General features: G+C 36.4%; 1 long non-coding RNA gene across 2 annotated transcripts; it reads right to left on the reverse strand.

Moving 5' to 3' along the window:
• Window positions 1-17,304: 17,304 nt before the first annotated feature.
• Window positions 17,305-52,248, reverse strand: LOC125752339 (uncharacterized). Of its 2 annotated transcripts, XR_007401603.1 has the most exons (4): window positions 52,021-52,248; window positions 50,385-50,431; window positions 49,822-49,896; window positions 49,394-49,477 (listed from the first exon to the last, which is right to left on the reverse strand). It is a non-coding gene; the product is annotated as an uncharacterized LOC125752339 (long non-coding RNA). The 2 variants fall into 2 exon arrangements; XR_007401604.1 differs by lacking the exons at window positions 49,394-49,477; window positions 49,822-49,896 and adding an exon at window positions 17,305-17,390.
• Between the last annotated feature and the right edge of the window lie 19,841 nt (window positions 52,249-72,089).

Below are 72,089 nucleotides of genomic sequence, written 5' to 3' on the forward strand. Positions count from 1 at the left end.
GTTTGCATATCAAATCTACTATTTATTAGCATTATGAATTTAGATAAATTATTTAACTTTTCACTATCAGTTTCCTTGGGTGTCAAATTGCCTAAAACAATATTAAGCACTCACATGGTTTTCGTGAAGATTAAATGAGATAATACATATGAATTGCCTGACATCCACCTAACACATAGACTCTCTGAAGCCACTGTTAGCATTTATTAGTGATGGAAGTATTTGTGGTATTGTGTGTACTAATGATTAAAACAGTGCCTTTTGTGTTCAAGGAAATCTCAGACTAGGAGATGCTATGGAGGGAAGACAGATCATCAAATGTATCACAAGGTGTGGTACCATGGAGGGTGAGGGAAATGATGAATCTGGGTGGAGGATCAGGGGAGCCTCTTAGTGATGGTAGCATTTGCAGATGGGATTTAAAGAAAGAGAAAGACTTCAGGCAGTGCCTCTGTGTGAATTCGCCTTGTTTCCCATGTGGTCTTTTTTAAAGAACATGGAATGTGGATTCAGACAAACCTGAGTGACCCTGAGAAGTATATTTTTACTTATTCCACAGATGCTTATTGAGTCAAACACTATGGTAGCCATAGGGGATATAACAATGAAGAGGATGTGATTCATGACTGACCACATGCTCACAATTTAGGGAAAGAAATAGGTCAATAGCTATGGCAGGATAAGAGTAGGGGATCATATAATTTATTCTCCAAACCAGCTGCTTTTAAGTATGTTAGTCGATCATTATCAATAATTCTACCCGAACAGCAAACTTATACCAGGTTTGAGAATCAGAGAGAATTTGGGCTGACCATATACCCAAACCTTGGAGAAATCCTTGACTTCTCTCTCTGTCATTTACCCCATTTTCCATCCAAAGAGACACTACCATATATAGATAGGCAGACAGACAAATAGGTAGGTAGGTGATAGATACATATACATAGAATAAAATGTATGCATATTTATGTTTCAAATATTATAAAATTTTATAAATGAGTGAATATTACATGTGATCACATCTTTGCATTAAAAATAATATATTCTTGTATTTGATGAATTTTTTTCTTGAAATCGTGAAACACAAATTCTAATTATATGGTGTATGTAAAGCATAGGATGCTTTATTTTTCTAGTAAACTGAGTTCCTAATAGAAATAAGGGAACGTTAATCTGTTAAAGAGGAGGACTATTTTAATTAAGGACAAAGAAAAAGAAGAAGGAAAAGGAGGCAGAGTGGAAAAGGAGAATAGTATTTTATATATGTAACAGTTCAATGCATAAAATAGGCATATTTTTAATGTATTACTCAAAATAAACTTCTAGGCAATGATAAAGTTATAAGCAAACTCAGACTCCTATAGTTGGTTATTATCTTACAATTCTTTTGATATTCTTGAGCTCAATTTATTTATCATACTTTCTTTTTCTTTTTTTCCATTTTTTAGAGAGAGAGAGAGAGCATATGTGCGTGCATGCACATGAGCAGGTATGAAGGGGCAGAGGAAGAATGAGAGAGAGAATCTTAAGCAGGCTCCACACCCAACATGGACCCTGACACAAGACTCAATCTCACAACCCTGAGATCATGACCTCAGCCAAAATCAAGAGTCAGATGTTTAAAGACTGAACCACCCAGGGACCCCTATCATATTTTATTTTTCAACTGAGGGTCCTGGTTGTTAATATCCTTGTATCTGCATCCTTCTGCATATACATTTGTACTGAAAAAATATAGAGCTTTGATTTAGATTGAACAGAATATAATAGTTCCCTTTGACTGACTGACTTATAGGTAGGTAGTAGCTTCATGCAAATACTGTTGGAGCTGTCATCAATGAAGATATCAATGAAGACATCTCTTTGGAAATACCCTTGGCATTGTTTTATGAGCCATAGAGAAAATCAGTCTGTTTATTTTATTCATATTTTATTTTGACTCTTACCGATAGACTTCTCCTAAATCAGCTGATTGGTATCTAAATGATTTTCAAAGAATTTGAGAATCTAAGATTGTCAAGGCAGAGGGAAACATCTATTGGGTGGGAAGCTATATACTACAGCATGAACTGTGCCTCTTGTGGGTCATTTTCTGTTAGGGATCCTCTCTCTTTTGATATAGATCTCTCTATGCTGGCCTCCATGGGAGTATTACGTGGTGTGCAGTACACTAACAATTTTGACTTATATGGGCTTACCATTACTTTTAGTTGTTTGAAAATATATAAACTTTTGAAGCAACAAAGTGTTAATGGAGAGAAGTAGGTTTTTAAGTATTAAAGAGTAGGATCCATAGAAGTTGGTGAAGATTGTAGTATGTATGATTTCAGCTGTCCATAAAAAGACGCTAGATAGTGGTAAGGCAAATGATGTTTGAGGAGGAAAAAATGTTGAGTTCAATTTTGGGTTGCCCTACTCAATTTTTATAAATCTCATGTGGGAATGTTTAGGACCCAGATAGCCCCATCGAAATAAATCTCAGCAGATATGATATGAAGATCACTTGTCATGCCTTCTTTCTATAAACAAGCACTTTACAGCTGAGGTCTCTTTCACAGAGGATCTCACACTGATAACTAATTCCAACATATTTGGTATTGACCTGTTTCTAGGAAATTGCCCATGACAGAGCCAAATCCTTTCTCCTCATTTCTTAGGTTATGCTTTATCTTTAGTCCCTAAAATTTAGAGTATTTTGGACGTCTTGATTTTGTGATGGGGAAAGAGAAATGGAAACCTAAAGACTGCTATAAATTTGAGACAGAGTCCAAGGAGTGGAAGTAATTGTAAAATCACATGCATGTACTGAAAGTTTTCTACTGATATATTGATGATGGGACTGACCAACAGATGCCAGAGGAAGAGTGGGCTATACATCAAAGGCAGCAAATGCCTGTATGGTGTATCATAGATTTAGTGATCCCATGCCCCATGGGATTAGACTCCCATGCATTAGACTCTCCTGGTTCAAGTTAAGCAAGAGATATTGTCAAAGTCTTTTCAAATGAGAGCCTCCAGATAATAACAGTATACAGCTAAAGTTTGATTTCATACATACTGATCTCCATGGCATGATAATGCCAGAGTTAAATAAGTTCCCCATCTACCCCCTGCCATTAGCATGGTGGGAGAGACCTCTAAAAAGGAAAGTATCTTTGTGTAAGTATTTAATACATGAGTGCCCTAGTGATTTTCTCTGATGTGTCTAAGGAGCTGTCTGATTTCATTATCACACCCTCACTTAGATGTTAAGCTGGAATCAGATGATGAGCTTCTCTTATTGTCCTCTAGTTTTACAGTCTGGCACTTCATTCACAGGGCAAAGAGAGGGGAAGGAGACAAAAATATATTCAGGGTCTATAGTGAACAAGGCACTACTTTAATCTTTTTAGTATATGCCTTCTCATTTAAAGTCTAGTAATTAAATTGCAAGAAAAGTTAGCTAAGTTGGTAGAATAGAAAAGTTTTAATCAAAAGTTCAAGAATTCATGTCTCTGTTGAGTCGATGCTTCATTTCATAGATGATATACCACAATGACCAAGACACAGACATCAGAGCCAAACAGCCTAGATTTGAATGCTTTCATTCCTTTTACTAGCTGTGTAGTCTTACACAATTTACTAATTGTCTCTGTATTTCAGTTTCCTCATCTGCAAAATGGGTGATGGTGGTGGTGGTGGTCGTGATATTAACTTATCTAATAGGATTATTATATAATTTAAATGAGTAAATGTGTATGAAGTGCTTAGGACGTGCCTAGCAAGTAGATAGCATACAACAAAATAAAGATTTATGGGCAACCCCGGTGGCGCCGTGGTTTAGCACCGCCTGCAGCCCAGGGCGTGATCCTGGAGACCTGGGATGGAGTCCCACGTCGGGCTCTCTGCATGGAGCCTGCTTCTCCCTCTGCCTGTGTCTCTGCCTCTCTCTCTGTCTCTGCATCTCTATGAATAAATAAATAAAATATTTAAAAAAATAAAAAAAAATATTTGCTATTACTAATACTTAGTTCTATTGGGAATAGAGAAACTGAGTTTCAAAGAGAAGTTGTATGTAGGATGAGGTCATAGTATTAGTAGTAAAGTGGTTCAGAGCTGAATCTAACAGGCTCCTGGCCACTACCAAATCAAAAAGATGGAAAATATACAAACAAACAAAAACAAAACCAGCTGCTTTTCTCCTCCCCAGTTGCTGAATTGGAGCTTGAAACCATGCCAACAGTAAAATACTGAAGTTAATAGGCACACATCCAATTTAAACTTATTAGTACAATTAGTCATCTATTACCTCAATAGGGAGTGATTATTAAACCTATAGTTAATGAAACAAAGCCTTTATTTATAGTCTAGAGATATCTATGGTATCCAAAGTTAAAGGAGCACCTGGCTGCTTTCTGGGGATGAATGCATCCCCGTGTTAAAAATGCAGTGTTTTCATGGACACTCCCTGACCAGCAATAGAAAAGACTGAAAGATACTGAGTTCCTGATATATCAATGTCTGACCCCTGCTTTGATTAGCTGCTCTGTTGTTTTCAGATTCAATCAACTATGTTTTCAGTAAAAAAAGGCTCTGGGGATCACAATATATGGAGTTTAGAAGTATAAATAGTGTCATGGCTAACCTTGGCAGAATAATATTTTGTGTGTGCTATAATATTTATCCCATGTAACAAGCCACTGTGGGTAATATTTGTTTTAATTACTCCAGTCTTACAAATAAGAAAAATGAAAATTAAAATAATGGGATAATTATCCTTTGGTCATTCGAGGTAAGTGACAGCTGGCAATAGGACTTGTGAATGACTGACATTAAAATGCATCCTTTAACCAATCCTCTGCACTGCTTCTGGGGACTAACCTTTTAGACTTTACAGTATGTTGACAGCTACTTTGAATACACATGTGAACAAAGCCACAGTGAAGCTATTAAGGCTCAAATGGAGGATTAATTACTTAATTGATTTATTTAAAAATATTTATGAAATGACAAATATGTACCAGATAGTATTCAGCAAGATAGATATAAAAGCAATGAATATAGCTGTATCCTACTCGTCATGGAGTTGGCTTCACCTGGAGGGATATGGGTAACAAAGAAATATGTAAAAAAGATTACTTTATGTGCTGATACATGCTTTGAAAGTAAATTTGGTGTTGTGTTACATGGTTAATGTCAAGTGACCTTGGATTGGGTGCCCAGACAAGGTGACATTTAAGTTTAGAGAACTGAACGGCAAGCAGGAGCCTCTAGCAGAGATGGGGGAAGATAATTACAGGGACAGGAAAGAGCTTGTATGCAGTGATCAGCCAAGAGCCCTTATTTTGTGCCTAAGAAAGTAGAAATAAAAACTAAACAAACAAATCCAAAAGCAACCCTGTGCATGGGCTATAGGAAGATAATTACTGTATGGGAAGGGAAAGACAGCTATACATTATCTTTTTGGACTTTACAGATTTAATTCATCTTTATGAAAATTGAGAAACCTTATACCAAATAGAAGTTACTTTTGTCTATTATATATAGATTTTCTTAATAGGTATTTTAAAGAAATGGGCTTATCCTGTTTCTATTCTAATAATTATGTATGTGTATGTATGTGTGTGTGCATGTGTGTGCACCTAGGGTGAAGATTGCTTACTTTTGTAGTTCATGGTTTCCTAGAGCATAGTAAACCACATCTAGACCTAACACAAGGCATCTTCACACAGAAACCCTAAACACTGAGTTGGATTTGGTAACTGGGATGAATGTTGGGTCACTTTCTTTATGGAAAGATGATGCAGTGTTCTTTGTTTTGGGAGAAAGATGCAAGTGCATGTTTGGTCAACAGAAGCCTGTACTGAAACAGTAACTGACAGCTTTTGACAGACATTTCTTCTTCTGGACACAAAGCTAGCTACATAGTCCAGCCTCCCCTGCATTCAGAGGTGGCTTCAGGACCAATTCTAAGCCATCAAAGTTGAACAGTAATGATGGGGTCTGTTTCTGAAATCTTCATACATGCTCCTCTGTGCGCTTAACTGTAGTAGCTGACTTTAATGGATACAAACCTAAAGATGACCTCAAAGTCATGTGATGAAGAGGGCAGGGCTCCATCAGCCTACAATCAGGAGTATCCCTTTCCTGTTAACCTGTTGTTCATCCATATGATGTTTTTGATGTTGCTGTTGTTGTGGTTGTTGTTTTTTATTGGAGTTTGCCAACATATAGTATAACACCCAGTGCTCATCCCGTCAAGTGCCCCCCTCAGTGCCCATCACCCAGTCATCCCATTCCCCCACCCACCCACCTCCCTTTCCACTACCCCTTGTTCATTTCCTAGAGTTAGGAGTCTCTCACGTATATGATGTTTTTATATGAGCTAAAAAGAACTGCTACTGTTTTTGCAAAAAAAGCTTATGGGGGCTTTATTTATGATATGTTAGCTTACTAAGTAAGCAAAGTGGAGGAAACTGAGGACTTCTATTCTTTGGCTAGCCTCAGAAAAAAATAGAAATAATAATGGAAAGCTGAAATATTGGGGGGGGGGGGCAGAAGAATGTTGCCCAATATTGCAAGGGTATACATTCCACAAAAGTGGAGTCTGACCCTCTCAGAGGTTACTCAGAGAAGCTTCAGGGAAGCTCGTTGGAGAAAGTGTGTGGGAATACTGACTTCCTCACATGGTAATGAAGCAAGTATGGGATTCTAGGTAAGTGGAACTAATGTATACAAAAGCATGTGACAGCAGCACATGGTTCATCAGGTAAATATGAAATTTCTAATTTCAGAAATACAAGTGGAGGTAATATTTAATGGGAGAGAAGCCTCTGGATAAGGGTAGGGTGTGACTATCATGGGATTTTTCATACGAAGCAAGTAATCAAAAACGTCTGCACATTTCAAAAGCTCTGCATGTGTTCCAAGCCATAGGAAGGTCTGATCATTTTTGAGGCATAAATCTGGCCACCTCTAGTTCCTGTAGATATGGGCTAATTTATGGAGCTCTGTCATCAGGTGACTTCTTCTTCAATAACAGGCATGGATACCCCCTAACAAATATGTGAAGAGTCAAAACACAAAGAGATATGTGGGATGCTTTTACCATTATTTCCCCATTGATGAGCTATGTGACTTTTGTAAAGTCACCCCACCTTTTAAACCTCAGATTTCTTGGAACTGGAGGGGTTAGACTGTAAGTTCTATAGGGCATTCCATCTACTGGGGGGCATGGGCCAGCATTCTCTTTAGTCAAGTCCTAGCTCAGTGTGTCATCCAGCTCAGGGTCACAAAGGGAGTATATTGAATGAGAGTCTGATGAAAAAGAAAATGAATCAATGCATCTCCTGAAGATCAGACCCTAAGAGAATCTCAATTTTATACCCACACACAAAATGGAAAATCTTCCTTGAAATTGCCGCTGACTGGGTTGAGGCGCCTGATGATTCAGGACAAAAGAAGATAAAATAGGAAAAGTAATTTAGAATATGATAATATACAATAAATATAACCATATCTAAAGCAATTTGGGGCAGGAGTAATCTTGCTGAGATTCAATTGAATTGTACAGAGATGCCCTCCGCATTATGAAAGCGCATATTTACATCTTTTCATTAAATAAGCCCTGTCTGTGCCGACCCTGCCACTCCCGTGTCATATGCGAGGCCCTGAAGAGGCTGGAAGAAAAACAGAATGAGGCAGAAAATGTCAGTCTTGAAGTGGCTTGCAAGTGGGTGGCTTGCTGGCATTTGAGTGACACCCCACAGTACCTGCTGCATGTCTTGCTCATGGGATGTCCCTCTTGCTCCTAGCTTGCTGATGCCTCCCTGCCTTGGGTTGTCTCTTTCCTTTTTCTTTAAATATGTATTTATTTTAGAGAGAGCACAAGCAGGAGGGACAGAGGGAGAGAGAGAGAATTTCAGACAGACTCCAAGCTAGGCATGGAGCCTGACTCGGGGCTTGATCCCAGTACCCTGAGATCATGACCTGAGCCAAAACCAAGAGTTGGACACTCAACTAACTGTGCCACCCAAGTGCCCTGTGGGGATGGCTCTTATTTATCTTCCTTTTACATTTCTTTACAGAGTGCTACTCTTCCTGTCTTCATGTTAAAATGTTCTTTATAAATTTAAAATATGTAAATGAAAACCTAGGAGAGCCTGATTTGATCATCTGGTTTTGCAAATCACCATTTGTGACTTTGATTCACCTTCAAGATTAAGGAGTACTGGCTTAGCTGGATGCCTGGCTCACATTTGAACTCAAAACCTGCTGAATGCATACGTGCATACATATATGAATGAATCTGTCAAAAGAATGAATGAATTTGTCAGTAAATTTGACTTAGGCCACATGATTTTAATATTATCATATGTATAATACTGTCATCATCTGGCTTCAAGTTATCTCTCTTCTCTGTATTATGCTCCAGCCACACCAGACAGCCAGTTCTGGAAACCACGGGCATCTAGACAAAAGCTCCCAACTGGAGAAAATATATCTGTAGGATGGCAAGGGATAGCGTGGGTAGCTGATTACAAGAGCTCCCAAATTTTCTCTTTCTTCATACTGACCTACCTAATAAATGGCTTTTGATGGAGTCTTTCCTTCCCCACTGCTCCTTTCACAATTGTCCTTCTTCCATTTCACCTAAGAACTTGTCTCTCACCTACCCAGGCCCTTACTCTCTGGTACATTGCCCTGGGGTGTAGAACCTTCAACAGCATATTGGATTAGTTGAGATAATGAACTTGAACACATACTTTCTCTTTCTCGTCAACTTGATCCTGTAGCCTACCGGTCAGAAGATTTTTTTAAAGTTGTCATTGACATATAACATATTTGTTTCATGCAACACAACATCATGATTCATTTGTATATATTGTAAAATAATCACCATTATAACTCTAGTTAACATCCCCCATCATACAAAATTACAAATTTTTTTCTTGTGATGAGAATTTTTAAGATCTACTCCCATTGCAAATTTCAAATATGCAATATAGTATCATTAACTATATAGTCACCTGCAGTACATTATACTAGGACTTATTTATTTTATACCCACACACAATTTGGAAATCATCAGGCGCCTTATTTATTTTGTATCTGGTAGCTTGTACATTTTGACCACCTTCACCTATTTGGCCTACTTCTCACCCTCCACTTCTGGCAATCACCAATGTATTTTCTGTATCTATGAGTTTGGTTTTTGTTTTTTTTTGGTTATTTGGTTTTTGGTTTTGTTGCTGTTTTTAGGTTCCACATATGAGTGAGATCATACAGTATTTGTCTTTCTCTGGCATTATGCCTTTTATGTCCATCCATGTTGCAAATGGCAGGAATTTTTTTTTCTTTTTATGGCAAAATAATATTCTGTTTTAACGATTTTATTTATTTATTCATGAGAACAGAGAGAGAGAGAGGCAAAGACACAGGCAGAGGGAGAAGCAAGCTCCATGCAGGGAGACCGATGTGGGACTCGATCCCGGTACTCCAGGATCAAGCCCTGGGCTGAAGGCAGGAGCTAAACCACTGAGCCACCCAGGGCTCCCCCTATTCTGTGATGTTTATGAAGATACGTATATGCATATATATGTGTGTATACGCACACACACACACATTCATTTCTTGATGAACACTTACGTCGTTTCCATATCTTGACTATTGTAAATAATGCTGTAATGGACACAGAAGTGCAGATACTTTTTCAAGACTCTTATTTAATTTCCTTTGGATATATGCCCAGAAGTGGGATTACTGGATCAAATAGTAGCTCTATTTTTAATTTCTTCAGGGGCCTCCATATTGTTTCCCATAGTGGCTGCACCAATTTACATCTCTAACAGTGTATAAGGATTCCTTTATCTCCACATTCTTGCCAAAATTTGCTATTTGTCTTTTTGATGATAGTCATTCTAACAGGCGTGAGCTGCTATTTCATTGTTTGTTTTTTACTTGAAAATCCCTGATGATTAATGCTGTTGAGCATCTTTGCATGTACCTGTTGGCCATTTGCATGTTTTCAAGAAGAAGTATTGATTTGGCTCCTTTGCCCATTCTTTAATTAGGTAGTTTGGGTTTTGCTGTTGAATTTATGAATTATTTATATTTTTTGGATATTCACTCCCCCCCCCCCCAGTTAGATATATGATTTGCAAATATTTTCCCTCATTGGATAGGTTACTTTTCACTTTGTTGATTGTTTCTTTTACTGTGAAGACACTTTCTACTTTGGCCCATTATTTGTTATGTCTGCATTTTCCTAATTTGAATATAAATGGAAAATCTGAAATTCATTAAAGGGACATTAATTAGTAATGTTAGTGTTAATGCAGGCAAGGTTATGACTTTATTAGAAACTAATCATTTAGCAGAACAGGAAGATTGCCATTCTTCCCTTTGAACAAAATAAGGATGGGTTTGACTTGCGTCATCAGCTAAGGGATTTAAAATATGATGAGAGAGCACTTTGTGATTTGTGACATATAACTTGGTAGAAGTTTAAACAATTAGATGTTGATAGAACAAAACCTCTTCCATTTCCATATACTTATTCTTGTGTACAAAATCTCAGTACTTTGAAGCATAAAAATGAAAAATAGAAAAAGAACTGAAACTGGCACCAGTCTTACTCTGAGAATAAGATATTTTAATTTGTTAATAATATAATTATATTTCATAATTATTTCTTCTCAAATTTTAAAAATATATTATGGTTGTGCAAAACATTGCTGTGCTGAAAGTAATTCTAATCATGATAATGAAAAAATCTGTTAAATGTTCTTTTAATTTATTTTATATTATTAGAAACGTGACCAACAAAAATAAAATCATTTTGTTGCAGAGAACTGTATTGATTGATGAAATACTTAAAACATAAAATATTCATTATAAAGAAATTCTGAGAGGGAATTTCAATAGAAACATTTTAGGGGAAAGATGAATATTGCAATATTCTAGACTGTTAAAAGGAGCTTATTTATTGATTGCTATAAATGGATGTTGATGGGTATCAAGTTATTTTAATGTTTAACTTTCATTTGACTCATTATATACTTAAAGTATCCTTTGCAAGTATTTTAACCCAAGATAAAAGATTTTTTTAAAGATAATATAACCTAAACTATGATAGGGTATACATATTTTTTCAGAATTTTTTTTAGCATGTATGCAAAGAGAAAAAAAATTTCCAAAGAAAAGAAAGACTCCACCATTCTGCTTTTGCACCTTGTTCCTGCTTTGTCTTCTCAAGCCTAGGGTTACTTACTTAGTATACAATCCCCTCCACCCTGAGCTGTTCATTAGATACTAGCCACATGTGGCTGCTTAATATAAATTAATTAAATAAAATTAAAAATCAGTTGTCCCATTTCCTCAGCCACATTTCAAGTGTTCAATAACTGCCTGTGGTTAGGGACTATGGTATTGGCAGCACAGCAGATGTAAACATTTCCACCAACACAGAAAGTTTTACTGGGCGCACTTCTCTGGACAGAATTTATATTGCAGACTTTGCTTTTACTAGAATAGAGCTTTCTCTAGGATTGATAGGTTCATTTACTTTGTTTTCAAATGTCATATTAGACCCTTACTGATTTTTTAAATTAAATAATAATTTAAATATTAAAATAAATTTGGAGTGCTTGTGTAGTTTGGTCAGTTGAGCATCTGACTCTTGATTTCAGGTTGGGTTGTGATCTCAGGATGGTAAGATCCAGCCCCGTGCTGAGCTTTGCACTTGTCAGAGAGTCTGGGACTCTCTCTGTCCCTCTGCCTCTCTCTCCTCCATGCTTGCTCACTCGCTCTCTTTCTTTCTCTCTCAAATAAATAAATAAATCTTGAAAAAATAAATTTACTATAATTAGTGACTCCCACTGACATATGTACTAACAAATCACACTCATACAAACTCCATAAAATCTTCTCTATGATAAAGACCTTGGAAATTATTTAAATATATGACTTTTAAAATATATATATATATATATATATATATATATATATATATGTATGTATCATAAACTGCCAAAAATAATTTTTTGTTTGTAATTCCTTTATTGTACTTGTGGTTAATGAAGAACAGACTACATCACTTGTTTTCTCTTTTCCAAGTGATGAACAAGTGTGATCTCACCTAATATCTATAACATTTCTTAAGGAGGATAAACTGGACAGATAAAGACTCTCAGGAAAGTGAAGCAATTTGCCTAGAGTTTCAGAAAGAGAATTTAAACTCAGATCTATGTAATAGCAGAAACTGTACTCCTAACTTCATGTGAAAAATGCCACATAAGGAAGAAATAACAGTTCGCACAAGTTATTCAGATAATTTGGTGACCAGAATAGAAATCCAAGCTGTGTTTTGATTTTCAGATGGGGAACCCACATACCCCCATTCAGTAAGGTGTAGTATGTGTGCTAAGTTAAGAGGATGATTTGAGAGCTAGGACGCCTGGGTTCATATCTGGACTCTGCCACTTACCAATCATTGCCACCTTATGCCTTTTTATTGATCAGGACTGGGATATTGATACTAATACAATATTGTGTCAATTAATATGCTTAATACAGTATAACAATATTATTCATATTTTCTCTAGTATTACTTATTCTCATATGCATATGTATGCATATTCCTACTATACGAGTATGTGTTTATACTATACAATTTTATCACATATGTAGGCTTGTGTATCCATCACCAGAATTAAGATATTGAACAGTTTCGTCACCATAGGATCTCACACTTTGCCTATTCATAACTATTCAGTGGCTTTTCTTTTAATCCTCTTCACATGGACATTCACAGAGAAAATAAAAAAATTATGAAGTCCAGTCTTTCCATTTTTTTCCTTTTATAGATTATACTCTTGATATAAAGGATAAAAATCTATTACCTAAGCACATTCCTCAGATTTCTCCTATTTTTCCTAAAATGTTTAATTTTAATTTTTGCATTTAAATCTGTAATCCATTTTGTGGTTATTTTATATAAAACATGGGGTTTACTGTAAGGTTCATTTTTATGTCCAGTTGCTCCAGTATCATTTGTTGCAAATACTGTCCTTCTTTCATCAAATTGATTTTGCTTCTCTGTCAAGGATCAGTTCAGTAGATTTATATGGTTCTATTTCTGTGTCTTCTGTTCCATTTATCTATATGTTTATGTCCCCACAAATACCACATTATCTTGATTATGGTAACTATAATGTAAGCTCTTATATTGGAGAGAATTGTACCTTCTACTTTATTCTTCTTTGTCTAGGCGGTTTTGGAGTTTCCTGGGCCTGTATCTTTACATATAAATTTTATAATAATATTGTCTGTTTCTACAAAAATCCTTAATGGGATATCGTTAGGAATCACATTTAACCTGAAGATGGATTTGGGTAGAATAACTATCTCTATTATGTTGAGTATTCCATTCTAGGAATGCGGCATTTCTCTCTATTTGGGCCTTCATTGAATTCTTTCATTATTGTATTTGATAATGTTAAACATATGGATCCTATGTATATCTTTTTAAACATACATCTATATATTCTTTTTTTCTCTTCTGGATCAATAGTAAATCATACTTGTGTGTCGAATTTCAGTTTCTTGTGCTTATCAGCATATAGAATTGTGATCGGTTTTTGTGATCTTGTATTCTGCGGTTTACTGAATGTGTTTATTGTAGAACTTTTCTGTAGATTCCTCAAGATTATCTATCTAAACAACATGTTATCTGAGAATAGGACCATTTTGTTCCTTCCTCTCTCATCTTTGTCTTTTATTTCTATTTTCTTCCCTTATTGAAGTGGCTAGAGCTTCAGTGCTATACAGACTAAGACTGGTGAGAGTGGACATCCTTGTTTGGTTCTTGATCTTAGGGGGAAAGCATCATTCAATCTTCATCATTAAATATGATGTTAATTGTAGAGGGTTTTTTTTTGTTTTTGTTTGTTTGTTTGTTTGTTTTTTTAGATGCTATTTTATCAAGTTGAGATAATTCTCTGCTATTCCTGACTGGTTGAGAGTTTATACCATGAATAACTTTGGATTTTGTTGAACCTTTGAACCTTGATTTTGTCAAAGGCTTTCTTAATGTCAATTGATACGATCATATACCACACAGGGCTGGTCTACTCGTGTGAGTTGGGGTTTCAATGATTTTGAGACCCTTTGAAACATTATTTTCACTTTTTGTTTTAAATCTTCTGGTACCTCTGAGAATCCCATTAGTCCCTGCTGGTTCTGCCTGTAAGGGAAGAAAGGCTTTTCTCAACCTTGAGAAAAGCCTCAACCTGTGCTGCCAGTTGTCTATAGATGAGAGAGGGGATTCTCAGGCTCACAATGACAAAGAAATTTTCTGAACAGGATTCATTGTTGCTGCCATTTCTTGTTGGAGAAGGGGAGTCATTTTTGCAGATTTTCTGTGGACACTATTTCATATATTAAGTTCAATTCTTCCACAAGGTGATCAGAAGGTAGATGATACTCTGCTCTTCAAAACCAAGTAAAAAAAAAAAAAAAAAAACAAGTAATTTAACCATATCCATACAGCAATGCAGTGGGTGAAACCAAGGTGGGCATTATCTAGACTATTTAGTAAAGTTACAATTGCATAGTCCATTTTCTATCTCTTTAGTTAATGTTCTTTTGAAATAGAAGTTGATTTTGACTCAATTGATCTATTTGAAATCTACATCTGAAGAATCATAGGATAAATTATAAATCTCTTTTTTGTCTTGTAAATGTACATAGGGTAAAATTGTTGATTGATGCCTTTTTAAAAAGATTTTATCTATTTATTATCTATTTATTCATAGAGACATAGGTAGAAGCTGGCTCCCTTTGGGGAGCCTGATGCAGAACTTGATCCCAGGAACCCAGGATCACGCCCTGAGCTGAAGGCAGACACTCAACCACTGAGCCACCCTGATTAATGCCTTTTTAAAAGCAAAAATATATTAGGGCCACCTGGATGGGTCAGTCAGTTAAACATCCAACTCTACATTTTGGCTCAGGTTATGACCTCAGGGTCATGGGTTTAAGCCCTACAGCCAGGTCCATCCTCAGTGGGTAGTCTGCTTGAAATTCTCTCCCTCTCCCCCTTTCTCTGCCCCTCCCTCCACTCTCTCTCTCAAATAAATAATTGTTTAAAAAAATAAAAGCATAAAAATTTGAAAAAAATATTTATTTATGCAATTTCAATTTTAGCATTTTGTATCTTATGTAGAATAATTAGTACAGGCATGAAAAATTAGGTAGACATAACTTAATCAAATAATTATTTAGCACATAAAAATTTTAGAAAAACAAATTTAAGAATTTGGCTTAATTTCTTTATCATTTCTTAATTCTTATCCTGACAGAAATGATGAAACTTACCAAAACTTTTTTAAAATTTTTTTTCTTTTTTGGCTTCAGATTTTGCTTCAAAGATAAGGTGTTACAGATAACAATGGAAGTCTCTACAATTTTATTCCCCTTCTTTCCACTAACAACCACCATTATGTATGTCTTTCTTTTTTCTGTTTTTGTACATTTCACATGTAGATTTCTACTCACATGCACATGCACATACATAGAGCACACAGTGTGGCTTTATGCGTTTTTGAGCTATTCATAAGATATAGTAAAGTTCTAGATTCTGACCCTTTGCCAGTGTGTGGCTTGTCTTTTGATTTTATGCATGGGGTCTTTTGTAGTAAAGTTGATTCTTTGTGTTCTTTCTAGCTTTTGCTTTTTGTGCCTTGTTCGAGAAAGTTTTCCCTACCTTGAGGCCATAAAGATAGTCTCCTGTATTTTCTTCCAAGTTTGCACATTTGGATTTTCACATTTAGATCTTTAATCCCCATAGAATTTATTTTTATGTGTTTACCAAAACTTTCTAAGAAAACTATTCTAGAGTGACTGTTCTCATATTTGACTCTGTAGAAAACTAAACCTGAATATGATCTATTAAAAAGGAACATCCCCTGTAAACACTGTTCCATATAATCCTCTCCATTGTATTCATTTTGCACATCAACATATTAGACTGTGAGGACTCTTCCAAAAATGAAATGTATTTGACTTTGCATTTAATGCTATATTTCCAAAATGCATTTTATCATTAAACAATGTATTTTTTATGTGTGGCATTTAGAAATCACTAAAGGAGATAGAAAATAGAATAATTGGGAACTGAAACAAAACAAATAAGCCAAGAACCTTGGAACAGAACAGGAAACCCTGCTTCTTGAAGTTTTCCATTTACCGAGATGCCTTAATGTTTCCCTAAATTGACCGTATTGTAGACAGGCTTCTTCCTTATTCTAGACCCTGAATTCCCCTTTCTTAAGTATTTAGCTTAGAAATCTTGCAAATCGTAAGGGGTTTTTTTCTGCCCTTTTGAGATATAGGTAAATATTTATAAAAGCCTCAGTTTTACTATCCAGGAATATCTTTCTCAGAGCCTTGAGGACCATCCCTTTGAAAGCAATCATTAAATAAATTATCCCTGTCCCATAGTCTCTGCAGGAGGATAGAACCTGAACTTGGGTGGGCACCAATTAGCAAACACAGATGGTCTAATCACAGATTAAAATATCTACAAAATCAGGAGATAATGTGTTAACATACCCCATTGATCAACTTCACTCCTAATGTCCTCCAGCACTTTTCTTTTAGCTCATTACACCCCTTAAACCCTTCCTGCCCTTTGCTTCAGCAGCTTTGAGTTCATACTTAGGCCTGGTCTGTCTGTCCTATTACAGTAGTTTTGAATAAAGTCCTCCTCGACTGTTTAACTTTGTCCAGTGAAATTTTTGCTTTGGTACTGTTGATCCATTTTTGCCCCAGTTCTAATCCCATGGGTACTTAAGAGATCAATATTAAGTAGTTGGGTCCTAGGAGTCAGATTAGGGTACGACAACAAAGTAAACAAACAATAGAGAACAAATTTGGCAAAGTATATAAGAGAGAACTCGGAGAAGGAGCCATAGAAATAAGCTGTAAATAATTTCTAAGGAACAGGAACCAAGACAGAAGTGAAGAATTAAAGCAGTTTAGAAACCAGTAAAAGTAGTCCATAATGATGGTTCAGTATAATAATCTCTCCATTTAGGAAAATAATTTTTAAAAGTCAAATATAAGAATTTGGTTTCTCTTGGATACAGATACATTCCCTAATATTCCTAACCTCTTATCTTGTTCTCATATACTATTTAGTAATTGTGGCTACTCTGTTACAGCAATCGTGTAAGAGCTGGGAGTGTTGGGATTTCTTGAAAGATGGCAGACGTGCAAATTTTTTTTTAATTTTTGGAGGACACTAAAATATTAGTAACTCACATGGAAGAACTGGCATTTGCTGTGCTATGCAGCATCACTGATGTGACCTTTTCTACTGTCTCCTTTTTGTTGTTATCAGAAATTTTCTGCAAAAACAATTGGATTTCAAGCTGAGTCAATGTTTTTTATCAGCAATGCAAAAGGCTAATATTGTCTCCTTATTCCTATACTTAATTTAGCTCTGATTCTATAAAAAAAAATACATAAAGTTCTATAATACTGGGGTTTTTTTTTTTTCGCTGTATTTTCTGTGTAAAATTGCAAAGGAACCTTAAATTTTTTTTTTATTTGTTTAATTTTGTTTTGTTTTCTTGTGGCAAGTTCTGAATTTTATTTCCATGTCCTGATTTCCAATGACTTTACGCTATTTTAAGATGTTATACAGATTTTCTCAATAATTTCACTGTAAACTTAAATGTGATCAAAAGACCTAAACCTAAAAGACCAAAACATATTTAATCATCTTTACTAATTATTAACAAAAACTAAAGGTAGAGTTTTAAATAAAACTGTCATTTCATCATGAAATGTTGCTTTTATTTCATCATGAACTGGTATTTTTATTTTTTAATTAATTGACATAATACTTTCAGGCATACAACATAATGATTCAATATTTATGTATCAGTAATCAAAAATCTACCAAAAAAACAAAGGCCAGGGCCAGATTACTCCATAGGGGAATTCTACCAAACATAATAAGGAAGAGTTAATACCTATTCTTCTCAAACTGTTTCAAAAAAAAAAAAAAAAGAAAGAAAGAAAGAAATGAAGGAAAACTTCCAAACTCATTCTACAAAGCCAGCATTACCTTTCCAAAATCAGACAAAGACCACACAACAAAAGAATTAATTACAGGCCAATATCCCTGATGAACATGGATGCAAAAATTCTCAGCAAAATACTAACAAATTGAATCCAACAGTACATTAAAAGAATCATTCACCATGATCAAGTGGGATTTACTCCCGGGCTGCAAGGTGTTCAATATTCATAAACCAATCAACATGATACATCACATTAATAAAAGAAAGGATATGAGCCTTATAATCCTCTCAATAGATGCAGGAAAAAAAAAAACATTTGATGGAATACAGCATCCATTGTTGATAAAAACCCTCAACAAAGTAGGGTTGGAGGGAACATAACATTGTAAAGACCATATATGAAAGACCCACAACCAATATTATCCTCAATGGGGCAAAACTGAGAGCTTTTCCTCTGTTAGGAATAAGACAGGATGTCCACTCTCACCATTGTAATTTAACACAATACTGGAAGTCCTAGCCTCAGCAATCAGACAGCAAAAAGAAATAAAAGGCATCCAGGTTGGCAAGGAAGAAGTCAAACTTTCATTCAGAGGACTACATAGAGGACAGGATACTCCATGTAGAAAACCCAAAAGATTCCACTAAAAATTTGTTAGAATTGATACAAGAATTCAATAATGTTGCAGAATACAAAATCAATATACAGAAATCAGTTGCATTTTTATACACTGATAATGAAGCAGCAGAAAGAAAAATCAAAGAGTCCATCCCATTTGCAGTTGTACCAAAAACAAGATACCTGGGAATAAACCTAACCAAAGAGGTAAAAGATCTGTACTCTGAAAACTATAGAAAACTTAGGAGAGAAATTAAAGAGAAAACAAAGAAATGGTAACACATTACATGCTCATACATTAGAAAAATAAATATTGTTAAAATGTTTATACTACCCAAAGCAACCTACAGATTTAATGCAATCCCCATCAAAATACCACTAGCATTTTTCACAGAGCTAAAACAAACAATCCAAAAATTTGTATGGAACCACAAAAGACCCCAAATAGCCAAAGAAATATTGAAAAAGAAAAGCAAAGTGAGGCACTGGGTAACTCAGGGGTTGAGTGTCTGCCTTTGGCTCAGGTTGTGATCCCGGGTCTTGGGATTGAGTCCCACATTGGGCTCCTGTGGGAAGCCTGCTCCTCCCTCTGCCTATGTCTCTGCCTCTCCCTGTGTCTCTCATGAATAAATAAATAAAATCTTTAAAAAAAAAAAAGAAAAGCTGGAAGCATCACAATTCCATACTTCAAATTTTATTAGAAAACTGTAGTGATCAAGATAATATGGTACTGACACAAAAACAGACACATAGATCAATGGAACAGAATAGAAAACCCAGAAATGGATCCACAACTATATGGTCAAATAATCTTTGACAAAGCAAGAAAGAATATCCAATCCAAAAAAGGCAGTGTCTTCAACAAATGGTGTTAGGAAAACTGTACAGCAACAATGCAGAAGAATGAAACTAGACCACTTTCTTACACCATATACAAAGATAAATTCATTATGGTTGAAAGACCTAAATAAGAGGCATAAAACCATCAAAATCCTAGAAGAGAACACAGGCAGCAACCTCTTTGACCTCGGCCACAGCAACTTCTTACTAGACATTTCTCCAAAGGCAAGAGCAACAAAAGCAAAAATGAACTATTGGGACTTCATCAAGATAAAGAGCTTCTGCATAGTGAAGGAAACAGTTGACAAAACTAAAAGGTAACCTTCAGAATGGGAGAAGATATTTGCAAATGAAATGTCTGAGGAAGGATTAGTATCCCAAATCCGTAAAGTACTTATCAAACTCAATACCCAAAAAACAAATTATCCAGTTAAAAGATGGGCAGAAGAATAGACATTTTTCCAAAAAAGATACACAGATGGTTAACAGACCCTTGAAAATATGCTTGATATTATTCATCACTGGGGAAATCCAAATCAAAACTACCTCACACTTATCAGAATGGCTAAAATTAACATAGTAAAAAAAAAGATGTTGGTGAGGATGTGGAGAAAGGGGAACTGTTGATGGGAATGCAAACTGGTATAGCCACTCTAGAAAACCATGTGGAAGTTCCTCAAAAGATAAAAAAAATAGAGCTACCCTACAATCCAGCAATTGCACCACTAGATATTTACCCAAAGGATACAAAAATACTAATTTGCAAGGGTAAATGTGCCTGATGTTTATAGCAGCATTATCAACAATAGCCAAATTATGGAAAGAGCCCAAATGTTCATCAACTGATAAATGGATAAAAAAGTGTGTATGTGTATTTATACATATATGTGTGCATGTGTGTATATATATGTATACAATATATATCTGTATTATACTATAAAGTAATACATATTATATATAATACATCTATAACATACAATGCTCAGCCATAAAAAGGAATGAAATCTTGCCATTTGCAATAATGTGGATGGAGCTACAGTGCTAAGTGAAATGTGTCCTAGAAAGACAAATACCACATGATTTCACTCATATGTGGAATTTAAGAAATGAACAGATGAACACAGGGGAAAGAAAAGAAAAGAAAGAGGCAAGCCAGAAAAGAGTTTCTTAATTGTAGAGAACAAACTGAGGGTTACTGGAGGAGAGGTGGGCAGGAGGATGAGCATTAAGGAGGGCACTGGTTGTGATGAGCACTGGATGTTATATGTAAGTGATGAATCACTGAATTCTACCCCTCAAACCAATATTATAGTATATGTTAATTAACCATAATTTAAATAAAAACTTGAAACATTAAAAAATATATATTTGTATTCACTATGAAATAATCACCATAGCAAGTCTAGTTACCATCCATCACCATACAAAGTAACACAAAGATGTTTTTCCCCTTAGTGTGAAAATTTTTAAAATTTACTCTCTTGGTGGCTTTCAAATATATACTATAACATTAATGACTATAGTCATATTGATGTAAATTATATCCATGTTGTTACAAACATCAAGATTTTATCCTCTTTTATGGCTAAGTAGTATTTCACTATGTGTATATACACATCTTTATATATATCAAATATATTCTATATCATACATCATATATATCTCACATATATATTATGTATCTCACAAAATGATATATATCATATCTCACATAACACATATATATTATATATATCATTTATGTGTGTGTGTGTATGTGTATATCTCACGTCTTTATTCATTTATCCATCAATTAACACTTAGATTGTTTCCATATCTTGGCTTTTGTAAATAATGTTGCAGTGAACATGGGGTACATATATCTTTTCAATTTAGTATTTTCATTTTCTTTAGATAAATACCCAGACATGGAATTTCTGGTTCTATTTTTAATTTTTTAAGGAACCTCTATACTGTTTTCCATAGTGGCTGCACTGATTTACATTTCCACCAACAGTGCACAGGGCTTCCTTTTCTCCACATCCTTCCCAACAGTTGTCATTTCTTCTTGTCTTTTTGGATAATAGCTAATCTAACCAGTGTAGTGATATCTCTTTCTGGTTTTGATTTACATTTCCCTGATTAGTGATATCAAACATCTTTTAATGTGTCTATTGACCATCTGTATATCTTCTTTGGGAAAAAAAAATGTCTATTAAGATCCTATGCCCAATTTTTACATGTATTTTTGGGGTTTTTTTTGCTCTTGAGTTGTATCTGTTCTTTATATATATTTATATATTTATATATAGATATATCTCTATCTCTTTATATATTTTGAGTTGTATCTTTTATATATATTATATATTAGCCCTTTATCAGATACATGATTTGCAAATGTTTTCTCCCATTCAGTAAACTGACTTTTCATTTTGTCAATGGTTTCTTTTGCTGTACCAAAGCTCTTCATTTAATATAGTCCCTTTGTTTATTTTTGCTTTTATTCCCTTTCTTTTTGAAGTCAGATCCAAAAAATCTCATTGCTAAGACCAATGTCAAGGAACCTACCACTTGTGTTTTCTTCTATGAGTTTTATGCTTTCAGGATTCAAGTCTTTTTTTTTTTAATTTTTTTAAACTTTTATTTATTTATGATAGGCACACAGTGAGAGAGAGAGAGAGGCAGAGACACAGGCAGAGGGAGAAGCAGGCTCCATGCACCGGGAGCCCGATGTGGGATTCGATCCCGGGTCTCCAGGACCGCGCCCTGAGCCAAAGGCAGGCGCCAAACCGCTGCGCCACCCAGGGATCCCAGGATTCAAGTCTTTAACCCATTTTGAGTTAGTTTCTGTGTATGGTATCAGAGAATAGTCTAATTTTATTTTTTTTCATGTGGCTACCCAGTTTTCTTGTCACCATTTATTAAAGACTGTCCTTTCCCCGTTGCATATTCTTAGCTCCTTTGTCATAAATTAATTGACCGTATACATGTGAGTATATTTCTGGGCCCTCTGCTCTGTTCCATTGATCTATGTGTCTGTTTTTATGCCAGTTTCATACTGTTTTGATTACCATGGCTTTGTAATACAGTTTGAAAACAGGTAGCATGGTGCATCTGCTTTATTGTTCCTTCTCAAAATTGCTTTGACTATTCAGAGTCTTTTGCTGTTCCATACAAACTTCAGGATGAATTGTTCTATTTATGTAAAAAATGTCATTGGGATTTTGTTGGAGATTGCATTGAATCTGTAGATTGTTTTGGGTAACGTGAATATTTTAACAATATTATTTCTACCAATACATGAGCATGAAATATTTTTCCATTTATTTGTGTCCTCTTCAGTTTCTTTCATGAGTGTTTTAGTTTTCAGTGTACAGGACTTTCATGTCCCTAGTTTTACTTATTTTAAGTATTTTATTCTTTATGATGCCAATGTAAATGAGATTTATAAAATCTCTTGTAAGTGGATAGAGAAAGGCAACAGATTTTATATGCAGAGTTCATACTCTGCAATATTATTGTTTACAGGATTTTTTTTATTGTTTTCTCAGTATAAAATAATGACATCTGTGAATACTGATGGTTTTATTTTTTCCTTTTTCATTTGGAGCTTCATTTATTTTTCTTGCCTAATTACTCTGGCTAGGACTTCCAATACTATGTAGAATCAAAGTGATAAGAACGGGCATCCTTGTCTTGTTCCCTTTTTAAGAGGAAAAGCTTGGGGGTTTTCACCATTGATCCTTTCTTCTACTGCATCTAGTCAGCTGTTGAACCCCTCTAGTATAAATTTCAGTTCAGTCATTGTATTCTTCAGTTCTGTGACTTCTGTTTGGTGCTTTATTATATCTTCTATTTCTTTGTTGAAGTTCTCACTGTGTTCATCCATTCTTCTTCCAAGTCCAGTGAGTATATTTATCTAAGATTATTATTCTTTTCTACCTCCTTTCCTGTCTGTTTGTCTGCCTTGCTCTATCAGTAGTATTTGTTTATTTTATAAAAATTAATCTGTCTAATAAAAATATATCTATTCCATATAAAAGGAATGCCTATTGAATATCTTATTGGTAACTGAGAATAAAATACACCACAAGCTCTGCTTTCAAAGAATTTAGCACTCAGCTGGGGAAATCTGATAAAGAATCAAAGCGTGGGATATTTACCATTATCCTTTACAGGATCTGAGGCCCAGGGAGCTCAAGTAACTTGTCCAAAATAACAACAAAATGTAGCAAAGCTTTGGTTTTAACCTAGGTCTCTTATTTAAAATTTAGAGACCTGGCCACATTTAAGGATTTTGATGTTTATTTTGTGTGACTGAATTGTCAAAAGTGCATATATTTCCTGTTTGTATATACCAAGTTTGAGAGTGATTCAAGTTGGAAATTATTTAAGAAAATTGACACGTAGATGTAAATTAACAATTTAAATGGACTTAGATTATGTGAAGATTTAGAGAACAATGATTGTTGCTATAAATTGTACTCAATAGAAGGCTTGAGTAGTTATTGAGAAGAAACAGAAAATATGGTTTTGCCTAATATGTATTTATTACCTGAATAATATTTGCACCTTGAGGATTATTATGTGTAAACAGATAGCAACACAGATAGTATTTAAGATAGTGCCCCTCAAAGTGAAAAGTTTGGACGATGATGGATTGGCAAAGATCAACAATGATTAATCAAGAGCTAAGCTAGTGTACAGCATAGGTCACATTACAGATGATGGTGGCAATCACAGAGCAATATTCAGCAAATATCTGATCATTTCCAACATTGTTTCATGGTTTATGGAGTTTTTTCTTCAAAAAAAAAATAATGATTAAAGAAGAACTTTTACCTTCCTCCTTATTAATATATGTTTTTCTATATTCAAGGACTATATCACTTTTAATACACACTAGGCACCTTTCCTTAATATTAAAGCTGACAAGAATCTCTGCTTTCATGGAAGAACTTCTGCATTTATACTCAGAATCAAAATTTAATATTCATTTATTCTTTTTCGATAAATTCACTTATGCAATAAATACTGTTGAGCACAGTACTTTATGCCAGAAGAGTTAGATAAGAAAGGAAGCAGGATAGAGAATTTCCAATAAAAAAGAGATCATGAACAAAGACTTGGGAACATTGGGTGTCTGCATTGTAGGCTAGGGCAGCAGAGCAGTGTGATTGGGGCAGCTTCTCACATGAAACCCAGAAAGGCTTTGGAGTAAACGTAATGCTTTGTAAAGAAACTGGAACATTTATCTCAGGCAAGACTGAATGTTTATTAAATGGAAACTAAAAGTAAGGCAAATTGGAAATATCCAGAAAGCTTCATGAGGGATGAATAGGTTACTTGTTTTAAATAAAATTAGCCTTATTCTGAGAACAGAACACTAGAGACTTCAACAACATAGAGGTTTATTCCTTGTTCTAGTACCCAAAAGCAGTCCATAGCTACTACTGTGCCTCTGTAATTATCAGGGACCCAAGATGCTTCCATATTATTGATCTATTACCCTTAATTCACAGCCTCCTGCTCCCAGGCCAAAATGGCTATCCCATCCCAAGCATCAAATCTGGATCCTAATCAATAGAGAACAGAATGACAGAGGGAAAGTGTTTTGTTTTCTCGTGTGTGTGTGTGCATGTGCGCATGTGTGTGCATATGTATATATGTGCATGTGTGTCTACTGGGTTTCAGTTCCAGGCACTTTGTTAGACCCTTATAATATAAGAATGAGAAATACTGACTCCATATGAACTGACTATATGGCAGGAAGTAATTAGGTTTTATACACATTCACATCCAGATAACTAATCATACATATTTAATACATTTTACATTGGTGGTGAAGCGGTGAAGCAGAAGGAGATATTATAGATAATATACCTGAGGTGATATATATATATGCGTGTATGTGTGTGTGTGTGTGTGTGTGTGTGCATATTTAGTCAATCGTGTGAACAACAGAGACATTAGAAAACCACACTTGGTGGAAATGATCACAAAATTTATTTTGTACATGCTTGTTTGAGGTGATTTCTTATATCTAAGAGAACATTTTAAGTGGTCAGAAGGTAAGAGGAGCAATCAGGGCTACAGACAGAAATTTAAGTGCTGCTGACATAAAGAAAGTAATTAAACCATGCTGATTTATGACAGAGCTTAAAGTGAAACTATGAAGTGAAAAGAAGTGTAGGGACTTGACTGCCTACTCATACTCCCCACACAAAGTTGTCCCACATATACTGGCACCTTTAAATTTAGCAATTAGTAGTATCTCAGTAGAGCAAACCCAGAATTATATACCTCAGCATGCTGGCCTCTGACTCTTTTGTGTCCAGTGACTGGAATATATTAGGTCCTTAACCTTTATTGCCTCGCTTATTAACTTGATTCACTTAAGCACATATTTATGAATAGGTTGTTACAGGTGCAGTACTATGCTATCGATAGGAATAGCAAATTACAGTATTTGATCCTAAAAAGCTCATAATCAAGAGGGGGGGATTCCCAAAATATATCCAGAGATAAAGCTCAAGATAATCCAAGTTAGACATAATATGTATATGTGCGAAGTTGCAGATTTATTTATTTTGGAATGAATCTCTATGAATCAACAAATACCCAAAGGTATCTGCAACTTACAAATGTTGGCAATGATGTGAGGTTGTCTATGAGAACATAGTACTATGGGAACACAGATTGGGATGCCTTGAGGAACTTTAAAGCTGGGATCATGGGGTTCCTGTGTGGCTTAGTCAGTTGAGCGTCTGGCTCTTGATTTCAGCTCAGGTCATGATCTTGGGGTTGTGGGATTGAGCCTCATGTCAGGCTCTGCACTGGGTGTGGAGCCTTCTTGAGATTCTCTTTGTCTCTCCCTCTGCCCCCACCCCAAGCTCTCTCTCTTGCATGTGTGCTTGCTGCTTGCTCTGTCTCTCTCTCTAAAAAAAAAAAAAAAAAAAAAGCTGAGATCAGGAAAAGGCTACATGCAGGAGTTGGTACCTGCCTAACTAGAAGGAAGTCAATCAAGGAGGAGGAAAATGACTCCCAAAGGAGCAAAGGCACTGATATAGAGCATATCTGTATATCTGTGGTGAGCTACCAGCACTTCCTTTTAGCCAAGACATAAATCAAAATGAAAAAGGTGGGGAATTTAACAGGGGATGAGGGGACAAATGATGGAGGCCCCTGTATGTTATGTTAAGTGTAATGAGACCAACAGAAGACCACTGAAGGACTATGTGTAAATCAGTAAGATAGGCCTGTATAGTATGAAGAATGGATTGAATGAGGTTGAGGATGAAGCAAGGTTAGTTGGGATATGGTCATGAAGTGGGGATTTGGCACAACCACCACTCATGGGGCCACCGTGTCCATTTGGTGCCCTTCCAGCAAGTCTGAAGGCAATCACTGAACCACCTGCACATACTACTCTCTCTGCTTTAAGCTTTCAGAAATTAGAACATTTAGTCAAACTGTTGGAATTTATTGAATGAATGAAGTTTGTGTGGGAGACTGTTATTCAGACACACATTTTTAAATGCCAACAGCAACTTAGTCTTCTTACCCAAACATGAGTAATTCAAGGCCAGAAATTGTTTTTCTCCAGCCTTTTCCTCCTGTAGGTTGCCACGTGACTACAACATGTATTTCTAAAATGACAAATTCCTTCCCAAGTGAAAACAAACCAAGAGTAAAGCTCAAGGAAAGCTGTTCTCTGAAAATTGCGTACTGAAGGATCAAATTGTCCTTTTCTCATGCAAATGAAGTCCTGTTGGAGCAGCAGAGCATTACTCCATAAATCATTCTGCGCTCTTGAGCAAACTTAATGCATTTCCAAATGTGATGCTATGGGTGTGTTTAATTGAGCACTAACGAAGTGGTACAGCTGGCTGAGCTTAGTGCACACTTGAACTTCTCCCCCGATTAGAGTACGTGTGCTGTGCTGCCACATATTTGCTTAGTTAGGGACTAAAATTCTCTCCACTACATGCTGAGCTACCTGAGGGCAGGAATGAGGGTAGTTCAAAATAATAAACTAATTTTAAATGATAATCGTTAATATTTATTAATGAAACCATATATATGTGATGCACTTTGAATTCATTATCTTAAATTTCTCATAGCAACCAGTTGAGTTTGACATAGTTCTCTTCATAGTCAAATGGGGAAACGTCTATGAAGAATTTGTGTATCGGATCTCAGTCTCGTGGGTATTGATATTTAAGGGTAATATTTGAATTGAGGTCATTTGTCGTTAGGCCAGTACATATAAAAAAACTGTTTTCCTTGCTCAGAATCAGACACCATGTTTCAATGTCAGTGATAACCCTTACCACCTCTGCGAATGGACAAGGCAGCAATTACTGTATTTTGACAAACAAAAAAGCTGTTAAGATCTCATACTTAAAAGCTGTTTCAGACCTCATACTTAGTGACATGTCTGGGCTCCATCTGAAAATAAAGTTGTCTTTTTTTTTTAGTTTAAAGACTACATCATGTTCAATGGTTTGTATGATAACTGTTATAAAGCAACACAATGATGTTTACATTTTAGGCATCTGTAACCAGAATGCATTGGAGAAAAATTGGTCAGTGTTTACTCAAGGTCAAAGTTGATTTCTCCTGTCAAAGACCCCAGATGTTCATAAACATCCCTTCTACCTCCCAGAGGAGAATGCAATGTAGTAACTTTATCCACCTCTGTCTATAAGCCTTCATACTTGTACACAGCATCCCATCTCCCTCAATCGCACAGTACAAGACACGTGATTACCTCTTTTCTCTTCTGTCTCATGCATTTGCTTTATATGATCTTTCTTTTTTTTTTATATGATCTTTCTTAATAGGATTTCATGTACAAATGTTTTTTCCTCATTACTATAAATATAATATGTTTGGAATATATTTCCTGTGGAATGGGAGCAGATAAATGACGCAATACTAAGTAGTTTGAAACGTGGAAATTTTTGCATGATTTTTCTGCTTCTATTTTATAGAAAAATTTCCAAGTATATTGTGTCTTTGCAATTCCATAGGCTCTCCCCATAATCTCTCTTGAGCCTAAGAGGCCCTCAGATCTTTATATTTGAAACTGGGTTTTTATATTTAAAACTATCATTGTTCAGGTTATCAATTACTGCTACTTGCCAAATCCAGTGTTAAATTCTTAGTCATCATACCACTTGACATTTAGCAGCATTTGACACGTTGCTAAGCCTTTCCTTTTTGAAATTCTTTATGTAGTTTCAAGGGTCCTCTTCCTTGCTGGCTCTTCTGCTCTCCCCTGCTTACTTATTTTCAGTATTCTTTTATGGATCTTTCTCAATTTCATTACTTCTCAAAACACTGTATTGCCTCAGAGCTCAATCCTTTGCTCTTCTCTCTGTCTGTGTCTGTGTCTCTGTCTCTGTCTCTCTCTAATATATATATATATGATTTTTCCTGTGGAATCCTACTGAGTATTATGATTTTATAAAGTCATATCTCCATCTCCATCTCTGATCATCTCTGATTTCTCTCCTGGATTCTAGTCCCATGTTTCTAACTACCTTTATTATTTCCCATGGCTGTCATAACAAATTGCCATAAACTAAGTTGTTCTAAACAAGAGACAGTTATTCCCTGATAGTCCTGGATACCAGAACTCTAAAATCTCAGTTTCAGCAGAGCCACCCTCCCCTGGAGTCTCTAGGGGAGAACTCTGCTTTTCTCCTAACAGCTTCCAGTGGCCCCAGGAGCTCCTTGGCTTGTGGCTGTGTAACTGCAGCCTTGGCCTCCACCTTTACAAGGCCCTCTATTTTGTTTCTCCCTCAAATTCCCTCTGCCTTTTACTCATAAGGATGTGTGTTATTGGATTGAGTTCCTGCCCAAATGATCCAGGGTGATTTCATCTTGAGGTCCTTAATTTATTTACATCTAGAAGAACTCTTTTTTTTCCAGACAAGGTCACATTCATAGTTTCTGGGAGTTGGATGTATATTGGGGGTGGGGGGTTTCCTTTAATCCACAATAGTCTGTCCTTTGGCTGCCCCCTCAAATTCTCGTCCACCTCCCATGCGGCATACATCACCTCATGCCCGGCATCCAAAAGTCTCAGCTCATTAGATTATTAACTCCAAGCCCAAAGTCCTATGTAAATATCATAAACTAAAAAAATCCCAAATGTATTCATCAAAATCATTTAAATCAAGTATGGGTAAGATTCTGAGTAGATTCTATCATGAGCAAAATTTATCTCCATCTAAGGACCTGTGAAACTAGAAAACAGAAATCTACTCCCAAAATGCAGGCCAAGGAGAGAGGTTCTCACTACAAAGAGAAGAAAATGAAAATAATAAAGAGGTTACTGGTCTCACGTACGTTCAGACTCAAGCAGGGCAAATACCGTTAGATTCCATAGCTTGTAAGTAATCCTCTGGCTTCATGCTCTGCTCCCTGGGCCTGTGGAGGCTACACTCTCTGAACCACAGTGGCTCCTCCAGCCTCTGAGCCATTATGACAATTTATCACAGCAGATACAAGTAACAAATACACCACTTTCCAATATCTTCACTTAAAGCCATCTTAAACGTAACCTCTGTGAAACAGACCCTGACTTGACCCCTATCTCTTCCTCACCAAACTTGTTTCTCACTGAGTTCTTCCCATGACAGTAAATGACAATAATTCCTTTAGTTGCTCCGACCAAAAAAAAAAAAAAATTCTAAGACTCATCTCTGGCTCCTCGATGTCTTTCATATTACACATTAAATCCATCAGCAAATCCTGTCGACTGCCTTCAAAACTCTCTGAATTTGACCATTTTGAGGTATATCTTTGCTATTATACCTGGATACGAGTTTCCTTTGTTTTTCAGCAACGGGACATTGATTTTCCACACCCACCTCATTACTTTTCCAAATCATACATTTCTGGTCTGCATTAAGGACATATGGTGAAGATATTTTATAAGCTGCAACACTATGGTATTTCCACATTCACTGGCTTGATTTAAACTAGGAAAACCTATATAATGTAAAGAAGCAAGAATGTTAATTGGCATCTGAAGTACTTGTTATGAGAATTAATATAAAAACTCATGAGAAGAGATAGCACCCCCCTGGTCACCGCATCTATACTTGACCCTCAGAAATCTATCAGCAGAAAAGCAAGTAGAGAACTTTTAGAAATCATGTTGCATGATTCTTTCCTCTTGTAGTCCTCTAGTACCGTTAGTGGAATATTTTTAGTTAGAAAACATGTATTTGCTACTAACAAGTAATAATTTCAAATAAAAAAATTAATATTTTTTGAGTATATGCTAGGTTCTGGCTGGTAATCACTCATCCATTCATAATCATTCATTCCTAATTGTTTAACATCCACTAAATGCCAGGCACTCTAGCAGACATTTGTGATTCACTAAACATGATAAACAATTAGTAAATAAAATATAATGATTTCATTTTAGGATGATTGTAAAGAATTAAATTAAAGCAAATTTAAAGACTATAAGGGGATTGTGAATTTGATGATGCTGTTTCCACATAAAGTGGAATTGGCCCTAATCTTCCCATATATTATTTTACTTAATCTTTACAACTTTGGAAAATAGGTATTATAATTTACAATTTAAAGATACATTTACTGAGGAATGCCTGGGTGGCTCAGTCGTTTGAGTGTCTGCCTTCTGCTCAAGTCATGATCTCAGGATCCTGGGACTGATTTCTTCTCAAGTCATAATCTCAGGGTCCTGGGATCAATCGATCGATTCCTGCATCAGGCTCCCTGCTCTGCGGGGAGTCTGCTTCTCCCTCTGCCTCTGTTCTCCACTTATGCTCTCTTGCTCAAATAAATAAATACAATCTTAAAAATTTTTTGAAAAAATAAAGATACATTTATTGAAATTTAGTGAAGTTAGTAATGTGCCCAATACCCTGCATCCAAGGAAAACAGAATCAGAAACTGATGTCTCATGTTTTTTGTTTTATTCTATTTTATTATCTTATTTCTTACAAATATATATACTGCCAAGTCATTCAGAATCCTAAGTGTGCCTTATTTATTCAGGATTTGACAATAGTATATTACCCTTACTTGCCTGAAAAGCTTACAATATTTCTATCTATTATTTATCATAGTTCATATAAGAAAACCACTATTTTTCAGGATCTTTGATCAATTGGCTATTTTTTTTCCATTCAAAGTTATTAATTCTTACCAATATTCCTTAAATATCAAAACTTTTACCTTAGTATGTTGATGGCATGACCCAATAAAAAAGAAAACAGAAATATAACAGAGTCTAATGTAAAATAAGCTTGGGATTGAGTCTCCACTCATCAGATATATGACACTGAGGTATAGTCACATACTCTATTTGTTTCTTAAATATGAGTTGCACATAGGAGTGAAATTATATGGTATTTGTCTTTCTCTGACTGACTTATTTCACTTAGCATTATACTCTCCAGCTCCATCCATGTGTTACAAATAGTAAGATTTCACTCTTTTTATGGCTGAATAATATTCCATTGTATACACCACCTCTTCGTTATCCATTCATCTGTCGGACACTCGAGCTGCTTCCATAGTTTGGCTACTATAGGTAATGTTGCTATAAACATAGGGGTGCATGTATCCCTTTGAGTTAATGTTTTTGTATTTGTGGGGATAAATACCCAGTAGTGTGATTCCTGGATGATAGGGTCGTTCTATTTTTAACTTTTTGAGGAAACTCCAAACTGCACTCTATCGGTAACCGAAATTCCTCATTTGAAAAATGGAGAGGAGAATGCTTACCTCAAGTGCATTTATGATACTTAAATGACACAATAGGTATTCGATGCTTAACAAATAGCAGGCATTCAGTAATTAATAGTTCTTCAACTTTTAATGGGAAAAGTATGTTTCAGTTTCCTTACCTGTGAAATAGGGATAATAATGTCCTCTTTGTTTTTGAAAGACGTTATTTATTTATTTGAGAGAGAGAGAAAGTACAAGTGGTATGGAGGACCAGAGGGAGAGAAAGAGAAAGAAGCAGAGTCCTCACTGAGCAGAAAGCCCCAAGGAGGGGCTCCATCCAAGGACCCAGAGATCATGACCTGAGCTGAAGGCAGATGATTAACAGACTGAGTCACACAGGTGCCCCTAATGTCCTCTCCTTAATTGAGCTGTTTTGAAGATAAAGAAGGTAGAACAGGTACTGGGGGTGCCTGGGGGGTCCACTCAGTTAAGCCTCCAACTCTTAGTTTTGGCTTAGGTCATGATCTCAGGGTCCTAAGGTTAAGCCCCCTCATATCATCTGGCTCCACACTTAGCGGGGAGTCTGCTTGGAGATTCTCTCCCTCTGCCCCTGCCCACACTGGTGCACTTGCTCTCTCATGCTCTCTCTATCCCTCCCAAATACATAAATAAATCTTTTTTAAAAGATAGAATATGTACTGTATTTAGAACCTTAAAAATACTAGTAAATATTAAACCCTGATTTGAGATACTTAGTACTTAGCAGTCACTCTGTTAGCTGCTTATAACTTTTAAAAGAAGTCTGAATTGAGACACTGTCCGATCATCCCATTTTATAGATGAGGGAACTGAGGCATAGAGGGATTGATTCTGTGTCATGTCTCACTGATGACTTCCAAGCTTACACAGATGAGTGATATGGCTACAACTCCAATACAGACAACCTGACTCCAGCATTTGCATTTTTAAGGATATTTTTGGCTGCCTTGCAGAGAAGGAATGTGGCAGCCAGAAGGCCAAATCACCATGTTAGTCTTTGATTTCAGAATTTTTACCTATAAACTGAATGTCAGCAACCAACAGGATTTTTTAAGGAAAATCTTTTTATTTCTATTAAAGTCTTGCTTTTTTGGTTGTTGGTTGTGTTGCATTAAGAAAGAATGTGAAGGGCATTTGGGTGACTCAGCCGGGTAAGCATCTACATTCAGCTCAGGTCATGATCTCAGGGTCCTAGGATGGAGCCCCAAGTGAGGCTTCCTTCTCTGCCCCTCCCCCCTGCTCATGCTTTCACTCTCAAGTAAATAAATATTTTTTTAAAGAAACAATGTGAGAAAAAAAAGAATATGAAGAATGAAGGCTTAACTATAATCATCAGTTCCTTTAGTTGCCTGAAAAAAATCCTAATGTAAAAGAAATCTTGTATAATATCAAAGTTTCTGATCCTGTGTAGCATCTTAAGCTCTCAAAAATAGCTTTAGAAATTTAAATCCATTTATATTTTCTTAAGACAAAGGAAAGGAGGATCATCGTACTGTATAAAGTCATATTTAGAGATGAAACCTAAGATTGTATAAAGAGCAATGATGACTTAATGGTACTGAAATTATAAAGTTTCAAGATTCATGGGAGTCATCAATATTGTTGCATGAGGAAATGGGTCTCAGGGGAAAAAAAAGAGTTCCTCCGGGTCTTACAACTAGCCAAGCAGAACAAGGACTTGACTCCATGTCCTATCCTGCTCAACCCTTAATAGGTATACCCTCTTAAATTAAGTTGCTTTGCTTCTCTGAGTCACACCATTTCTTATTTATATAAAGGTCACAATAATGCCTTCTTTATAGTTATTAGAAGGATCCATTGAGATTATGGGCATGATTTTTGTTTTACCTGTGAAATAATAAAGTCAGCTCATAGTCATTGGTTTCATTTAAAGCAATCTGGTTATAATGGAGCACACCTGTCAGGTGGTTTCAGTAGCCAGACTGTCTCAAATGAGAACCAGAGGAAGAACTCAAGCAAGTGGTAGACTTATGCAAAGCAACAATGACATAGGGAGACTGAAAAAGTGTGACAGTGACTATAGAACTGAAAAGTAAGATTCAGGCAAAGTCAGGCTTATTGGCACGCTAGGAAAAAAGGGCAGGTCTGATGAGGTTAAGAGAGCTGTTAGTGTCCCCAGGCTGTGTTTAACAAAGCAGTATCCATGTTGTGTATAGCACCTAAACTATTTACCAACTAAGAATATACTGGGAACAACAGATGCAAAACTGTGAAAAGGCCGGAGGGAAGCCATACATAAGAGTGAAACACACCAAGTGAGTTGTTACAGCTGCATCTTCAGTGCAGGTAAATGATGTGGTATATACCACTTGACGGGGCATCCTCCAAAATCTACTGTCTTTGCTCTTTGTAATATTGTGTGTTCTTTAGATTTGAAAGAAAATTCATTAATTTTGCCATTGTTACTATAAACACATGATGACATCTTTCTATAATGTATACTGACGTCAACAGACTGATGGAACCTAATTCTGACCCTGGGACCCTCATCTGTTGGCTCATCTCTATAATCTGGCCATTGTGTTTTATCCTCTGCCCACAGGCAGGCCTCATTGCTGGGCTTATTGTGTCTTCAAAAGACGGAAAACAGTGTCAGAGGCAACTATCAGAAGTTCGGGATATTAAGAAAAATCTCCCAGGAACCAGAATAGAAGTCATTTCTTTAATCATAATGGATTGGAATGTCATTGCCAAAATTCGCCAAGATGTTTATGATACTGATTCAAAGTAATTTACCCCTCTGGATAAATGACAAGGTAATGAGATTATAACTGGCATCCTAACTGGTCTCTCCGCCTCCAGTCTGTGCTGCCTCTGGGCCAGCCTCCTCAGCTCAGCTGCCAGGGAGAAGGCATTAAGATGCCAGTCGAATTGTCCCTTCAGGCTGAAACTCCCCTGAGAGACCCCACAGATTTGTAATAAAGTGTCACCTCCTTAATTTAGCAATTAAATTTATTCATCCTCTATTTTTTTAACTTTTTTTTTTTGTAATTTAATCTTCCTTCAATTAACTACAGATACTCTTTTCCCTGGTTCCTCAGATTCTTCACTTTGGGCCATTCCTTTTCACATGAATTTGTCACCTGCTTAGGGACTTCCTTACCTAGTCCTTCTGGTTCTTCTTGCTCACACAGAAAGGGGAACACCAAGCATCACTTTCTCCCAGGATTTCCTTGTCTTCCTTCAGTTCCTAGCATGAATGCAAACTCTAGCTTCTTCAATGACATGCTAAAGGAGAGCTCAGTGTGTATGCTGAGTGAAGAAGTAAATGAACAAACCAATGAAATCATGGTTCAATAATGTATTGATGTAAAATGTAAGATGTGTCCTGCTCAGCAAGAGAGTATTGGATATAACTACTTCATCTTTTTTTTATGGGATGAAAGGAAAGGAAGCAGTACAATTTTCAGTGCACAGAGTGGTAGGGAAATATTTTTGACCTAAGAAAACCGTTTTTGTGGTAAGTCTTACAGAAGATGGGGAATCTTGGGGATGGATTGATGGAGACTCCTACAGTAATATTACTGACAACAAAGAGAAAAAGACAGTGACTTTAAGATTTATGTTCATTTTACCTCCTTCAATAAATATGTTGGTTTGTCATAGAATGTTTGCTAATAAAAGCTCCTGAAATTTTTATCTTATGACCCCAGAACCTTGGAAAGTATCAGGCAAATGGGATAAATGTTTGTTGGTTAGGAAATTAATTGAGTGGTTGAATAACTTATATTTTTGAGAAACATATTAAAATTCTGGTCAAGAAAAAAATACAGTGGTGCAGGTACCAGTATACATGAGTTCTTTTCATCACTCTGCCTTTCTCTGCGTGACCCTGGCTACTTCAGAAGTCTCTTTAATTTCTGTTACCCCCTGCCTAAATCTTGAATCTTGTGTTGATCCTTAAAAGTTATCATTTCTTAAGGAATATACATTCTTTCTCCTTATTTCATATAATTTCTCTGAGAAAATCTCATTACTAACCTTCTTATTCCAATATTTCTTAAATATGTATTTTCAGCCTAGAATCTATGGTCATAATCTACTAAACAACTATTTTTTTTATACTTTCCATGTGCTGGGCACTATCCTCTAAATATAACACAAATTTGAAATGTTCAAAAGCGATCGAATAATCTTTACCAAAAAAAGTTCCTTAGGCATATATTCTTCTCCGTCTGAGTTAATGATAATGGGACCCAGTTGTCCAAATCAGAAAATTTAGTCTTTTTAAGTTTCCATTTCTCCCCTGACATTTAATTTATGCTATTTTAATGCCACTTTTTAAATGTCACACAAAGCCACCCCTTCTTCTCTAGATTCACTACTACTGACTTAACTCCAATCTCTATAAACACTCCTCAGTATAATGATGTGGATGGAACTACAGGGTATTATGCTAAGCAAAATAAGTCAATCAGAGAAAGACAATTATCATATGATTTCATTCATTTGTGGAATGTAAGAAACAAAACAGAAGATTATAGGGGAATGGAGGGAAAAATAAAACAAGAGGAAATCAGAGAGGGAGACAAACCATAAGATACTCTTAATCATAGGAAGTAAACTGAAGGTTGCTGGAGAGAAAAGGGGTTGGGGATATGGGGTAACTGGGTGATGGGCACGATGGAGGGCACATGATATGATGAACACTGGGTGTTATATGCAACTGATGAATCACTGACCTCTACCTCTGAAACTAATAATACCTATATGTTAATTAATTAAATTTAAATAAAATAAATAAAATGTGACTGAAATACAAAACAACAAACAACAACAAAAAACAGTCCTTAAGATCTCCCTATCTACATTACCATACTATAATCCACCCTCCACACACTTGCCATGGTGTTCTTTAAAAAATTAAAAAGCATACAAACACACATATGGACCATATGATTATGTCTCCTTCTTGCTTAAGATCCACAAGTATCCTCCTACAGTTTTCAGGGTAAACAAACTCCTGAGCACAGTATCCAGGGTTCTCTAGGGACTGTCATCCACTTCTTTCTCCAGCAGCCATTCGTGTTGCTCCTCAATTCAACCTGCAGAAACACCTCAGTGTGTTTCAGTATACCATGTTGTTTTATACTCCCATGGATTTTCTTTTTTTTTTTTTTTTTCTCTCCCATGGATTTTCAGACACTCTCACTGCTGATTTAATGTTCTTCTCCCTCTCATTTTCCTGGTTAATTCCTGCTTATCTTCAAGATCACAGAAGGTAACAATAAGTATCTACAGAACGGAATTGATTTAGAATGTGGAATGGCTGAGTAGACAAAACACTCTACAAATTATCTTTATGCCAACATCTCATTTTATTCTTTTTTTTTTCATTATAAGAGAAGAATTGAGAAAGTTACCTAACATCTTTGTATTTCCATATTTTCATCCATAAAAGAATATTTTCAGTGTAAGGAGTGGTAATTCCTCTTTCACTGTAAAAATCTTAAGCGTTAATGAAAGTTGAGTGACTCATTTTGATTTCGTCACATGCTCAACAAACAAGTGCTTGAACTAATTCTGAAGCACAGAAATGTCATTTTGTACAAATAAAGATGTAAGGGTCAGTGATCAGTTTTCATTTTTAGAATGTAGGCATTGTATTTTAATGGTTGTTGAGAGCTCTCACAATATATTTTCCAGGGTACAGAAAAAAGAACCACAGATTTTTTTTTCTATAAATGCTATTGAAGAATACATACAGCAGACAAAGGTCATTGATAGATGATTAAGTAATTAAACTGCCAGTACATACCAGCATGAAGTTAGACTAAGAAGGAATATGTGCACCTAAAATCAAGTTTCTACATTTTAAAACTCTCCTTTTAGGACTTAAAATCTGTAATTATTTATAACAATACCAGATTGTCTACTATTGGGGAAAACATTTTAGTTTAGACAGAGCAAAGAAAGGAAGATATAAACAGTTTGTAGCATTGTCTACTTAAAGGCTGCTCTAGGCCTCCTCTGTTAGAGTGGATAAAACTCTCCTATTTCCCAGCATTGACTGACAGAAAATAAAGGACTCCCTTGGTGATGAAAAGTTATCAGGAAAATTGTAGTCTCCATTCAAATGCAATGTCTTTTATGTTAAGAACTCATGAATGGATGGAATGCTGCTTTTATGTAAAACACATCAATTACAAAAGGGCCTTAGTAACTGCTCCTCTAGTTAAACTAAATTTGACTTTCAGAATTAACTGCATTTGCTCTTTAAATGGATGCTTGGGGGTAAAGTTTTAGTGACCCTTCCAGTGGGGGTGAAAAAACTCACATGTGAAAAATTGAAATTGAATGAAAATGATATTTGACTTGATATAGTTTGGCTACGCATCCGAAGGAAAAAAAATCATTGACTTGAGTACTACCAAAAAGTAACTGGATTGTACATACATTCATTTATTTATTAGTTAACTTCCTTATTTTTATTTTTTTAATTAATTAATTAATTAATTTATGATAGACAGAGAGAGAGAGAGAGAGAGAGACAGAGGCATAGGCAGAGGGAGAAGCAAGCTCCATGCAGGGAGCCCGACGTGGGACTCGATCCTGGGACTCCAGGATCGCGCCCTGGGCCAAAGGCAGGTGCCAAACCACTGAGCCACCCAGGGATCCCCTCATTAGTTAATTTCCTTAGCCAGACATTTTAAAAGATCCAGAGATAAAACTTATGAAAAGGTATCAAAAACTTAAGAACACCCTTAACCCATGCTAATGGTCCCTAACATTCTATTAGGGAGTTCATCAGGTAAAGGTTCTTTTCATAAGAATATTAAGATGTTAATTAACACACTTTTCACTGTGTTGACATTTGCAAAGATGACTGCACAAGAGCAATGTTAGTAAAACCACTGGTGCCTCAGCATGAATCAAGACAGTGGCACCAAAAGTTACTAGCAGGCATTAGATTTGATGAAGCCGTAGCAGTAAAAACATTAATTTAATTAAACCTCATGTCATCAATATACAGCTTTTTAATATTCTATGTGACACAATAGGAAGTTTGTATAAAGCATTTCTGAAATCTGATGGGTGGCTCCAGAAAAAAAAAAAAAAAAAGATCAAGTCCTGTCATCATCTTTGATGATCCTCAAGGTTTCTAAACTTGCCAAGTTGGGACATTGTTCTGTTTCATTTAAGTGACAATAGGAAATGTAAGAGAGATCAAGATGGAAATTTAGTTTCAAAATCCTAACTATATGATCCATTCAAACCACCTAACAAAAATATAAAATAAAATAAAATAAAATAAAATAAAATAAATAATAAAATAAACCACCTAACAGCCATGCGAAGTATCTCTGTTTTAAAGATAAATCCTTTTCTTCAATCATATTCTAATAAAAAGACAATTGTAGGGAAGGAAGTAGAAAAAAGTTATAAAGAATAAAAACATTTGACCTAGACTATTTGGAAAGAAGTTATCTTGCTTTTATAAAAGTTGAAGTTGTTGGGGTAATGGGTATATTGTTTCTTTGTTGTTAAAGGGTGTATAATTTATAGCCCACTATTTTTTGAGCATCTTCCTATATCAGATACATATCCATTGAGCATCTTGTACGACTAAGATGCCACTAGACACTTGTGAGGCTGTGGGAGAATAAATGGTAATGATACTAACCAGGTATCAATTTTGCTTTCAAACATGAGTTAAGGGGCAGCCGTGGTGGCTCAGTGGTTTGGCGCTGCCTTCAGTCCAGGGCCTGATCCTGGAGACCCCAGTTAGAGTCCCACGTCAGGCTCTCTGCATGGAGCCTGCTTCTCCCTCTGTCTGTGTCTCTGCCTCTGTCTCTCTCTGTGTCTCTCATGAATAAATAAACGAAATCTTAAAAAAAAACAAAAACAAAAACAAAAAAACATGAGTTAAGAGGGGGAGGGGAAAGGCAAGTGATGAAATATGTAGAAAGTGATACCGAATTTATCAAAGTTTAGTTCAGAGAAAGAATCTACTTTGGCCATTTTAAGCTTAAAGGGATTTATTGCAGGATATTAAATGGATTACAAAGTCATTTTCAGGGCTTAAAAAAAAGAAAGAAAAAAAAATCCTGTAGATTCAGGTTTCAGAAATATCTCCTTAGGCGACATTTGAGAAGAGGGCTACCAAGAAATTTGCCATCTATCCTCCGATCTGCCCATCTGGGATATGGCACTGTCACTGCTTGCTCCAGATTCCACATCCACACCACAGCCCAGAGTCTGTTGCTATTGCTGGCAGGTCTAGAGCTAGGCTGCCATTTCCCTATGGTTTCCTCAGCAGAATGGAAGCCCCACATCCTGCATCTCTACAGCCTGAGGCTAGTGACCAAACACTGGAAGGTGCCAATGCTCCCTTGGGGGTGGCATAGAAGGCTCCAAGATTAAGCTTGTTGAGAGAAAACACAGAAGTCCAGACTTTTCTCACGTCTACCTTCTGAGTCACCTTTGTGTGCATTGGACTGACAAATCACAGTGGCATATGTAGGGCATCCATCATCCCTACTATAGAAAGCACACTAGAGGGAAGAGGCTTGAATGGGTATTGACAGTTGATTCACCATGTCTAAACTTTTATGATAGTAATAATAATTTAAAAACCTATTATTGTTAAGGAATATTGGGACGGAAATAGTAACAGAAGACTATTTCTTCTAGAAATATAGCCATAAAGAGAAAAGAGAAAGATAAAGCAGTCCTTTGAAAGAAAAACATAATTAAAGGAAATCTCATATATATTTTTAATTTAACGGGATAATTTGAACAACAAGAGGGAGAGATAAAGGAAGGGAGAGTAGATGGTGCATTTTCAGTAAAATTGATCAATAATTTTAGTTACTGCAGACTAATAAGCTGTGTAAACATTGACCATTCAATATGCCTCATGGACAACAATGTCTATTTTTCCACAAAGACTTTGATGGTATCGTTTATAGACTACTCATCTATTATTCTTTGAGTTGGTCAGCTGTCTTCCATTTGAAGAAGCTATGTCATTGGTCTCTGGGGTTCTTCCCTTCCCTGTGTCAAAGAAGTGAATATGTTTTTCTTCAGGAGAAAATTATCCTATTGATATTCTGGGCTATGGAAGAAGGACAAATAATAGTTATCCAGTAATTAGCCAATTTTCTTAAATCTCATTCCAGAAAATATCAAATGGAAAAAAAAATCTAGGTTTTGTTCCACAATATGACAGATTTTTGTCCTAGAAAATAGTATATTACACTGGTATCAATCAATAGTCACATGATTCTCAAATGATTCCTTAAGTGTTATTATCATACAATAAGTTAAAAGTCATGTCAAATCTAAGCTTTAATAATCTCATAAGAAGAGAAAAAAGACTGTTATTTTCCAGTAAACTCTATGGGAATTCTTTATATCATCTTATAGAAACTGTTAAAATTGTATAATTATAACCATCTCTCCACTTGCTCTCCCCTGAATTTTTTTCTTCTCCTTTAAGGGTCATTAATTTATTGTTGAGCATTTTGAACATCCAAAATTCTACATACTATTTTGAAAAAGAAAAAGAGTACATAGTGATCAAATGACAAATACCCTGTGATTGAAAAGAAAATCAAAATAAGAAAAGTCTACTAAAAGTAGACTGCAATTCATAAAGTTCATAGTTATTTCATCAAAGGCCTCCCTTCTGATGAGCGAGGAAATTGTCATCTTCTGACATTCTGAGGAGGATGGGGTGGTGTCAAAGGGACGGAAGAGACTGAGCTTTTAGAGAATTTTATCTAATTTAGAAGAATCCAGAGGCCCCCATCTTAATGAATCTTATTCTACACTTAGGAGAAAGAATCAGAGAGGAACCCAGCAGCCTGAAGGAGATGATGCTTACTAAGGATGGGAACTCTGAAAGAGAAAAAGAAACTCTGGTCTTAGAATATCTGCCATTGCCCAGGCCAGAAAAACCTTTTCAAATTTACCTCCCAATATTCTATTCCTTCACTAAATATAAGCTCCAAAATGGCAGAAATTCTTACCTATGTTTTTCACTTTTGTATCTTCAGAATCTAGAATACTGACTAGAGTATAGTGGGTACACCATCCATGTTTAGTGAATGAATGGGAATAGTTTCTGAACTTGCCTCTCCTCCTAGTCTCTTCTCTCAACCATATTACTATTAAGACAGTACTCAAAACTTAATATTACAATGACACTCTCATTTCTAATCTCAATAAATCTGCTATTCAAACTGGAGCCCATATCCCCAGGGTACTGGGAAATCTCAATCAAGATTATGTCATTCAATTACTCAGCCATTAGAAACGACAAATACCCACCATTTGCTTCAACGTGGATGGAACTGGAGGGTATTATGCTGAGTGAAATAAATCAATCGGAGAAGGACAAACATTATATAGTCTCATTCATTTGGGGAATATAAAAAATAGTGACAGGGAATAAAGGGGAAAGGAGAAAAAATGAGTGGGAAATATCAGAAAGGGAGACAGAACATGAGAGACTCCTAACTCTGGGAAATGAACTAGGGGTGGGGGAAGAGGAGGTGGGCGGGGGTGGGGGTGATTGGGCGACGGGCACTGAGGGGGCACTTGATGGGATGAGCACTGGGTGTTATGCTATATGTTGGCAAATTGAACACCAATAAAAAATAAATTTACAAAAAAAAGATTATGTCATTCAGTAGATTTTTTTTTTAATTAGGCAAAATAGCTCAAGGAGAACTTAAAGGAGTGGTTTTCCCACCAAACTGATAGGCTTGAGACTGTATTTGTATTTGAATAAAAAATTAAAGGGAATATAATGTTATGTCACCTATACTTCAATAAAAAAAATAAAGTTAAGGGGAAATAGTGGAGTAAGTAGGCAAATAAACATCAAACATCAGAATTAAGTTTCAAAATAATTGTGTGGATGATAATCACCACATAGAAGTGATGAGATTTAAATACATTGAAAAGAAAAAAAATTAAAAGATGGTTAACCTTCTGAGAGAAGTGTATTGTCCAAATATCTACCAACATAGACTAAGAAAGAGTGAGATTGTTTGAGATTGAAACTACTCTTTATCCTGAACCTTTTTAAAGCGAGAACCAAGCTAAGAAAGCTTATTAGGAACCAGGGAAGACATATTCCTGAATGCCTATTTTAGGGGATCCCTGGGTGGCTCAGTAGTTTAGCACCTGCCTTTGGCCCAGGGTATGATCCTGGAGTCCCGGGATCGAGTCCCACGTTGGGCTCCCGGCATGAAGCCTGCTTCTCCCTCTGCCTGTGTCTCTGCCTCTCTCTCTCTCTATCATAAATAAATTTTTTAAAAAAATCTTTAAAGCGCGAACCAAGCTAAGAAAGCTTATTAGGAACCAGGGAAGACATATTCCTGGATGCCTATTTTAGATATGGTTAAGGAATCAGATAATAGGAAGTGAGTAAATTTTCTGAGAGTGACCAAGAGCCCCAAAGAACAAAGAACAAAGAGATCTATTCCCAGAAAATAAGTGGATTGCAAGTGGAGTTTTCCCCATCCCAAAGGTTGGTAAGAGGGGTATCAGAATTTCTACAGGGTTAAATCTGATCTCTGTTTCCCATAGTTATCTTTCTAGATGGGGTTGTTATCCTGCTCATTTTCTTTTCTCGTGTTGGGTATTCCTGATAGAGATAACTTTAGTTTGCAGGTCTCCAAAATACAAAGAGCTTCAACTGCACCTGATCTAGAAAACACCTTCTGATAGGTAGTGCTGATGTCATAAGTGGATATGATATCTGATTACTTCTACTGATCAAAGGGACATGAGTGAGTGTATTTTGTGTGAGGAAGGGAGAGTAAGCCAAATATTTGATGACTAGAAGAGCAGCTGTATCTAGTGTTGTTAGTGAAGCTGGACTATATGCAAATCCAAAACCTTGTTTACACTGTCTTTATAACATGGCACACTAAAAATAGTCCCTATATTTCTTGTCTTTACCCCAGTTTCTCTGGGCCTCACCCTGATCTTGCTTGATTCTAATAATTGGGTCCAAAGAGGGTAAATAGAATCTTCAATGTAGAAGGATCAAAGACAAGTTTCATTCATCTCAGTGGGTGCCATTGGTGATATGGTGGCCCATAGCAGAACAACCTCAATGACCCAGACATCATCATTGACCTGAATCCAACTCCTACATCCCTTGAAGTGAAGAGGACTTGAGCTCCATCTAGAGGCTGGCATGAAGAACTTACGTAAAGGAATTGTGCAGAAATCCATGAATCACCATTAATTAGGACTGACAAGATAGAATTTGATCCTAGATTTCCTTTGAAGAATACTACAATTGCTTCTGTTGAAAGTGTGAAGAATTTAGAGGCGCCTGGGTGGTTCAGTCAGTTAAGTGTCTGCCTTGGACTCAGGTCATAATCTCAAGGTCCTGAGATCTAGCTGGGTTGGGCTCCCTGCTCAGGGCTTCTCCCTTTCCCTCTGCCCTTCCCCACAATCATGCTCATGCTCACTTGTGTGTGCGCTCTCACTCTCTTTTTGAAATAAATACATAAAATATTTTTTAATGTGCAGATTTTAATAGAATTAATACCAAGATATTGCTCATAATATTATCTGGCATGTCCTAATCTCTCAAAAATGTTCAGTATTATTGTTGCTATCCCTGAAATTGCCAACTCTATATACATGAAACCAAAATTAGGCTACCAGTAGGTGAGTATTCTATTGCTGCTCTGTTATACATAAATATTAGAAAGTGACAAGTCACAGCATTATAATAAAATTTTAATTTAAAAAGTCTGTCACCAAAATCATCATCAAGCTCATCAAGGTCAAGTATTCTAAGAGATTGCTGTTTGGAATCAGATTGTGTGGTTTCTTAAGAGACATATAAGCAAGTGCTAATCATCGTGTAATCACCTTGAATTTGTATTGTAAACACTTATAACTATCAATTTTAAAAAGTTTCCTTGTAAAGCTTAAAATGATATTCACATAATTTCCTCATTGCAGTGCATTTTAATGAAAGTGGAAAAACACCCTTGGAATTCTTGGAATTGAACTACATGCTGATTCTGTTACTATTTCAGGGTATGTTTGAAATGGGCATATTTTTATAGCTAATCATAAGAGAAGGATTTCAATGACCATAAGTGCTTATTTTTATATCAAGATATCTTTTTTGAGACTAGCAACAGTCAGAAATAAAAACCATAATACACCAGAGATGAATTCCAATTCCTTTGAAGGTCATACCTCATGTTTTTTGAAATTTTTGCTAGAGTTCAAAATGTCTGTCAAAGGAAATTTATCCAATACTGTGGAATAGGTGTATGCAGGAAGGCTAGTGGATGGATAATAGATGAAAATTAGTAGGACTAAAATCCATTTTGACTCATTTTTCCCTCTGTTTTTACAAATCACAGCAAGTTATTAAAAAGGAAATAACAGTTAAGAATTTTTCTCAGACTGTAGAAGAAATTGGACTTTAAGATAAAGTGTATTTAAAACATAAACTGAGGCATATCAAAAATTTTAAGGGTTTATCTGAGCAAAAATCAATTCAAGTCGGGCAGCATGAAATCTAGCAAATGGAGCTGTGAGGAACTGTACAAAATGAAAGACTTTTATAGGCAGATGAGAGTGGGAACAAGGAAGTTATACTAAGCAAAAAAGGCAAGTTAGTTAAAGCAAGATTACTTTCCTGTAGGGGATGACAGGTCAATTGTGTAGATTACCTAACTAGTGCTGATCAGGTAATTACAGATTGACTGATTTAAAATTCCCATTTCTGGGGGAGACAGAACTGTCGTTTGGTGATATGAGTTTGGTGATATGGGGCTTACTTAGCATAAGTGACTCTAATGCTAAGGGGCCTGCTATCTTGTTTTCGACAATTGTAAATATTATAGATATGCCACTTTGTAACATGTGACAATATCCATGTCACCATACCTTTCCAAGTTTCAGCATTCTCATCTGCAGGTAATAATAATTTTTATATGGTTGTTGGAGATAATACCAAGAGGGAAAATATGCTTTTCAGTGCAAAGTTTCTGGGATGTAGTAGCAGTTCAACCACATTTTACTTAACTATAGACTCTTGGATGAGGAAATGTTCCCAGGGCTAATGATTTGATAGAGGAACCTCATGCGGGGACATGTATCACACAGTTGGACATGCTTTCATGGACAGAATCAAGCTGCTGTCAAAAAAAAAAAAAAAGAAGAAGAAAGAAAAAAAAGAAAGAAAGAGAGAGAAAGAAAGAAAGAAAGAGAAAGAAGAAAGAAAGAAAGAAAGAAAGAAAGAAAGAAAGAAAGAAAGAAAGAAAGAAAGAAAGAAGAAAGGGAAGGAAGGAAGGAAGGAAGGAAGGAAGGAAGGAAGGAAGGAAGGAAGGAAGGAAGGAAGGAAGGAATCTAGGGACACCCAGATAAGTATATATAAAACTGGTGAAATCTGAATAAAGTCAATGGATTATATCAATGTCAATTTCTTGATTGTGATATTGTATCATAGTCATGCAAGGTGTTATCACTGGGGGAAATGTGACGGGTACATAGAATCTCCCTATATATTTCATACAGCTGCATGCGAATCTAAAATCATTTTAAAATAAAAAGGTTTTTTTAAAAGAAAGGAATCTGAGAATGGTACTAACTGTTATACTAACTTCTGATCGATCTATAAATATAAGGCCAGAGACAAGAACGGTGAATAATAGAAGGTGAGCCATCACCAGGTGTGTGATGGTTCCATTAATGAAATTATAGAGGACAAAAGAAGGTGGATAATTTGTGGATGACTTCTGAAGTTTGTCAACACTTCTAGAGAAAACATCAAGAGGGCATTTGTTTTTTGACAGAGAGGTGGACCCATGTGAATTTAAAGCAATCTGGATGTGAAGCCTTATGCCCTCAACCTAGGAGATGCCGAAAGCTGTAATTTAGTGAGAAGATTCAAGTCAATCACTGTTGCCTGTTCAGTCCCCTCAATTACTGGCCTTGTCTTTGTGTATTCATTGTTATTTTGTGGATTCTCAGCAGCCACCTCTATTCATGTTTTCATACATTATTTGCTTAAAAAAACAAAAGAAGTATCTGAGCATATGCTGTTAGTTATATGCAAGTTGTGTAGGCACAGAAGGTCAATAATACAGGGTCCCAGTGGCACCTGGGTGGCTCAGTGGTTGAGCATCTGCCTTTGGCTCAGGTGATGATCCAAGGTCCTGGGATGGAGTTCGCATTGGGCTCCCCGCAGGGAGCCTGCTTCTTCCTCTGTCTGTGTCTCTGCCTCTGTCTGTGTGTCTCTCATGCATAAATAAATAAAATCTTTTTAAAAATCTTACTACATGATCCCTGCCTTGAAGCTCTCCCTGATGGAGAAATGGAGAAATAAATTGACAACCAATGCATGGTGTGATAAATATTAGAAAACTCCTGTTACCTCACTTGTATATTCGCCCACACTGTTTTTTAAATTATTTTTTAAATGCCATGCAGTAAATGTACATAGATTCAAAAATCAAGCTGTACCAGAATGATGAGAAGTAAAACAGAATTCCACACTCCCCTCTACTTCATCCTCAAGTTTTGCTTCACAGAGGAACCACTTTCTGTTCCTTAGGGCTGTTAATTCTAGTATTTTCTGCTATATTATCAATCAATAAGTTTACATGATTATTTCCTTATGTTTTAATTTCCTCTATTATTATATAATTTATACTACTCAGCATAGGCATCTTACATTCTTTATGTACAACTTTTTGTTTTTCCTAGAGTTAGTAATTGCCTCATATCTGTTCTGGGATTTTCCTTTACCTGAATTTAGGAATTCATGTTGCTTCTATTTATCTTAGAGCCTCTGCAGAATCCCACACCTTTCTCTTTCTTGTTTTAATCTCTCATTTTGGTGGAGAACAAATCTCAGGAGATTTTTTTTTTTTTGAGATTCTTAACAATAGATGAAAAGATAGTAAATTTTGGAATGCCTTTTCAAAAAAGATCTTCATATTAATTGACAGTTTAGCTAGATAAAGGATTCTAGTTTCTTTATAGTTGCATTATGAAGAAATGTCCATTTTTCATCTTCTGTGTCATTTTTTGATTCTACATTTTTAAAGGTCAATCCTTCTTTTTCCCTTTAATATGATTTTGGTTTTAATATTTAGTAATGTATATATTGGAGTCGAGAAGGAAAATAAGCGTATTTATTCAGTTGGTAATTTCTAATTAAACAAATTCCGTTTCTACTAATTTCTTTCCTTTTTTTATTTTTCTTCCTCCCTTGTCCTTTGAACCCTTGAGAGACCTGGACTGTCTTCTCTTTGGGGAGTTTTTGCATTTGAACCAGGTCTAGAAAGAGTGAAGTATATAAGGAGATATGTAAGGAAAGAGAGCATAGTGTGGGAAACTCTAGACTTTTCCTTTTCTCTCTCTCCTTTTTTATAAGGAAAAAAAAAAAAAAAGACAATCCATAAAGTCCAGATAAGACTGGGGGAAAGGGATCAAGGAAATGATTTCTTCTGCCCTGTAAAGTTAGGATGCAGAAAGCATCTTTATAATTCACACATGATCTGAAAACTTCACAAACGGCCTTTCTCATAGGTTTACTGGGGTATGATTTACATACTATAAAGTTTACCCTTTTCATTGTACAGTTCTAGGAGATTTGACAAATGTATAAAATTGTATAAACATGACCAAAATCAAGATAAAAATAATTCCATCATCCTCCAAAATTCCCTCACTGTTCTTTGTAGCCAGCCTGTCATCTGACTTCTACTCTTGGCCCCAGGTCTAATTTTAATAAACTGGAACATTTAGATCTGACCAGGATTTCAGAGACTTTTTTTTTTTTTTTTTAATTTATGATAGTCACAGAGAGAGAGAGAGAGAGGCAGAGACACAGGCAGAGGGAGAAGCAGGCTCCATGCACCGGGAGCCCAACGTGGGATTCGATCCCGGGTCTCCAGGATCGCGCCCTGGGCCAAAGGCAGGCGCTAAACCACTGCGCCACCCAGGGATCCCCTGACCAGGATTTCAGTCTTACAGAGTAAGTGATTCTCATTCTATTTTGAATGATAACTAACTTTAGCTTTATAAATAAGCAGAGGAGTCAGAGCGCATTTTGGCACAAGTAATCACATGTGAAAAGACCTCAAGGATGCATAAAATAGCATGATTTATTGAATTATCAGGGCCGAGCAAACCTGAAACCAAGGCTCTTTGGGGTGAGGCAGAGAGCAAATGGGAGACACGTCTGGAAAGGAAGGCAGAAGCCAAATCACAGCAGGTCAGGGGCAGTATATCAAGGTATTTAAAATTAATGGGAAATCTATTCCATATTTAAACAATGCAGTGGCATAATGAGAACTTCTCTTTTATTCTTATTTGTGTTGTTTTTAAATTCATCCAATCCTATATGCTAACAAACTACAGGAATAAAAAGATGTCATCCAGGAGCTTTGTGTTAGGAAATAAGTTTTTAAATAATTGCAAGTTTGATCACAAATATCATTTTTATATGAAGTTGTTTGCATATGAAATGGAATCTGATGTGGGAAATAAAGTCAGAGAAAAATTGTTAATTTTCATACTACTTACAGCTCATCGACAAGTCATTGAAACCGGCCAGTGACCTTCCTCTAGGGACTCAACTGTCTCCACATTAATACTTTGCTAAGGGCAAAAGGCAATTTTAGCTCAACCCCCAGGACCCTGCAAGTCTACTTTAACATACACAAATTCCTTTGGAAATTTCCTTTATCTCTACCCCCGCAAGATACATGTTGGCAATCATCCTCCAAGCATATGGCCCACCAATATACATCTGAAGGGTCTCAGGTCTGAAGGTTTACTAAATAATAAATAACCTTTCCCAACAATAGCTTAGCTAGCCCCCTCAGGATCCTGGAAACCTAGTTTCCAAAATATCTAGGAGACTTACACTCTCCCTAACCCCCTCCCAACTTGAAAGTGGGACCCCATTTTCAGACCCCACAGATCTTTCTACCCACAGGTCCTGCCCCTGTGCTTTAATAAAACCACCTTTTTTGCATCAATGACATCTCAAGAATTCTTTCTTGACTGTCGGCTTCTAACCGTAACGTCTTTCCTACATCAAAGTCCAAAAGGAGAAGAGGGAAAACACAGAACGTAATACTTACCAAGTTGACATCATTTTAAGAATGTTGAGGCTCTACTGGGATAGGCACTATGGGAAATAAAGAGGGACCATGAAATTTACAAAGTAGTTTAGAGACATTCGTTCATAATAATATCGTTAATTAATAAATCTGCCATAGACAGAGAGGAAGAAGTATCATGAAAACATCTTATATGTTATTAGGTCTATATGATTATCCTCCTTTTACAGGAAATAAACTGAAACTAAGAAATCAAATAACTTCCCAAGTGTCAGAGATAATAAACGGCAAGTAAGGTTTTAACTGATCTCAAGGCTGATGTTCTTTCTGGTATTAATATATTTCCTTCTACAAATCAGGAGACTTGTACTCTTGTCCCACTTATATTCCCTCTTTAACTTGAAACTTGAAACACATACGCTTGTCTCTCGAAATCCCTGTTATCTTTTCAAGAATAGCTCCTTTATTTAACTCCTTTCACTCCCAGCACAAGTCTTTCAATTTCTAAATGATGGTTAAGGCCTGTTTCTGCATGAACATGTTCAAGTCTGTTATATGTAAGTAATAATGATAATACTTGTGTATCTGAGTACATAATATGCACATACACATTATACCACCCCACGTCTGACCCCGGCTCTCTGTTCCCTTTCACAGCAGAATTTCTCCAATGAATTTTCATGTGCTCTGTCTACATGTTCTCAATTCCAGTTCTTTCTTCAATCAATTCCAATCTTTTCAAATCCAAAACTACACAGATTTTTTTTTCATGATAAACTTAACATGCTTCCAAATCCTCTGCCTTCTGCCCTCGACCACACGTGCCCCGAAAACCTCTCCGTTCAGGGATTTTGCAATCCCACACTAACCTTCCCCATCTTTCCTCCTCACTGATTACTCCCTGGCCTCTTTACTCAGACACTTTATTTACTCTTTATGTGCCCTCTTCCCTACCTGACCTCTAAACGTAGGTGTGCCTTTGCATTTTGTCCTGGAACCCACCCCATTCATCTCCTTTGTTATATTCTTTCTACAGGTGATTTCATCAGCCTCCTAGATTTTATCAATGTCTATGCATTAATGATTCCAAACTATTCGTTTAAGCTTCTTACTCTTCCTGAGCTCCAAACCCCATAAGTCTAAACACCACTTTGGCTTTTCTATTTGCATGTCTAAAGAGACCTCAGAGTGAATATCTTTAAAGAGAGCTCTTGATTGCCCATTATACCTGATTCTCTCTTAGCCTTCACCGGGGGATGTGAGTTGCTGCAGCATGAACTATTTTGTTGCTAAGGCAAAAATCATGGGAGTCATCTTCATATTTCTTTTTCTCCTCCCCATCCCCACACACTTTATTTCCAAATCCATTAATTCAGTCTCAAAATATAGTCAGTCTCTGCCTTGTTTTCCTTTTTCACAAGCCTTCACTGTGGCCCAAGGCAGAATTATCCTTAAGCTGGATCACAGTATAGGCTTCTAATTGGTCTCCTTGGATTTCAAGCTTTTCCCTCCCCAGACCATTTTCCACATATACCACAAGTGGTTGCTCCAAAATGTAAATTATACCATTTCATTTTCCTCCTTAAAACTCTTCAGTATCTCCCTATTAAATCTGAACCAGGGGCACCTGGGTGGCTCAGCAGTTAAAATTGCCTACCTTCAGCTCAGGGCATGATCCTAGAGTCCCGGGATTGAGTCCCACATCGGGTTCCCTGCAGGGAGCCTGCTTCTCCCTCTGCCTGTATCTCTGCCTCTTTCTCTGTGTCTCTATGAATAAATAAATAAAATCTTAGAAAAAAGAAATCTGAACCAAAACTCAAACATGTAACTATGGACAATGAGGATAAATAACCTTATCTTTAGTAATTTATCTCACGTTTGCACTTCGAATTCTGTCTGCATAGGGCTGGCTGGTTTTGTGTGAGACCTCAGAGAGGACTATATTGATAACTCTAACTAAAATAACCAAGTTCAGTTAGTCTTTGTATTATAATCCTGTTTAATTTTGTCAGTACAATTAGAAAAATTTCTAATGATATTATTCTTCGGTTGCACATTCATTGTCTATTCCACTAAAATATCATCGCTATGAAGATAGATTCATCTCTCTATTAGGCACTCTGTCCCCAGGATACAACAGTACTTGGTACATGTTAGGTGTTCAGTAAATATTTCAGTGAGTTAATACATATAAAATTCTCAGACCAGTGCCTGATATACTGTAAGCAATAAATAAATAAATATATGTTAGCTGTTTATGTGATTTCTGTCAATATTTTTATTAGTTGAATAATTAAATGAATGAATAGAATAACTGATTATTTCCAGTTCCCTCATTTGAATGCAAAAGACATGAACTAAATACTCCTTGACACCCCAAATGTACGATTAAATTATACTTTAAAATCACATGGTGAGAATTTTCAAACACTTGCCCATTTTCCATCTGCTTCCTGTAATGAATATTAATTTATGGCAGCTCACTCGATCTAAGGTAGAGAGTGAATAATGGTTAAAAATAAAGATATTGCTTGAGTTTATTAATTACTCTGAGATCCAGGTTCTTAAACTTAAAAGTGAATAGATAATTAGCCCCAAGTCATTGGGTTGTTGTAAATTTAGATGGGAGAGCTGATGTTTGGGGAATGCTGAATCATTTGCTGTGGATATAGTCAGTGGAATGTAGACGTCTTACAGTTTCTGAACATGGGAAGTCTTGTATGTTATCTAGAGAAGACCATGGAAGTTGCCAATCTCCTGCTGGAAAAAAAAAAGAACATGTTCAACTCTTTTCCAGTATATGAATTCCTATAGTCAGGAATGGATAGGAGGGGAGGTGGGGAGAAAGGTGAAAAAATATTTTTATGTATTTTAATATTTTAAAGTAGAATAGGTATCCAAGTGTCACAGTAATTCCCATTGTAACTATTTGGTGAGACACTGGAGAGCATAATGGGAAGTTAGAGGATGAGGATGATCTGTTACGAAGCTATTCCTGAAAAAAAATAATCTCTATGAATTAATAGTTGTCAAATGATTTAAAATTAGTGAACATGTTTCTGTTGGCTTATTTCTCTGAGCTGTAGTCTCTTTATTTGTTAAATGGCACTGATAAATCCTAAAATGTGAGCATGTCCAACACTGTTCCCAAATGATACTTAATAATTGATGGTTTAGGGATCCCTGGGTGGCGCAGCGGTTTGGCGCCTGCCTTTGGCCCAGGGAGCGATCCTGGAGACCCGGGATCGAATCCCACATCAGGCTCCCGGTGCATGGAGCCTGTTTCTCCCTCTGCCTGTGTCTCTGCCTCTCTCTCTCTCTCTGTGACTATCATAAATAAATGAAAATAAAAAAAAAATAATTGATGGTTTATTTTCCTTTCCTCAACATTGGCCAACATCTAAACCAAGTGTCTGTTAAACAGATTCTCTTGTCACAAGTGATACAATCTAACAAAATGCACATATTTACACACAAGGGAGATAGTCTGAGAAATAATCCCTTCTGGTTTAGAGATGACAAAGTTCTATTGATTTCTTCCCTTTAGATCTTATGTGTAACAGCTTGTTCACAAGACAGGGAACCATATATATAATTTTCTGATTGGAGGACAAAGAGTTCAAAGAAAACCCCTCAAGATGAACCATTCAAATATGGGTCTTCCAGAGTCTTTGTGGAATTCAGTCATTGTCGAGTTAAATTGTATCATTGGCAACTGGCATCTGCGTTACACAGAAAACTTATAAAATTATAGAAATATTTTTGCTGATTAATCAGCAAGGAAGAATGTGCTTCCGCCTTCCTACAAAAATGATACATAGTTATTAAACTCCTTAAATATAAGTTCTCTTCTTATTTATCTTTATGTCTTTTATATCTAATACAGAACTTGATATACAATTAGATGCGATACATGTTCATTGAATTAAATGTACAAGTGCCTGAATGGAATATTTTTACACAGATTTTTAAACATTAAAATCTAATGATTCCTTCTTGAGCATTTTCAGTGCAAGGGATGAAAAAATTAAAGAGAGAACTTCTTTCCTACAACAGCTTATGGTTAACAGGCAAAGGTGCTTACCTAAAAAAGATCCTAATATAAAACTTCCTGTGATTACTGCTATGATAAAAGTAAATTTATACAAGAGTATACTGAAAGGAAATATTAAATGCAGCTGGAAAGAATTTGAAAATATATGGAGCAAAAGGGAGTTTAATCAATCAGTCTTTCTTTCTTTCTTTCTTTCTTTCTTTCTTTCTTTCTTTCTTTCTTTCTTTCTTTCTTCTTCTTTCTTTCCCCTTCCTCCCTTCCCTTCTTTCCTTCCATCCTTCCTTTTTCTCTTATTTCCTTCCTTCCTTCTATCCTTCCTTTTTTTCTTCCTTCCTTCCCTCCATCCTTCAGTGAGTTTGATTATAGGAATAAGCAAAAGAAGAAAATGGGAGAGATAGGGTGTTTTATGAAATGGTGGAAAAGCTGGAGCTTCTAAAGATCATGTGTCTTGTACAGAAGTGAGAAGGGAAGGATCTAGCACACCAGCTTGGTCGGGGGTGGGGGGGAGATAATACCAAGGATATAATGCTAGACAAGCATGGCAACTGTAGCTTTGAACAGTGCCAATGTAGTATGTCCCAAGCCTAGGAAGAAGTGAGACAACCCAAGGCAATATTCTTTAAGAGACTTTTCCTCACACGGTACCAAAACTCTTGACTATGAGTGAGCCGTTCATCCCAGGGGAAGATCCATTTATAGAAAAGTTCTTCAAATTAGTCTTCTTTGCACCGTCTGGAGCTCACAGCAGGGTTTGTTGAGTACATAGTGCATGTTCTGCAGTAATAACCAGAAAGATTATCTGGTAAATCTAGCAATTAAAAAACACTATCAAAGCTCTATTCAATTTCTTCTCCCCCCAGGAGGCAATAACTCATAATAACTCTATGACTAAGGAAATAGTAGACTACTGTGTTCCTCTAGGTCTCAGAAACTGCCACGTTCAACCAAAGGTACTCTTGTCCCAATGTCTCTACACTGGAACTTTTCTTCTTCCTCTTACTTAAGTTCCTACTTCAATAATCACAGATATTTTTGTTGTCGTTTAAGAAGCATCTCAAGTGGGAAGACTGGGTGGCTCAGTTGGTTGAATATCCAACTTCTTTTTTTTTTTTTTTAAGATTTTTATTTACTTGAGAGAGAGCACAAGCAGGGTGAGGGGTAGAGGGAGAGGGGAGCAGACTCCCAGCTGAGCAGGGAGCCCAAGGTGAGGCTTGATCCCAAGACAGACACTCAAGCAACTGAGCCACCCAGCTGCCCTGAGCAGCTCTTGATTTAAGCTCAGGTCATGATCTTGGGGTCCTGAGATCAAGCTCTACATTGGATCCTGCAATCAGCACAGAGTCTGCTTGTCCCTGCTCCTCCTCCTGCTCATGCATACCCCTTCTCTCAAATAAATAAACAGAATCTTAAAAAAAAAAAAGAAGCATCTCAAGTTACAGTATTTTTAAATGCCAAATATTTTACAATAAATTTTCACAATTTTACCTTATTATGTTGTTGTGCATCAAAGTGACGCTGCCCGTTGTAGTACATATAGAAATTACCAAAAACTGAAGGAAGCAGAAACAAAATCACCTACATTCAGATCATTGAGATAATGAATGAAAAAAACATTTCACTTTCAGAGTTGCTTCTAAAACGTTTTCTTTACTGACTGGAGCTCATATTCTATAATTATTATTTTATTCTATACTTTTTTCCTAACATTCTACCACAAGCTTTTACCATAATATTAAAAATTATGTAAAGGTTCTATCATTGGTTATATACTAATTCTACTTTTCTGACTTTTCCTAAGATAAATTATTAAAAGTGGAGCTATTGAATACATTTGCATAAAATTCAGTAAAATGTCCTTATATCCCATGCCAAAATTTCCTTCAGCTTCTGGTATAATTGATTTATGATGATACTGCTTTATTTATCCTTTCACATATATTTATGGCTATTTCAATATGAGATTAGTGGAGTCCCTATTGTGTACTCATCTTTTTCTAAATCTGAACATTTAAGCACTATGTATAGGAACTCTTTTGAATTAATAATTATATAACATGGGCAAAGAACTTAAAGAAATAATTAAAAAAATAAGAACAAATGGCAAATACACATAGAAATACCTTATCAGTGCTCGTTAATAATGGTGTAAAAGTACAAAAAAATCAAATAGCTGCTCTATTTCACTCACTAGATTTTCAAAATGTATCTTTTTCAATAGATTTGATTTTTTTTAGTTTTCTATATACTATTTTATTATTATCAAATCTTGTATGTTTTTCCTTAAATATATTTTATATAGAATTATCACTTTTATAAGGCCATGCTATAACATTTTTAATTATTTTCAATTTTTGGATATTTTTATTGTTCATATTTTGACTCCCAATAATTAGAGTATAGCTAATATCTTTTTACTACATATTTGTATACTTTTTTGAATATAATATTTTTAGAATGAAATATTCTTTGCTGCTTAGGATGAAAGTGAGTTAAAATCTCATACCACAGCCTTGACTTTCTAAATATTTTGATATGATTTAAATACTTAAACTTTCCAATACTCTTACTGGGTTTTTACAGTTTAGGGCAATTATGTACTCATTGCAGCTTATAAATCTTGTCAATATATTAAAGTTCTTCTTAGTCCATGTTTTATTTTCAATTTTATTTTAATATTAATAAAATCTCACATGTATACAAACACATCACATATTTGCCTTTTCTTATATTTAGCTGTTATATTTTAGTGGGGCATTTATAAAATATGTGTATTTGAATTTTGTTTTGACATAAGAAAATGGTTTTTATTAGTTGAATCATTTATATTTGTTTCTATAACCCTCATTCTTGGTTTTCTTTTTCAAATTATTTTCTAAATGCTAAGTGTTTTTTGTTTTGTTTTGCTTTAGTTTCTTTTTATTTTTTTCAAGTTTTTATTTAAATTCCAGTTAGTTAACATATAATGTAATATTAGTTTCAGATGTAGAATTTAGTGATTTTTTTTTAAATCCATGAATTTCGCTTAATAATTTAAGTGTCATTTGCTTTGAATCTACTGGGAAATAATACATCAATTTATTAATTTGACTAATATCTGCCTTTGAATTTTCTGATACTTTTGATCCACTGGTTTCTGATTATGCATCTCAGAAATAAAAAAAAAGTATCTTTGAGTAACGTATTGAATTTATCAAAAATCTACTTTCATGAATTTTTTCTCTGTCCATGTATTTTTCCCTTGAGTTAAATCACCAAGATTTTCAACTGTAGGTGTTTATCAGTAAAATATCTGTTTCATTACATGTGTTATTTCTATTTCTTTTTTTTGTCCAATTCCATCTCTTGATTTATTTGTATCTCAAAACTATTTTTTAAAATTTTTTGTTTACTTATTTGTGAGAGACACAGAAAGAGAGAAGCAGACACAGGCAGAGGGAGAAGCAGGCTCCATGCAGAGAGCCCAAAGTGGAACTTGATCCCGGAACTCCAGGATCATGACCTGAGCCAAAGGTAGATGCTCAACCACTGAGCTACCCAGGCATCCCTCAAAACTATTTCTTATATTGGCATGAGTATACACATATTTATATACATATAGTTATACATCCATATACAAATAAGTTTACTTAAAATTATTTCATTATACTTTTTACACTGCTTTTATAAACTGTTTTCCCTTTTCTGAAGAGCTAACATCTGAGTAACTACAATATATATACATGCTTGTCAGTATATATATATATATATATATATATATATATATATATGCACATGTGTATACATATACACATGCACATGCATTATATTTATATATAAAATGAACACACAGGGATCCCTGGGTGGCGCAGCGGTTTGGCACCTGCCTTTGGCCCAGGGTGCGATCCTGGAGATCCGGGATCGAATCCCACATCAGGCTCCCGGTGTATGGAGCCTGCTTCTCTCTCTGCCTCTCTCTCTCTCTCTCTCTCGCTCTCTCTCTGTGACTATCATAAATGAATAAAAAATTAAAAAAATAATAAAATGAACACACACACACACACACACACACACACACTTCTTTTCAGGAAAGGCATGTGAACAATCCAGAGCAGCTACGTTGCGCTGCTCTAGGAGACTACCTATAGTGTATTCTATGTGAACAGTTCTGCTTGGAGTTAATGATGCATGTAGTAGATATTGGTAGTATGCTTTTAGAGCCCTGCTTATTTGAAAATATTTCATTGACACATTAATGACCACTTGTCTAAGAATATACTTAGGGTCCCCACACACAGTTAGTTGGTATCTTTGATGTTTATTGTTCAAGATGGTGCTAGTGTAAAGCCAGGCTATCTATTCCCCCTTCCCCATTGTTAACCTGTTTATCATTTCTAGGACAATGTTGCCAAACTTTAATTTAAAAAATTCACAGAATTATATAATAAGATTGTGTTCATTTTATTTATGTTTGGTTGAGATGTGTTTACTTCTCAGTTTTTGGTCTTAATAACTGTCTATGTAGTTTTAAGGGTAACTTCATGGAGGCATAATTTATATATTTATATTAAAAATAATCCACTTAAGGGGTATCTGGTGGCACAGTCAGTTAAGTGTCCAGCTCTTGGTTTTGGCTCAGGTTGTGATCTTAGGGTTGTGAAATTGAGCCCCAAGTGAGACTCCATGTTCAGCATGGAGTCCACTTGAGGGGTTCTCTCCATCTCTTTCTGCCTTTCCTTTCCACACTCACTGTCTTTCTCTTTCAAATAAATAAATAAATAAATAAATAAATTAATTAATACTCAATTTATATCTATACAGTTTTCTGAGTTTGATGAATATAAACACTCATTTTACACCACTGTGATTAAATTACAGAATATTTCCATCACTCCAAAAAGTCACATATTCTTCTTTCCAAATTGCCCCCACATCTGACTCCTTTACTAAAGCTTAATTTTGCCTGTTACCGAACATATGGAATCACAAAATATATTCTCCTTTATATCTGGCTTCTTTCACTTGCCATAATGCTTTTGTGTTTTACCTGTGCTATTGTATATATCAGTAATTTGTTCTTTTTATTTCTTCAGTAGTATTGTGCTAACTAAATATATTTATCCTTTTACCCATTGATTCTTGTTTGTTTGGACTGTCTTCAGTTTCCTGTTATTGTGAATAAAGCTACTCTATGCACCATCCTTGTATGGCATGCATGTGTAATTCTTTTAGATAAGTACATAAAATCAGTTACTAGGTTATAATATAAATGTTCGCTTGAGGGTCATGTGGGGGGCTCCATCAGATAAGCATCTGACTCTTGATTTTGGCTCAGGTCATGATCTCAGGGTCCTAGGATGAGCCCTACGGGGCTCTATGCTCATGGGAAGTTGCTTGAGATTCTCTCCCTCTCCCTTTGCTGCTTCCCACCCCACCCCTGCTCGTGCTTACACACTTTTTTTCTCAAATAAATAAACCTTAAGAAAAGTCTAATTAAATGTTTGCTTGACTCTATAAAAACTGCTAAACTGTCTTGCCAAAATAGTGTACCATTTCCCATGCTCAACTCAACAGTGTAAGAGTGCTCCAACTATTCCACAAACCCACCAACATCTGGTGTTTACAGTCTTTGCAAATTTAACCATTCAGTGCTTGTACACTGGTATCTTGCTGTGATTTTAATTTGCATTCCCTAATGGCTGATGTTATATATATATATATATAGACTTCTATCATGACACACAGTGATCTCCACCTTTTGATATTCACAATTCATGCCCTGTTGTTATAGGCCCCTTCCATTGTGTGTGGGCTGGTTAGGACTTTTTCCAATCGATAGAATAGAGCAAAGGTTATATGATCGTCATTTCTGCGATTAAGTTACCAAAAGTTATAATTTCCACCTTGTTAGCAGAGGCTTTCTGTGCCGCCTTGTTGGAGGGGCACTCCCTGGAAGAGATTATGGGTGGCCAGCAGGGAATCCAGGTCCTCAATCCAACAACCCATAAGGAACTGAATGCTGCCAAAACCTTCTTAGCTGGGAGGAACATCTTTTCCCAGTTGAGCCTTGAGATGAGACTCCAGCTCTGGCCAACACTTTGCAATCTCAGAGTACCCTGAAGTAGAGAAACAAATTAAGCTGTGCCCAGATTACTGATCCATAAAACCTGTGACAGAATAAAAGTTTGCTTTTTCAGCTGCTAAGTTTGGGAGAAATTGGTTCTACAGAAATAGATACTATAAGTACATTTTCCTTTAGTTCTTCAAGCATATTCAGATTAGCTTACTTAAAGCCTATGCTAAATTCAACCTCTGGCCATCTCAGGATTGTTTCCTCCCCTGTGCTTTTTCTAGTATATGCTTTAACTTTTCTTTGATTGTTTCCTAATATTTGATTATATGAGGATATTATGATTGATACACTATAGATACTCTAGATTCTATTGCTGTCCCTTGCAGGCTTTGATATTTTTCCTAGAAGGCTGTTTAATTATTGAGTGATCACCACAGACTAGTGAAGGTTTAGTTTTATGGTTTGTTAAGGAAGACCTGTGGAAGCCCAGTGCGACTCCCCATTTCCGCCTTCACATTCTATCTTTCTTGCAGATCATGGCTTTGTTTTGAGCTTAATTAGGGCATGTCTAGAGAACACCTTGCTCTAAAGTCTTGCTATTACTTTTAAGACCGGATTTCTGATGTCTCAGTTCGATATTTAGAAGTTAAAAAGTCTTGCACTGTGCCTTAGTCAGAATCTGAGCATTTTCCCGAGCTGCTCAAACCCTAGTATTTCTCTTCTGCTCTCAACTCTACAGCTTTTATCCAGATAAACTTGTATATCCTTGACTACATCTTCAGCCTGCCCTCCAACCCAAGACTCCTGGGGAATCACACATGGATTTGGATCCCTTTGTATGACTTCCTTGCCTCTGGTGTTTTGTCTTGGAAATTCCAATTAGTTTAGCTGCCCTAAACTCTGCTTTCTGCCCCTTCAGCTCAAGGAAACTAGCCTGCTTTTCTTGGACAAAAGCTTATAGTGTGATAATCGAGAAATCATTGAAAGTAAAGGCAGGCTGGGCTGGTCATGGGCATCACCTCATGAGATCCCCCACTTTTAAAAATCACGGATGTCTTCCAGTGTCTATAAACTGTTGCCTCGTATAGTTTTCCCTAGTTTTATGGCTGTTTAGAGTTGGGCAGACAGTCCAGGACCAGTTACTCTGTCAAAACCTCAATAAAGTTTTATTCTATGGGTTTCAATCAGTGCTTCTGTTTTGTGTACTCTGTTATCTTTGTTATGTTATGCCCTAATTCTTTTATTAATGCCTCACATTCTTTCTTACAACCTTTTCAATTCTGTAGCAGGTTTTACTGTTATGTTTGGTAGAAAATTGAAAATTTGACTTCTCCTGTTGTTAAATTTTTTAAAGGCTTCAGCATGACATTTTTTTTTCTTCTATAATCTTAAAGATTTGAAATGTTTCACCTGGTTGTGAAGCTCATATGTCTTTCTTGATTTAAAATAATTTCATTTTAATAACTACTTTCTTTCTTTTCATTGAAGCAATGTCTTCTGTAATTTCTACTGGGAGTTCCACTTCACTTTTAAAATCAGTTTCTATATATATATTTTAATCTTTTGGAGAATAAAACATTGATTTGAGTTTCCAAAGAGCTTCTCTTCTATAGAATTGCAGTTCTAAATTATGGTTTTCTAGATTTGGTGATTTTTCTTTATTTTCTAAATTTGGTACTTAATCTAGACATTTAAAAATAGATTCTACCAACTATATTTTTAAAGATTTTTATTTATTTATTCATGAGAGACAGAGAGAGAGAGAAGCAGAGACATAGGCAGAGGGAGAAGCAGGCTCCCTGCAGGGGGCCCGATGCGGGACTCAATCCCAGGACCCCGGGATCACTACCCCAGCTGAAGGCAGAGGCTCAACCACTGAGCCACCCAGATGTCCCTCTACCAACTATTATTACAGGAGTAGGTGCTATTCTCTTTATGATTGGATTGTTTAAGCATATTCTTAATGTGATGTAGAAGTCCAGAACTGTATCAGCCTATGTAAGTTGAGAGATACTTGAAATCACACATTTTCTGCAGTACAATTTGCCTCTGCTTTCCTTTGTTGTATTTAATGAAGTCCAGTCATCCGTGTCCAAGATAAGTCAAACATGTTTGCTATCTACTGAGTACTCCCGTTCACTGTCCTTGTTTTCTGTTTGCTATCTTTTCATCCCATCACACATTCCTCCTCTGCAACCACATACACCAAGCATGATCCCTAGACCTTGCTCTAGGCAGGTGGGAGGGAATTGGCTCTCCAAACATTTTACCTCCCACCTTTTCTCTAAGTGAGAGTTGTAAAATGGTTTGTCCTGGGTCACTGCCATTTCCTGCTTTGGCATATTGTCCTTTCTCAGTAGTAAGTTGGAATGTTATAACTTCCTCCCAAGCAATATAATCACCCATTTAGCTTAGGAATTAGTGGTACTTTCAATTGCTTTGATAACATCCCCCAGATTTATATACAGCAAGCTTCCCCAACACACACATTGAAATTGGAATGGGAGAAGGAAGCATAGGTAGCTGAGCTCATTGTCATCGTACCTAGGAAATAAAGTGAATGTGACCTGGTACTAGATGTACTAACATAAAAGCTCATTATCCAACCCAGTGAAGGATCAAGGAAACCACAACAATGTAAATCCATAGAATGGAGCTATTGTACTGGACTACATAGAACCCCCCAATAATATGAGGACACACTGGAGTACTGGGTATTAAGCTAGCACATATCTTTGCAGAAAGAAAGTGCCAGCAGGTAACTATTAGAGCAGCCATTTATGTGAGGCCAAGTTGTAGTTCTGACAGCCCAATTATAAAAAGTGACATATTTACAAGATGTCAATCTGTCAAATAAATGGAGACTAAATTGGCTCTGGAATAATATCTTGTAATTCTTTCTGCCATTTTCTTTGACTGATGTGCTTAACTTTGGCCTTTTTTTTCCTTCACATACTTGAGCTGATTTGCTGGCCTAGGAACTGGTAGGTACATCTATAGACCAGGGCAAAGGGGGAAGCAACTCATATTTACTGTTCACTTACGATCAGATTCGGTGTTAATTACAAGGATGACTTCTGTTAATCATCATAACACCTTATGAGGTCGGTATTCTCATTAAAGAATCACAAACCCATGGTATCCAGCAACTAGCCTAAAGTTACACGGCAAAAAGGGAAAGAACATACACCTTTGGTGACTTCTTTCTCTGACATATCATTCTGCCTTAATGCAGATATTTAATATTGCCTTTACTTCTCCCCCTTGCAGACATTAGTCACCTTTATTCCCTAATAGAACTGAGGGCAGACACTGTCTTATCTCTTCATTTCTTACTTAGAAATTTAGCACAGTGGGAATCAGAAAACATTGATTTCATTCAAAAACCCATAGAATTATAAGATGGACAAATTTACTTGGAGATTGAGATTTAAGTTATAATCTACTTTCTATCTCTTAATTGTTCTGATTCCTTATCTATACTATGGGTCTAATACCTGACATTTAGGGAAATTGTAAAGATTGGGAAATGCAACAACACAACAATACAATACAAAGGAACAAACATCAGTGTGTATAATACATGGATAGGCTACAACTATGGCTCCTCCTATGATCAATACTCTCCAAACCTAATGTAAACACACATATATGCATACACTAAAATACAGTATCAATGGGAAGTTATAGAAGGAGGATTTTAGTGCTGCTAGGGTCACCATTTTAAAAGTTATATCGTGTCTTATTTTATGGATTTATCATAATATGTTTAAACATTCCCTTACTGTTTTTCAATATTATCTATTATGCATTATGCTGTAATCAAGATACTTATACAGAAGCCTTCATTTCAAAAGTGTTTTTACTGAATTATTTGGATTGGATTCTGAGAATAAGCATTACAAAATTAAGGATAAAAATCTGATTATGCAACTAGTGTGGTTTCCAAGCAGTTTGCAGAGATCTGTTCTTTACTAACAAAGTACCAGTGCTGACACAGGATAGCTTTCCAAAAATCAAGACTCTCCTTTGATGAAATAGTTCATGTGATTACTCACAAGATCAAATCTTTAAGTATGGGTTAGTCATTTGTATATTTTATTGGGTGAATTTCTTTTAGATGAATTTTTTCTTTATGCAATTTGATCCAATTTTCATAGTGATCCTTCTGATACCTTGACAAGTGAGCTAAGTAAAACATCCTTAACCCTAAAATTCACTGTGGATATTTAGGTAAAATCTGAGACAGCTGATTTTGACACTTTGTAAGTAAATCGTTCTTATGCCTATTTGTCTTTGCTTGGATAGTTATCAAGTTTTAGCGAATTGTTATAAACAAAAATGTTTAATTAGTTAATTAATTCAAAAATATGTACCAGACATTTGCAAAGTACATGACAGTGTATTACACACATTAATCCTCTATAATGTGTAGGAAAGCTGAGTGTGAACATTGCCTTCACAGAGTTATGTCCAGTTGGATATACAAAGTGCAGAAAAATTAGAGGATTTGCTGGGGGGAGAGGGAGGATGGGGAGGGGTGATCGAACAGAACCAATTAAATGCTCTGATTTCCACCTTTTAGGGAGGCCTGACCCCTCACTTCAAGCTTAAGAGTACTTCATGGAGAGAGAAAGTTGGGAGGCCTGGTGTGTGGGAGGCAAACTACTGCCCATGAAATCCTTAAGATAAGAGAGGGATTAACTGCCTGATGGGTAAGCCAACAGGGTTGTATACATGTTGAGCTCTACCTTTATTCCCGGGTGTGTTCTCTGTGGGAATGGAAGGAATTACCATTCACTATGGATTAGAGCTCCAACAGTGCTGTCTGTGTCCTGTCCTATAGAACTGCCAAGGGGATTAAAGACTCTAAAAGTGAACACTCATTTCTTAGCTGCTCTGAAAAGATTTGCAAGAGATTTCTTGGAGTAGTGATCCATCTACCCAGGGCAAAGAAACTTTATGTCAGAGAGAAAGAGCAATTTCCAGCTACAGCCCATAAGAGAAAAACCTTTCACCTATCCTAAGAAAGAACCCATCATGAGATCATCCAGTAAGAACTGGATCTCCCTCTTCCCCATCCCCCTTGCCTGTTCACAACAACCTCAAGAGCATCAGTTAGAGTAGCAAGAGAGAAGGAAGAAGGTGCACTATGCAAGGCTATCAGGGCTTTGACAGACATGGATATGTTGAAGCTAGTCTAGATTTTTGCTTCTTACAAAGAGTTAGGCATTGTAATTACTTGAATAAGGGTGTTTTGGGATGTAAAGTGGCTTTAAGACAAAGGATTGACCAAGAATGAGCAGAAAAGTCATAAGGTCTGTCCATTTATTTTTTTCAATTGATGTAAGAAAAAAAGCTTTCATTTCTGAATGATTTTAAGGGGATAGTAGTGGGATAAAAAAAAGTGCTTTTAATTTCATTCCAATAATGTACCTGAAAGACATTTGGTCTTATTTGAAAGACCATTTGAAATTATAACATCCGTGGTTAAAACAATGATGGGGAAATTCCACGCATTTGGAGAACACGTTGAAAAGACATCTGAAATGGGAGCAAGTCGTCAAGCAACAGTTAAATATGAAAGTTGTATAGGAGTAGGAAGCTGTAGTAGGATGGGAGATTATTTCAGGTAGCATGACATCCAGGTGTGAAGGTAGAGAGTGTCCTCCTATGTCTTTTTATGTGGGTGTGTGTGTTTAATGTTGCTTTGTGTTTCACTTGTTTTCTAGTGTGCTTTATCTAAATTATAGAGATAGAAAAATGTGACTTGATAAAATCATGTGGCCCACGAGAGGGCCAAGGTTAGATGGTAGGTCTTCTCCAGTTTTCATGTGATTACTATACACATGAAGCCCTTATCAAAATGAATAATAAGATTGGTTATTGCTGAGGTATCATTTTTAGTACTTTAAAAAGGGATTTTAGCTTTCTTGTAGTAACATAATCGCTTTTTAAGTACCTGGGTTTTGTTTTAATTAGGTGAGGTAAGACACAGAAATGACCGTCATGAAGGAAATTCCCAGGAGCAAGAGGCATGGCTCACTGTGAAGGGTGCATTAGGGTCAGTCAGGAGGCAGAAGGAGTGACAAGAAAATGTGGACAAGAGCCTTTACTGTGGTTTCCTGGGAAAGAATGGTCAAAGCAGGGTCATCAGGCTTGGCTTGACTAGTTTGAAAGGTATGAGGGGACCTTGGAGTGTAAGAGCTGCCCTGAGTTGTCTGATGCCTATGGTACAAGAGGCAGGCTGTAGGTATATGCTCTGGATTGGTTGGTGAGCCTGAGAACCTTGCATTCCCAGGGAAGTTATCTGTGGTTTTTAATAATTGATTAGCCCTTGAGGGGAGGCCTCCCCCAGTCCCAGTCAGCAAGGCCCCACATGCCAGACCATCAATATAGAAAGTAAGAAAACAGGGTGTTTGGGTGGCTCAGTGGTTGAGCATCTGCCTTTGGCTCAGGTCGTGATCTCAGGATCCTGGGATCAAGTCCCTCATCGGGCTTCCCGCAGGAACCCTGCTTCTCCCTCTGCCTGTGCCTTTGCCTCTCTCTCTGTATCTCTCATGAATAAATAAAATCTTAAGAAAAGAAAGAAAGAAAGAAGGAAAACACAGTTAATACAATATTTAATAAAAATAATGAAGTTTTCAGGCTGAGATTTCACATAAGTTCGCTTAAATTCTTCTCTAGACAGGTATCTCCTGCTTTTCAAAAGTTCACATTTTTATGACCTGTTTTTGGTAACTGAGAGGAATCCCCAGAGGGCTTTCTTTATGACAAAAAGATGAAAAGGGCAAGTAGCATGGAGCACTTGTTTGGCAGCAAGCCTTTGCAGGGACAGCGCACCCCTAACAGCGGGAGCGGCGCCACCCAGCGCCTCCTCTGGGAACGACACCCAGCATCTGGGCCTCAAGCCGCTTGAGCTGTGAGCTGTGTGAGCATCTGCGCTTCATCTTTGTTTATTTAGTGCATCCACTGGCAAGATGTGTCCTAATGTATCAGAAAAAAACCCAAGAGAGGCTATTCTTTGGGTCTGGGAATACAGACCCAAGGTTCGCTTACAACCATTTCAGCTTACGAAAGAAGTCCTAGGAATAGATACTTTGAGATGGGGGGCGAGGAGGGGAACTGTATTTCTCAATCCAGATTATGTGATGCTCAAATGTGGAACGGTATTTAATTAAGATGAAACTTACTGGATTTGTATTAGGAACCTCATTGTCTTTGACCCCATTTGAAGATTACCAGATAAAATACGGGGTGTATAGTTAAATTCGAATTTAAGATAAATAATTGATTTTAAGTGTGTGTCCTAAATATTGCACGGAACACATTTATACCTTAAAAAAAAAAACCTGTTTATCTAAAATTCAGATTTAATTTGGAGTTCTTTATTTTTATTTGCTGAATCTGGCTACCTAATTTCATACCAAAATAAGAGCTGTAAGGCCTGCCCCACTGGTTACTTCAGATTCCTGTAACAGCTCATCTCTTCCTGGCCTATTGAACAGAAGTGATTTGAATAAACTTTTGCACTGTGCCTATTTTAACTTTCATTGAAGATAAATCTTAAATGAGTTGCAATTAATGTGTCTTTTCTTCCTTCCCCCAAATATAATAAGAGGCATATATTTTCCTTGATAACGTGTGTAACATCCACATTTTCTTTTTAATATCTATATATCTGCAACAGGCCATTCATCATACATTTCTAATTAACATCTAATTTGGACTAATTTCCTTTTTCTTCCTTTGGGCTTTTCTAATGAGACAATAAGCTACGTTTGCAAAGGGCCTATATTAACCATACTTGCTTGATTGCAACACCTTGTGGGTAGTTATCATATAATTGTCTTTTTTAAATTATTATTTCTATTTGTTAGATATTGGTTGCTGCTCATTCTACTGCTAAATATGTCACAGTCTCACCAAAGGAAGCAAGTTTTTCTTATATTATTTATCAGATTTCCCTGTGGAGCTTTTATGGAAGTTTTGGTTAAAAAAAAAAAAAAAAATATATATATATATATATATATATATATATATATATATATATATATTAACATTTACAGAAGCCACTGGAATTAATGGCTAAGCGTCCTGGGAGTTACATATAATTGGGATCAAGGGCCAGGGTTCAAGTCTCTGTTTTACTCTGAACCACTGGGTGACTAGCCATTAAATTTTCCTGGCCTCAATTCCCCCTTATGTTTTAAAAGGAAGAATAAAACCCACAAAAAATGATGTAAAGATAAGAAGAGATGCTGAAGTTGAAAGAAAGCTTTCTGTAAGTTGTAAAGAGCTATACACAGAAGTGATCATAGTGATTTTTTTCCCTCCACTGTGAAAAGTACCAATGAAATAAAAGGAGTGACTATCTCCACATTTTGTTTCAATTCTATAAATGCTTATTAAGTTGCTTTAATAGTCGAACCCCTGTCGTGGAAAGTATGAGATGCAGAATTTAAAGAAGTCAACCAAACAAAGCTCTTACCCAAGCTCACAAAGTAGTAAAAGCAATGACAATGCTCTGCTTCATTCGATAAACACTTAAAACAGGCTTATTTGGGGGCAGGGATCATGTCGATTTAGGGGATAGAAGTAAGATGGGAGGTTCAGGGGTATGTTTTCTGGGTCCCTGTCATTGTTGACAAAGACACGCTTGTCAAAAAGAGAAGTTAAGCAATGCATTGCATTCTTTAGCAATGGCCCCCAACAGGGCAACATACTAGAATAAAATAAGGAGCTCTTAAAAATTGGTACCCAGGCTGCACTAGGGATGAATTAAATTAGACTATCTGGAGTGCTTCCTAATAGCCCTAGGTGATTCCAATGTGCAGGCCAAGTTTGAGAACCATTGCCCTAAAATAGCCTGCAATTTTCTGTGATTCACATCCTGTCTCTGGGGCTTGGTCAGGTTGACTAATTCGGTTTCAATTTGCCCCCCTGACACTGCACCTTTCCCTTGTCCCTCTCCTTGTAGCCCCTTGTATTCAAGATTGGTGTAGGACTGAGGTCATTTCTTTACCCTTGGGCTCTCGGGCTTTTTCCTTTTTTTTAATGACCATCTCTACCCGCAAGGGGGCGCTTCAAGAGAACCACTTGCAGAAAACCTTGGGTCCTATTTTCCATACTGGAGGCAGCAAGTCCACAAGAGATGAGGAGAGAATGGGATGACTACACTTCAGGCAGTGCTGAGCAGGAAGTGGGGGAATGGCATAGCCAGGCATGAGGCATGAGGGCTGCGATATTGTGATTTATAAGAAAAATGCTTCTTTGGTTATTCAGGCAACCAGAATATTCTTCATATATTCTTGGTCTTTGTTCAAGGCTTCTCCTTCTCAGCTTCCCAGATCTTTGGAATTTCCTGTGTTGGAAGATATAAATGTCTCTTGTATTATGTTGATGAGGTGACTTTTGGAATGCCCCTCGGTAGGTCCACTAAGGATGCCACTAAGGTTGCCAGTGGATACAACCTGGTGATTGGATAACCTAGAATTTCCAATCCTACCCCGGCCCCACCTCCTTGGTGGGGAGAGGGGCTGGAGATGGAGTTCAGTCTCCAGGTGTCAATGATTTAGTGAGTCATGTCTATGTAATGAATTGGGCTCCATAAAGCCCAAAAGAACTGAATTTTGAGAACTTCTGGGTTGGTGAAGACATGGAGGTTCATCAAGAAAGGTGGGCTCAGAGAGGACTTGAAAGCTCCACATCCTTTTCCCATGCCCTTCCCTAACATCTTGTCCCTCTGGCTGTTGCTGAGTTATGTCTTCTTGTAATGAACAGGTGATCTAGTAAGTAAAATGTTCCTCTGTGTTCTGGAAGTAGTTCTAGTAAATTAAAAATTAAAAAAAAAATAAGGAAGAGGTCATGGGAACCTCATATAGCCTGTAGCATGTGAGAAGCACAATAGGTAGCCATAGGTAACAGGGCTGAGGAGGGGTCAGGGGGCAGTCCTGAAGGTCAAGGCTTTCACCTGTGGAATCTCATGCTGCCTCTGGGTGGAAAGTGTCAAAATGGAGTTGAATTAGAGAACTGGATGTGGAGAACAAAGACAAAAGGAAATGTAGATAAAATTAAATCTCCTTACAACTTGCAGCCCAATGGAGACAGGCAGAGTATGGCATTCCTCCAGGAACTTCCAACTGTCTTAGTGTTAATGCTTTGCTAGAGGCAAAAAGCAACCTTACCTTGACAATAGCTAGACCTGCACTATCCTGTAAGTCTTCTTAAAGATAGAAGAATCTTTTGGAAAACTTCCTTTGTCTCTACCTCCTCCCTCCCCACCCCCAATTTAAAAGTCTATAATCAATTGCTCCTCACAATCCCAAGGCATCTCTTTCTGGCCCTTGGATCCTGTCCCTCTGCTTTAATAAAACCACCTTTTTTGCACTCAAAATGTCGCAAAAATTCTTTCTTGATTGTTTGCTCCAGGACCCTCACATCAAATCACATTAAGACCTTGCTGGTGTTCTGAGAATTGCATGTTGGTATAAGGAACCCACCCCACACTGGAACTGGGTCCAGAAACCCAAAAAGTTGAAACTGAACTGAATGTAACTAACTACTGAAAACCATACAAAAGGATTGTACTAGAATGCAATGTTGTGGGATGGAAATGGGAAATTCTAGAGAAAATGGTTGAAAGTATTGATTGAAAATAAAATAAAATAAAAAAATAAAATAAAATAAAATAAAATAAAATAAAATAAAATAAAATAAAATAAAATAAAATAAAATTATGTGATGGAACACTGCCAGGTTTAAACTTTTCAAAAAACTGGTGACTCGAGACTGTCTACCATGAAAATTAAAGGAAACATCACTTAGAATGGCGTTGGGAGGCCAGCAGGGGGAGCTCTCATGCCCTACAACTCCTCAATTGCAGCCCTAACTGGAAAAGAGGGACCTTGGCAGGAATACTAACTTACCACTCCATTGGGAAGGAGGACGGCTTTCCTCCTTCCCAGGAGACAGCCCAGCCAGTGAGAGACTCAAGACTCAGCCACTGGAAAGCCATTATGCTTCCATCTCCAGGCCTACTCTCATGGACTTTGAGTTTACAACAGCCCTTCCCAAATCCCCCTTGCCTCCATAAAAGAGCATTCCTCTCCTTTGTTCTCTGGAGTTGCCTATCATTTTGCCATAGCTTGTTTGTGCCAGGTTGCTGTTCTCAACTATTCCCAAATAAACCCACTTTTGCTGGTAAAATAACTAGCAGTTTTATGTTTAAGGTTAATACTACCCTAGGGAAGTTCAGAGTCTGGATGGGAAAGCAAGACATATAAATAAGTAAACACTGCAAGGTTTAAGAGGTGTTGTGCTAGAAATCTCTGGAATCTAATGAAACATAAAATATGGATGCAGCAAATTTTATAGGGGAAATGGATTGGAAAAGAATTCAATGAACAAGTATTCTTTACAAGAACAGTGATCATTGAGCAGAATAAGAAAGACAGTCCTTCCAGAAACAGACAAAGAGAAGCTTTGAGAAAAACTTGGGACTTTTTCTTAATGAGATAAATTTAGAACAATATGGCTAATTAATGGTAATTAAAATTGGAATGTAAAAGGGGAATTGTCTAAATGCCATGGGAATGACAATGCTTCAAAAATTCTCTAAGTT

This window comes from Canis lupus, chromosome 13 (assembly GCF_003254725.2).
Source record: "Canis lupus dingo isolate Sandy chromosome 13, ASM325472v2, whole genome shotgun sequence".
NCBI classification, from domain to species: Eukaryota; Metazoa; Chordata; class Mammalia; order Carnivora; family Canidae; genus Canis; species Canis lupus.